We start from the raw sequence: 71,463 nt of genomic DNA on the forward strand, positions 1-71,463 counted from the left end.
GTCCCTAATAATGCCTGATTAATGCCAAATGTTGACCGTGGGCCCTGGCACTACTGTCTGGAGGCCCGAGGACAAAAGTGGAGACTTGAAGGGCGTTGGCCCCTATGTGAACTGCTGTCCAAGTTTCGGGGTTTCTGTTTTCACGTCGACGAACTTTATTCTTCTATTTAGGGCTCCGGAAGTAGCGCAAACGCGGCTGGGTCAGCTCTTCCTCCCTTTCCACCCTTCCGGAGCTCCGGAGCCGGGGGGGGGGGGGGGGGGGGGGGGGGTAACCGCCCGCTTGGGAAACGCGGGGTGAAACCTCACTTCCCGCAAACTGCAGGGCTTCCGCGTAGGTCTGTTGTTAGTCTCAGGGATCGTGGGCGGAGCCTGAGCTTCCCGCAAGGCTGATTGGTTTAGTCCCGAGCCAGGCCACGCCCCGTCCCCCCCGCCCCCCAACCTCGGCAGCCTCGCCTCGCAGCCCGCCTTTGGCCCCTCCTAATGTCAGTTATCCGTCACTTCCGCTCGGGCGTAGCCCAGGCGGGACACGCCCAGGGTTCGGTACTTAAGCTGTTGTGAGTCTCAAGTTTGGCGAGGTTTGGGTGTGTTCCCAGGTTCCCCGCTAAACTCCTGGAACATGACAGCTTCTTGCGGGTCTCGAAGGATACCTGCCCGCCGCCCCAAGAGTTCCTTTTCTTGTTGGAGCTTTGTTGGGATCCTAGTGGTCCTGGTGGTCCTGCTACCCACACCCACCGGTAAGGGCCTGGAGAGGTACCCTCCGGCGTCGAACTGCAGCAGGTCTGGGAATAGACCGACTGGACCCGAGGGCGGGGAGGGGTTTGCTTGGTGGGTCACGTAGGAGACGCAGGGCTTGGTCGACCCAGGTGTTGCGGAGTTGGGGTGACCGCGTGGCCGGAGCTCCTCCGGGTTGTGCTACGCAGGATTCCATGGGATTGGGGACTCTGAAGTGCCAGTGGTGAAGGTTGTTTCGTGATCGACACTGAGCCTTGCGGTGTGCTGGGCACGGCTAGTATTTGCCCTGGGCCAAGCAAAACCTTGCAGGTGTTTCGGGACCGAGCGATGCGGGATAGGAAGCGCAGACCCGGTGTTCAATGTGACGGCTTTATCTTGAGTGCCTAGATGCATGGGGATATTGCTAGGGCCTCATGGTGGGAAGTGTTTGCAGTGTTTCCTAGGCGGGGTGGTGGTTTGATGAGTGGGGTGTTTGTACTCCACTGGGTTGGGTAGTGGGTGCCGGAGCCAGGGCTGGGTGTTAGCGGGTTTGTGCTTTACGGAAGTGGCCAGGGCGGCTGTGCTGAGTATAGGTAGTGTGGAGCGCATATTGAGCCTTTAAGTGAGCGATGCGGTTTTGGAAGAGTGCCTATTGCTTTTGTGTTTAAAGTTAACAAGCTCCTTTTTGCCTAAATTCATATTAGTATTAATTTGCAGGCTGTTGCGCTCCCCCCTCCCAGTGGTCTTCTTATTCCCATCGACTATATGCAGTCCGTCCTATTCAGTTACCAAATGGCTTTTTTGACCTTTTTTTTTCCATTAGGTTAAGTCATGTTTGAGAGGACATGCGAAGTAACCTAAAAAACATTGGTAGACAAACCTACTGAGCATTTAGTATCCTAAGAAACAGACAACAAATAATGTTAATATGGTTTTCCTCCACAGGTCATAAACTAAGGCTGCAGGCAGGCCCATTCACTATAAATTTGCTTTGTTTTTCACTGAATGGAGTAAGTACTTTATATGCTAAAAAGACACAACATGCTTATTGTATAAAATATACACAAAGTGTCACCAGACAGGGGCCTGGCCCTGAGTGGGTCTGCCTATGGCCAGATGTAGTGTGTGGGTTCTTGACTTGTGTAGGAAAGATTTCATGCCAAATCCAGGTGACTGTGAGGATACATTTATTAAAGCTGAGGACAGGGAAACACAAGGAAGGGCTTAGCATAGAAGAAGCAATGGGAGAGCCTAGGCTTGGCTGTCTTAGCTCACTGGGAAGTCAGAAACCGGGGCCTTTGGGAGAGGTTCAGGGGATCAGCCTGGGACAAGCTGCCAGCTGCCCATTGCCTGAGAGTTTAGGAGACATGTGCCTGTGAAGAAAGAAGTGGGGGGAGAAGACGGGAAAGGAAATGGTGCCGGCTGCTCTGCAGAGGGAGAGTGTGCACTGGGTCGTTTTTCTTGAGGCTTTTATCTTATTCGTGCAGGTGGGAATCTTAGGGGAGGGTATATTCTATATTCATCAGTTCTCCAGGTGTGCTTTTTTTAGGGTCATGGTCTTGGCTGATTGGTCAGTGACAGAGCAGGTCTTTAGTCCTTGCAGTTGGTCCTGGCGTCTTCCACTGGTTTTGCTGCTTTTCTGGGCCTGGAGCTGAAATGCAACTGAGGCCTAGATGTTATCTCCAGGGAGGAAAGGTTATCCTGGGGGTGAGGTCCTTATTTTACCAATTTTGCCCCATGCCAGGCACTTGGGGCCTTTGCCCTGGTGACAGTCTGCACCTGACTGTAAATTGCTTGGCCACTGGTGTTTGGCTCTCTCTGTTTCCCTATTTCACTTGCCAAGGAATTTTCCTAGCTTCTCACTATCTTGTCTCAAAAGGGACAACCATTGAATACTTTTGTGTATTTCTAGCTGTCTTATATGCATGTGTATTTCTACACCCAAGTTATTTTGGGGATCCTGTTACATGTACAGTTTGCATGCTTCGTTCTGTCCTGATCAGAATTCATTCAATGAATATTTGCCATGAATGTGCCATGTCCTGTGCTGGTTCTGGGGATACACTGGTGAGCAGTAACAAACTATTCCTATTTTCATGATCCTTTTTCATTATTTGTCTGTTAACACTTGCACCTGTGCACACATACACAAACATAAAAGGGACGGTGTTTTGTCCACTGTTAGATCCCCAGTGCCAGGCACACAGTAGGCAATCAATCAATATTTACTGAAATTTATTAGGACTAGCAGACAGGAACCAAACCATAATACTGATATGTTATAAACCAGACAGGTGCCCTGGAGGGAAGGAGCATGATTCTCTGACAGCATTTAACAAATGACTGGTCAAAGGAAGACTTTCCTGCTCATGAGACAGGCCAAACTCTGCTGCTTTGGGGCCTCTGCACTTGCTCTCCCTCAGTGTGGGAACATTTCCTGCTGCCTCTTGCATAATTGGCTCCTTCTTACCCTTCAAACTCAGTTGTGATCTTACTCCCTCAGATCATGACTAAAATAAATTTATGTACATGAGATGGGAAAGCCGTATGAAATCATCTGCTGGACTGCAAATGTCCCGGAGCAGTTGGATCAGGCTTTCCTGGGTTGTACTTTGGAAAAGTAGGTGCTTTTGGGGGTCTTGTTAATAGTTCCCTACCACCCCTGGCTGGCGTAGCTCAGTGGATTGAGTGCGGGCTGCGAACCAAAGTGTCGCAGGTTCAATTCCCAGTCAGGGCACATGCCTGGGTTGCAGGCCACAGCCCCCAACAACCGCACTTCTCTCTCTCTTTCTTTCTCCCTCCCGCCCCTCTCTAAAAATAAATAAATAAAATCTTAAAAAAAAATAGTTTCCTACCCATACTGATTCATAAATGCTGTCATTTTGTCAGTGAACCAATGGTTTAATGTCCACACAATAGTTAGGAGTAGGAATTTTAGAGCCTCTGGTTGTTATTTGGCCCAAACCAGAGCATTCTCTTTACATCAGATCAACAGTTGTAGAATTTCCAATTTTGTTTTTCCTTTCCTGAGGCCAGCTGTTGGGCCACTATAGCCAGTTTTTATAAGTTATCACTTGGGGAAATACCCCTTTCACCATATCAGAAGTTTGACTGCCCTTGGCTCCTTTTAAGGACAGCATTCCTTGTGGAAGTGTCAGCAAGGAGATTTTCCTTTAGCTTCCAGAGAGTCAAGTTTAGAATGCCCTGGGATCTTAATAATAGCTAAAGCAGCAGGTAAAAGTGTAGCATCTAAAATTTTCTGAACATACGGGCCACTTTGAAATTTTTTCAGCTGGAAGTAAGAAAACCATGTTGCTTCCACAACATTCCAAATCATTAACTACTCTGAAAGCATCTCTGCTATCAGTAGAAATGTCAGCAGTTACGCCCTTGGCTAGGGCACAGGCCCCTTTGAGCTTGCTGGGCTGTGGTAGCCAAAGGCAAAAATGCCTCTTCAGTTACATCAAAGGGTGTTGATAGTCGCATTCCAACACAATATTTGCCACTTAAATAACAACCATTACTGAAACAGGAGAAGTCAGCCTTAAAGGTATTTCCTCCAGATCTATTTAAGTCTTCATACTTTTCTGGTTAAGGCCTTGTTTTGTCAGAGAGGACTCAGCACTTCTGCCTGACTCTTGAAATCAAGCTGTTCCATTGCGGCTGTGATGACCTTCAGGCTTATTCCTTTTGGAACCAGGCTGCTTGTGCCAAAATTGTGCTGGCCTACAGTCCACCTTTGCTAATGTTGAAATACCATTTCTAATAATAGCAGTAATGGAGAATGGGTTCATGTTAAACTAAGCATGAATATTTTGACATGAAAGAAACTTAAAATGCCATAAAGGGAAATATCTCTGATTTAACCAGTGGGGGAAAAATGAATACAGGCAAAAACTGAAGAAAATGACTAGGACTTGCAGATATCTCTGGAACAAGTTGGCTCAATAGTAAAGAATTTGAGTTTTGATCTGAGTGTATAGAACTGATAAACTGCTCATTCAGCTCTGATACTAGGTACTGGAAATAGAGCAGTGAATGAGATGAGGTCCTCAAGGAGGTGACAGCCTTGTAGGGAACAAAAATAAGAAAGAATTACAATGTGAAATGTTCTATGAAAACTGTACTGGGATATCATGATGACATCCCAGTATTTTGAGTGAGAGATGTCAAGAGCATCAAGGAAGATTTGGTGCCTAGGCTGAAACTGAAGGGTAAGTGGGTAAGAAGACTGACAGGGTCTCTGATCAAAACTGAAGTAAAATGATGCACGCAGGCCTGGAGTGCTAAAGTAATTTAAGTAACGTGATGGGCACACAAGAGATTGAATAAGGCTTGACAATATTGTGGAAGAGAAAGCAGGATTCAGATAGTGACAGATTGTATTATAAAAGTCTTTAGCCATGCTAAGGAGCCTTAGACATTATCTTGATGGCATTGGGTATCCATTGAAACGTATCTGGCTTGGGAGGTCCTTGGTCACTGTGTCATAGCAATATTACTCTGGTAGCATTATGAAAAATGAATTGAATGGATAGTACCAAGGTAGGTGAAGAGACCTATCCAGAAACGGGTCACAATCCAGATAAATGACAGTGGCTGTAGAAATAAAGGATAGAACTAGAGGGATGAACAAGCAGTCAGTTGTGGAAACAATGTAACTAGTTTGCTGGGTACGTGTGAATGTGAAGAATCAAAAGGGTGAATTCATTAAAATAGCATGACACTTTCCAAGTGGAGTTGTGTGGAGTAGCAATTGAATATGTAGACCTAGCACCCCAAGTAGAGATCTAGAATGGAGGGATTTGGGAGGCAGCTCTCCTCGGGGGTAACAAGGTGTGGGAGTATATCTACCCACCCAGGGTGTCCGCAGAATGAAATAACAAGAGTTCCCAGAAAGACCATTAGGAACATCCCATTATCCCATTATCTGATCAGGCAGAGAAGGAAGACTAGCCCAGAGGACAAGCTGAAAACCAAGGTGGTTGTGCTGTCCTGGAAACCAAAGAGAGCTTTTCAGACAGAAAGGAGCAAAGACAGAATGATCAATAGCTCTAGATGTTAGAAACAGTGTAACTGAAATTACTGAGGAAGAAAATGTTAAGGTTCATTGAAAAACAAGGAGGCCACTTAATGACTTTCAAAGTAATTTAAATGGTTCTGTAAACCTAGAAATGAGGAAGTGAGAAATAAAATTGACAGGTGTAGATGCCAGAGCCTGCATTTTGAGAAGCAGAGAAAGTCTTTAAAAGGTTGTGTAGACAGTGGGAGAAGGAGCAGGATGGTCAGGTTTCACTGGGCTCCAGTTGGTCAGAGACCATGATTTTCTGAAGGCACCATCTGGGTAGGGCTGTGTGTGTACTCATGTGAGAAAGTGATTTTAATTTTTGCACTCAGGTAGTGCTTACCTAATTTTGGCAAATGTAGAGAAGGTGAGCAGTTCACCTGATTCATAGCAGAAAACTATTTTATTTTTCTGAAACTCACCTGGAACATTGGGGATTTTCTGAATGCAGCCCATCATATTACATAATGTCATCTACTGTTGAAGCATAGCATTACAGCCAAGTAATAATTGTATTTAAACTGCCTAGAAAAAACTAAGTCAAAGTGCTGTGTTTGTGCATCTGGGAATGTTTAGTTTGAACATCCTCATTGGAAGAAAATTCAGTGTTCTGAGCAAGGGAGGAAATCTGCTTAGTAAAAAGTGTGGTATTGGACTCGATCATTACAGTGTTTGAAGCTTGAGATCAACTGGTTGCCAAACCAAAATTTACACTCCGCACATTGGTGGAAGCGTGTCTTTCATGATGCATGTTAGTGGGAAGAAATACTTCTAACTAGTTGAATGGATTAAACTATCTTACCGATTTTTTTCCTTTTCCATACAGAGACTATCTGCAAAAGTCCTGTCAGGAATCCTCTCTATGCTGGCTTTCAAGATAGTTACTGAGATTGAATGCATGAAACAAAGAATACTTGTATAATTTAATCACAGGCATGCTATTACTTGATTTTTTTTTTTCTTGTTGGTTCCAGGAAATTCTAGGAGGATGTCATTCATTTGTATCTGAACAGAATTATATAGCATTTCTAGCCCATGTCTGTTTTCCTGTTGAAAGTGACAACATCTAGCTCAGGGTATTAAGTAAATGTAATGTTATAAAACTCACCTCTTTTTAAACAATGGTTTTAACTACTAATCCTCTTTTTAAACAATGTTTTTAATTATTAAGGCTTTTGATTTGCCTTTTTTTCTTTGAGCAGTTGATTGAGGAGAATTTAGATACTGAGGTCAGCATACTGAAAATGTTGAAAACTTTTGCCAGTAGGTGAATTTCAGGACATGATGGAAATGAAATATTGGACTATGTAGATATAGAGAATTCTAGAATTTAGGATTTGACTTCAAAGAAGAGTACAGTTTTACTTGTTTATCTTTACTAGTCTCTCAGTTTGAAGTAAGATCAATCCAGGGAGTCAGAAAGGAAAGATTCCTCAGTAATCAAAACAGATTTTTCTCCTTAGGTCCTTAACCTTGTAGGAGAGGCCTCTGCATTCTTTTAGCCCTTTAGGACTCTATGTGTCTCCATCACATTATTTTACGTAATTGTTCTAACATATCTGTTAGGTTTTTCAAGCCCCCAGATAATTTAAAGGAAAACAAATTGCTAGAGTAGAAATGACACTATTCAAGGGAGTGAAAACAGCCCTCCCCCCAAAAAAATCAGAAGTAAAAAATCCTAAAAGCATAGAATATCATAGCTTTGCTGTAGGGATGTATTGGATACACAGCCTAAACAGTTACCTCAGACAGCTTCTGAGATCATGAATGATTCATTGATTAGTGAAGGAAGATTAAATTACTGTTGACCCTAGATCAACATGGATTTGAACTGTCTGCGTTCACTTAGACACACATTTTTTTTCTATAAATATATTGTCTGTTTGGTATCTGGGTTTCACATCTGTGGAAACAACCAACAGTATTTTCCATCTGAGGTTGGAAATTTGACAATGCAGAGGGCATACTGTATGCATTATTCCCCACTCCATCACTTTGTATACTTGAGCATCCAGGGGTTTTTGTATCCATGGGGAGTCCTGGAATCAATCCCCCCCCACTGATACAGAGGGAACAGTCTATTTAAGTTTTGCTGAAGTGAAAAGTTATATGTACATTTTCAACTGCAGGGGGTCAGTGAACCCAAGCCCCAGCATTTTTCAAGGGTCAATTGTGTATTTAAAGTAATCTCAAGAAAGCAGATTTTTTTTTCCATATAAGGCCATTCAAAGTAATGAAATTATTCACTTATAAAATGTTCATTTCATTAATATGAAATTAAGTCTTATATTTTGAAGTAGTTTAGTCCATATTTATTTTGATCTATAAAAGCCACAATGCTTAAATAATAATTACCTCTTACCATAGCATTTCTTGAGCACCCATTGGGTACAGAGTGTAGTAGGAAAATAAAGTATATGATTGATCCTTGGCCTCTAGAAATCTGCCTCCTGAAAGGAGACTGAGCCTGAAGTGACAAGTCATCATCATCAATTTGGTTTTCAGAGTGTGGAAGAGTAATCTGTTCAAGGGCTATATACTGCAGAAGTCTTCTTAGGTGAATGATGAGTGTGATAAGAACTTAGAAAACTGGTGAAGGTTGTGTACCTATAAATATATTTTAAAACCAAAAATATTGCTGCTGTCTCTTCAATTTACTGTTGAATGAATATTCACTTTATTCCCTAAGAAACCAAAAGCTAATGGAATGTTACTTAAATCAGGTGTGGCACATCATCCTGTAAAAGCACACAACAATCACTTAAAACCTTGCCAACAACCTTTCCCTTTATTCTGTCCTACCTGCTTGCTTCCAGGCTATAATCCAAGGCTGGGCAAAAAGGAGAAAATGCTTTACTTTCATGTTCTCATTCTGTTATGTCCAGATGCCTGTGGTGCTCCACTAAGATATGACTCTATGATGCTCCAAGGTGGTTCTAAGGACGTTTATCAAGCTGGGGACAGTGTACAATATCAGTGTCGTCCAGGATACATGCGTATTCTTCCTGGTCTTCCTGTGTCTTCTGTTTGTCAGTCTGATAACACATGGGAACCTCTCCAGGAGGCTTGTACAAGTAAGTACACAAAACTCTTTAAATTCCACTAGAGATTTTCTCACATTTAAGATGTATATTCCATTATTATAATGGTTTTCTCATGTGAAAGTAGATTTTAGAAAGTAATGTATTTTTTTAGGTTTCAAAAAATTTCCAGGGAATCTTTTTCTTGGCAACTGGTTGTCTGGGTAAATGTGAATATTAAGTTTAGTCTTTTAACAGTTAAACAAAATAAAGAATATTCCCACAAATTTAGTAGAGCAATAAAGAATTCCAGTTTTGATTTAAACCTGTTTTGAAATTTATATGAAACCACGAATTTCAAAATTTTCTTTCAGGAAAACCATGTCCACAATTACCAGACCCGATAAACGGCCAAGTCAATGGAAGTTTTGAGTATGGTTCAAAGATTCACTATACTTGTAATGAGGGGTAAGTAGAGGAAATAGGTAAATATTAGCTCTGTTTTTGCTTTGCTTCTTTTCTAAGCATTCCCATAATGTTAACTTCATTTTGCTTTCTCTGTGACAAGTTGTACTTAGAGCTGATCAACTCTTGGGCTTTTTATGGAGACTAAAATATGTGTAATGAAGAGAAAGAAATTTCAATTAAACTAAAGCTCAATTGTATAATGATATATATAATAATAAACCTGTTAGTATTAAAAATGTAGTAATCATGATGGCTTTTCCTTGACATCAAAGTGCACCCTATTTATTTTTTTATAATTTTTATTTTTTATTTTCACCTGAGGACATTTTTCTCATTGCTTTTTAGGGGGTGGGGGCCGTAGATTGGTTGCCTTCTCACAACCTGGGTATGTGCCCTGACCGCGGGTCAAACCTGCGACCTTTTGGTCTGCAGGACCACACTCCAACTGACTGAGCCACACCAGCCAGGGCCAAAGTGCACCCACAAAATGGCCAACTGTTAGAGGCTTATAGAAACAGAAGGTAGGATTTTCAACCACAAACAATCTTATATTGAAATAACTGTCAGATGTTACCAGATGAAAATTGACCTGGTTAGCTTGGACCATAATGTTAGTCAAGGTCCCTTAGTACAGGGGTGTCAAACTCATTTTTACCGGGGGTCATATCAGCCTTCAAATGTACTTTCAACTCCTTAACGGTTAAGCAGTAGTTACATTTATACAGTCCTAAAATTATTTCAGCCATTTGGAGGCAACCACAAGGCTGATGTGGCCCCCAGTGAAAATGAGTTGGACAGTCCTGCCTTAGTAGAAAGCCTTATTTTTGAGACTGCTACAAATGTAATGAAGGTCTCAAAAAGAGGTACTGAGCACTTAATAGTCGCCTTTGTAATATAGGGGTTCTTTTAATCATTATATTTGGGATATTGGAAATTTATGAAAAATATGCATCACAGAGTAAATATAGTACATTATAAAATACAACTGATTTTTTAATATTAACTTTGTGTCCTGCTGATTTAATGAATTCATTTATTAGTTCTAACAGGATTTGTGTGTGTTTGTAATCTTTAGGATTTTATACATATGAGATCATACTATCTACAAACTGATAATTTTACTTCTTCATAACAAGTTTTGATGACTTTGGTTTGGCTTTTTTGCCTAGTTGCTCTGGCTAGAACTTCCAGTAGTGTGTCAAATAGAAGTGGTAAAACCAGGCACCTTTGCATTGTTCCTTATCTTAGAGGAGAATCTTTCAGCTTTTTACCACTGAGTATGATGTTTGCTGTGGCTTTTCATGTATAGTGTTTATGATCTTGAGGTAGTTTCCTTATTTTCCTAGTTTATAGGTTATGGTTAACATGCAAGAGTATTATATTTTGTCAAGTGCTTTTATTATTATCAGTGCAGATGATCATGTGTTTTTCCCCTTTATTCTACTGATAGAGCATATTGCATTAATTAATTTTCCTATGTTGAGTCCTCCTTGCCCTTCAAGAATAAATCCCACCTGGTCATAGTGAATAATACTTTTAATATGCTGCTCAATTCTGTTTGGTCATCTTTCATTGAGGAGTTTTATGGATACATGTTGGTTCATAAATAAGGGATATGTGCCTGTGGTTTTCTGTGGTGTCTTTGACTAGTGTTGATACCATAACAATGCTGGTTTCACAGAATGAGTTCACAAGACTTCCATCCTCTTCAATCTTCAAGAAAGTTTTGAGAAGGATTGGGTTTAGTTCTTTAAATATTCACCATGAACCATCAGGTCCAGGGGTTTTCTTTATTTGGAGACTTCTGATTACTGACTCAGTCTTTTTACTAGTTATAGGTCCACTTAGATTTTTTGTGTCTGTGTGATTTAGCCATGATTGGTTTTGAGTTTCCAAGAATTTTTCCATTTTACCTTAATTTGTTGGCATAAAATCATTCTTAGTACTCTTGTAATATTTTGTATTTCTGTATAATTGGTATTACCTCTGTGTCCCCAGGTTGACTCAGGAGGTGGCTTTATATCTTGAGGGTATTTTCAAAAAATTTTATTTATTTATTTTTTGATAGAAAGAGGAAGGGGGAGAGGGAAAGAAAAACGTTGATTTGTTGTTCCACTTATTTATGCATTTGTTAGTTGATTCTTGTGTTCTTGTGTGCGCCCTGACCAGGAACGAGCTCACAACTCTGATGATGGTCTAACCAACTGAGCCAATATATAATTGGTATTAATGTCCACAGTTCCATTTCTGATTTTAATAATTTATATCTTCTTTTTTTTTTTAAAGATTTTATCCATTTTATTTTTAAAGAGGGAAGGGAGGGAGATAGAGAGAGAAACATCAATGTGCGGTTGCTGGGGGTCATGGCCTGCAACCCAGGCATGTACCCTGACTGGGAATCGAACCTGCGACACTTTTTTTTTTTAATTAGTCCATCTAGCTAAAGCTTTGTTGATTTAGACAACCAACTTTTGGTATCATTCATTTTCTCTGTTGCTTTTCTCTCGTTTTTTCTCTCTGCTCTAATCTTTATTCCTTCCTTCCTTGTACAAACTTTGAGTTTAGTTCTTCTTTTTCTAGTTCCTCAAGTTGTGAGGTTAGGTTGTTGATTTCAGATCTTGTTTTTCATTATAAGCTTGTATAGCTACAAGTCCCCTCCTTGGCACTGTTTTCATTGTCTCTCATACATTTGGGGATGTTGTGCTTTTATTTTCATTCATCTGGAAGTAATTTATAATTTTCCTGGTGATTTTTTCTTTGATCCAGTGGTTGTTTAAAAGTGTGCTGTTCAATTTTCACAATGTTGTGAATTTTCTAGTCTTTTTGATCCTGATTTCTAACTTCATCCCGTGTGGTCAGAAGATAGTTTGTATGATAACTTTTTAAAAATCTATTTATTATTTAATATTTTTAGCCAAACATATTTTTTATTTATTAATACAATTAATTTCTATTATGAATTTGTGGCCTAAAATATGGTCTGTCCTGGAAAATGTCTCATTTGAACCTGAGACTCTGTTATTGGATAGAGTGCTCTGCTCTGTCTGTGTCTGGGAGATCTAGTTATTATATTGTTGAAGTCCTCTATTTTCTTATTCATCTTCTGTCTGGTTGTTCTACTCATTGTCATGAGTGAGGTATTGAAGTCTTCAACTATTATTGGAGAAATGCATATTATGTAGAAATGTGTATTTCTCCTTTCAGCTCTGTCAGCTTTTGCTTCATCTATTTTGAAGACCTGTCATTAGGTGCATAAATATTTATAAATGTTACATCTTCTTGCAATATTGAACCCTTATTAAAATATAATGACTTTTTTTGTTCTTTTAACCCTTTTTTATTTAAAGCATATGTTGTATGAATTAGTGTAGCCACTTCCGTTCTCATATGATCACTATGTGCACGAAATATATTTTTCCATTTTTTGGCTTTCAACTTGTTGGTGTCTTTGTATCTCAAGTTGGTCTCTTACAGACATCATAGAGTTAGATCCTTTGTTTTTATTCATTCTGCCAATGCCTGTCTTTGGATTGGAGAGCATACTCATTTTAAATTAAAAAAAAAATTACAGGAAGGATGGTTTCTGTGATGATACTACCAGTTTTATACATGCCTGATAGTTTTTTTTAATCTCTCCCTTTCTGTTGAGTTGATTTTTATAGTGAAATGCTAACATTTTATTTACTTTAATGTCCATTTTATAGGGTTTTTGTTTGTGGTTATCATTGTAGGTTGTGTTTAAAATCCTATAGTTAAAATACTCTAATTTGAATTTACACCAACTTAATTTCAATATATTATAAAAACTGCACCTTCAAAACTCCATCCCCATCCATTTTGGTTGTTAATGTAATACTAGTCTCTACACTCATAACTGTAATACTAACCTCCATACTAATGTATTTATTTTCTTTTGAAGGATTACTTTCTTAAGCCCCATAGAAAACAAAAATTATGGGTACAAACTATTCTTACAATCATACTAACTTTAATAATTGCTCATGTGTGAACCTGCAGTGAAATGCTTATTTATCCATATGCCTTCAAGTTATTTTGTTTAATTTCTCCTTTCAGGGCTCCCTTGTGCTTTTTGCAGGCAAGGTCTAGTGTTAACAACTCCCTCAGCTTTATTTCTGGAAAAATCTTAATATCTCCCTCATGTTTGAGTACAGTTTTGCTGGGTCGAGGATATATGTGGTTTATAGTTTGTTTGTTTGTTTTCTTTTAATCACATTGAGTCTATAAGTTCACTGTCCTCTGGCCTCCAAGGTTCTGATGAGGTATCTGCTGATGATCATATGTAGGATCCCTTGTACCTGATGATTCACTTCTCGCTCACAGTTTTTAAAATTCTGTCACAGGCTTTGGAAAGTTTGACCATTATGATTTTTAGTGTGGGTCTCTTGAGTTCATCTTACTTGGAGTCTGTTGAGATTTTTGAATATTTATTCTTTCATCAGATTTGCCAGACTTTTCAATCGTTATTTCTTCAGATACTCCCTTTGCCCCTTTCCTTCTGTCTTCTCTTTCTGGGAGCCCCACACCGCTTGTGCTGGCCTGCACATCAGCGTCCCGCAGGTCCCGCAGGTCCCCTGGGCTCTGCACTTCTCCTCGGTCGTTTTACTTTCTCTTCTTCAGACCCAATAATTTCCGTTGTCCTTTATTCAGCTTCACTGATTCCTCCTTCTGCCTGCTAAAAACTGCCTTTAATTCCTCTAGTGAATTTTTCATTTGTTACTGTACTTTTCAATTCCAAAATTGCGTTTTGGTTTATTTTTAGGTTTTTCATCTTCTGATTGATAATTCACATTGTGTATATTCATTGTTTTCTTAACTTTCTGTATTTCTTCCTTTAGTTCTTTAAGCTTCTGTAAAACAGTTAAAGTCTTTTTGTTTGTTTAATCTGTAATAAGGTTTTTTTCAGGGATGATTTTTTTTTTTCCCTTAGGATTTTATTTATTTATCCCTAGAGAGGGAAGGGAGGGTGATAGAGAGAGAGAGAGAGATATCAATGTGCGGTTGCTGGGGGCTGTGGCCTGCAACCCAAGCATGTGCCCTGACTGGGAATCGAACCTGCAACACTTTGGTTCGCAGCCCGCGCTCAAGCCACTGAGCTTTGCCAGCCAGGGCAGGGATGATTTCTGTTAATTTACTTTCTCTAATGTATCACACTCTCCAGTTTCTTTGTATGCCTTGTTATTTCTTTCTTGAACCTCACACTTGAATCTAATAATGAAGTAACTCTGGAAATCAAATACTCCTTCCCAGGGCTTGTTATTTTCTCTAGTTCATTTTGGTGTTTTGACTCTTGCAGGGTCTGAGGATCAGCCTGATACATAAACTGAAGGTCTTTTCTGTGCCTTCCCCAGACGTGTTCAGTGACTTAACTCATGCTATGTATGTCATGTCCTAGTTTTTTATCCTCACCCAAGGACATGCTTATTGATTTTAGAGATGGGAAAGAGGGGAGACAGATGTGCAGAGAGTCATAGATGCGAGAGAAACCACATTGGTCACTTCTTGTATGTGCCTTGACTGGGAATCTAACCCACTACCCTTTGGTTTACTGGACAGTGCTCCAACAAACAGAGCCACACCAGCCAGGGTTGCATGTCCTAGATTTAATGTCAGCTTCTGAAAGAGGAAAAAGTGAAAATTGAAGGGCGGAGCAAAGGACGCTGGATCTTTAAATTTCTAGAAGTCACTTCAGTAGGCAATGAATGGGCTTGCAGTAGTGGGGGGCACGTGATAATATGGACTTCCCACCTCTTTATTTACTTTTCTCTGTCAGAAGCAGCAAGCAGTTAGTAGTAAGAGCAGAGATTCTGGATATTTGTGAGGATAGGGTTCTTTTTTCCCTCCCTGGTTCCTGTAGGCTGCTTATAAGCTACACCAGGAACACACAGCTGCCTGCTGTTGAAGTGGGATGGGTGACCACCAGTGTGCTAAGAACTGAAAGTGACCGATGTTAATGCAATTTCCCTGTCCAAGTCCTCCCTTAGAAATTACAAGCTTTCTAGGGACTCCAGAGTTCCAAAATAGCTACTTCATGCAGATTCTAGCACTGTAATTGTGGTGTAGATGGAAAGACAGATTCTTGTTGCTTGCTACCCTATCATCATCCCCGAATCCTGTCCTAATACATTGTATTATAGAACCAATGAGTGAGCCTTGAACGAATGAATAGTTAGGTGGAAACAGCTATAAGCACTTTCACTGACTATGTTTTTACTTCAGTAAAAATATCTAGTTTAAAGTTAGAAACCGGTAGGCTGTGGCCGGCAGGCAGTACCCTTGGCGTTATGGATGAGACATGAGTTAAATTCACATGGACTACCGAGTCCTGCGGAGGAAAAGGGACGGCACGGCTACCCTCTCAAGGGGAGGGTGCCTCGGAGTGACCTGGCTACTCTCTCAAAGGAGAGTACCCCAATCCTTGCCTTCACAGGGTTTTTATTGGCTTTTAAATCGTCCAGGAATACAGGTAAAGTTCATTAATCATTGTCAGGCAGTAAGGATCAAACAATAGATAACATATAAAGAACTCTGAGGGCCTATTCTGAGTCAGGGTCTGTTAGCTAAAGAGCCATAAAACTTTGAGGAACAAACTCATTTTCTTTTTTTTTTTTTTTTAAGATTTTTTAATTTTATTTATTTTTAGAGAGGGAAGGGAGGGAGATAGAGATAGAGAGAGAAACATCAATGTGTGGTTGCTGGGGGTCATGGCCTGCAACCCAGGCATGTACCCTGACTGGGAATCGAACCTGCGACACTTTGGTTCGCAGCCCGCGCTCAATCCACTGAGCTACACCAGCCAGGGCTACAAACTCATTTTCTGCTTGGACCCTTATCATTTAATTGGGAGCATTCTTAGCAAAGCAGGTTTCATAGGAGTTTATGTATTCTTTCTCAGGCCTGATCACCCAGGGAACCTGCCCTATCCAGCACAGGGCTGCACTGCCCTCTGTCATTGTTTCAGGATTAGGTCAAGCAGAGGAGGCAAGATAGCCAGGAATTTAGGAGACTTCTCACAGGCAGAATGAGAACTCAGGCTTTGTCAAAGCCAAGGGGCAAGGGTCCATCACCCCTCTCTCCATAGCCCCCAAGTCCTTCCCTGGGGCCTCCACGTGATCATGTCTGTCTTAGGTCATTCCCCCCTTGGGGAATCTTACCTATCATTGGCTAACTGATCAAGCACTGGGGACCAGTTATGGAAAAAGGAGCAGAAGTGGTGCTCCTGCCAGGGAAATAAGCTTTGTCTCCTTAGTGGATTATGGTCTGAAGGTCTCTCATTCAGCCTTAGCCATTGGGGAGGAGGGGGTTACAGCTCCTGAAACCAGGCAGGGCAGCTCCCAGTAGTAGGCACTTTGAGGAGTACCAAAAGATTAAGACATAGACTCTTTTCGAAGAAGTTTTTGCCTTATTGAGAAGCACAATATAAATAGATGTCAAAGCAAATGTAAATGAGAACTACCAAAGAAATATGTGTGTTTGTTGTCATTACAATGACAGTCCAGAGGAGAATACTATGAATTTAAATCATTAAAGATTTCATCAAGTAGGGCTTCTGGGAAGATACTCTGATCTGAAGAATATTCATAAGATTTAAAACTCATGCAGCACTCACTATGTTATTACCCATGCTAACTCATCTACTACTCACAACAATCCCACGAGCTTTATACTATTACCCCCTTTTCATAGATGAGGAAGCTGAGAAAGAGAACCATTAACCATTGCCCAACTCAAACAATAAGTCAGTTGTGGAGCTGGGACTCAAATCCAGGCAGGGAAGCTCTAGGGCCTGACTTGTCTACACAGTCATTGTGCTGACTGGGTGGAATGGCATGAACTAGGGCACAGACATGAATGTTGATGTGTCTGCTGGAGATAGCAAAGAGGCCAGGTTGACAGGCACATATGTAGATAATTCGCTCTAGGTCAGAGTGTGCTCAAAGGCAGAAACTCTTTATTAAATCATAGATTTAGTTAGTACTTTCGTTATAGGTGTTTAAGAAACTTCTCCCTCAAACTACTGTAGTGCAGAAAAACTACCATATAAAATTTTCTTCATTATTATGTGCATCATATTAACTGGTAAAAAAACAAAACAAAACTAATCTTTTTTTTTTCTTATTTAGTTATCACTTAGTTGGAAAAGCAACTCTGTATTGCCAGCTCTCTGAAGATACTGTGGGTTGGGATGCTGATCCTCCACAATGTGAAAGTAAGTATACTCTGTCTTTAGAATTTAGAGCAGTCATTCTCAAACTTTTGGCCTTGGCTTGACTTTATGCTTTTCAATTAAAAAGACCCCACATAACTCTCTTCAGGTGTGATATGGCTATTGCTATTCATTACATTGGAGTTAAAACTTAAAAGTTTTAAAAATAATATTTATTCATTATTAAGAACAGTAAGCACAGTACATGTTAATATATGCAATATATTTTTTATGAAAAACCACAATTTTCCAAATAGTGAAAATAGTGGCATTGCTTCACATGTTTGTAAATCTCATTAAGAAAGACTTCAGGATTTGGTTACTGCATTAACACACTATTTGTACCATTGGCATAGGTTCACCATATACTGTTATGGATGAAATTGAAAAAAGATAATACATTTTTTCAAAGAAACTTTCTTCTAAATGGATCCTGGATTTACAATTAGATTATAGAAATAATATGTTAATGAATTTATTGAATGAAATTCAGTGGACATTACTATTGGTGTCTTAATCTTTTTTTTTCTTTTGCCTTTCCTGTCCTCTTCTCTCTTTTTTTTTTTTTTTTTTTGTCTTTTTAAGAGAATTTGTGTCAGCCACCTAAACAAATAGAAAATGGCATCACCAATACCCAGAAGGAGTCATATGAATATAATGAAGTAGTAATTTATAGTTGTGTATCAAATATATACTCACTTATTGGAGAGAGCAGGCTTATTTGTTCTGAGCGTAATGAATGGAGTAGTGACCCTCCTGAGTGCAAAGGTAATAGTATTTTTATTTATTTCTTCATTTGTAAATAGTATGGAAATATTTTATAAATACTTTATTAACAAGTAAACAAAACAACCCTTATGTGCTTGGTTACTCTGTTGTTGGTTTCTAATTTAACTTTTAAAAAGGGAAGTTCCTCAGCCTTCATCACACATTCTTGACATTCCAATTTATACATTGTGAATTACGGTGTAGATGCATGAGTTGGGATTTTTTTGTTTGTTTCAAAGTATCAAACACTCAATACACATTGGCTTAAAAATAACAGATTTATTTTGTATTACAGGATGTCTAAGAGTTCTGGCTAGAGAAAATGGAAGAGTAAATTATAAAAGACTCATCTCACCAATAAGATTGCCTGGAAACTCTGGATGAAACATAATAGGCATACCTTGTTTAATTGCACTTGGCTTTATTGTGTTTCACAGATGTTGTGCTTTTTAAAAATTGGAGGCAAGACCCTCACCAGCAGAAACATTATACCTTGCTTTATTACAATACTTGTTTTATTGCTGTGGCTTGATACCAAGCCTGCTATATCTTTGACATATGCCTGTACTTTAAAAATAATGTTTAAGGCACTAGAGCATGACTTAAAACAGGAAGGCACTGGAGGGTGTTTGACTCTTGAAAGAAAGGAACCACTGAATAATACCAAAAGAATTACTCGTCAAGTGCAAAGGGAACATTCTCTAATTACATATTCTAGGCATTAAGATAATTTTAACAAATTTCAAAATATTGAAATCATTTACTGTACATTATCTGATCACAATGGAATGAATGTAGAAATCAAAATAAAGATATCTATAAAATCCCCAAATATATGAAAATTATGCAAGACACTTCTAACCAATGAAACAAGACTTTACAAGCAAAATTAGAAAGTGTTTTAAATTGAATGAAAATAAAAAATACAACATATCACTATATCAAAATATTGGGGATACAGCAAAAGCAGTGCTTAACAAGATATGAAGAACATGGAATGCCTGTATCAGAAAAGGGGAAATGTCTCATCAGTAATCTAAGTTTCCACCGTATGAACCTAAAAAGAGAAGAGCAAATTGTACTCTATACAAGGAAACAAAAGGAAAGAATACAGATAGAAATCAATGAAACTGAAAATAGAAAATAGTAGAGTGAATTGATGAAATTAACACATAGTTCTTGGAGAACAATAAAATATTTTAACATACCCGTCTGGCAAGAAAAAAAGAAAACACAAGTAATCAATATCAAGAATTAAAACAGTGACATCACAGAATATATCCAACAGATATTTAAAGGATAAAAGAGAATAACACAACTTTATGCCTAGAAATTTCACAACTTAAACCTTCTCATAAAAAGACTGTTCTCCCTGGGGAACTATCAGACATTTCAAGAATACATACTAGCAGGTCTACACACACTCTTCAGGAAAATACAAAAGGGGGTGGAGGGACTCTTCTCACCATACTTCATGAGGATTGCATTGCCCTGGTACTAAAACCAGACAGAAACATTTCAGGAACATTAAAAACAATATCCAGAATGAACATCCTATATTTAACCAGCTTTCCATTAATTCTGAAATTTCTTCACTTTGCAGTAGTCAGATGTACGTCTCCAGTCCCGAAGAATGGACAACTGCTGTCAGGACATAAAACACTCTTTTCGTACCAAGACAAGGTTCTACTTGGATGCAAGGAGGGTTTTCACCTTCAAGGCAGCAAGACAGTCGTCTGCGGAGCTAACAGTGAATGGGAACCACAACCACCACAGTGCATTATCGGTACAGAGTGCCTGTTTCTTTTTTGTTTACATTTTATTGCTTTGATATTAAATTTAAATGATACAGAGTAATTGAAATGAAGCAGTTTTCGTATTTAATTATGTCTTGACATGTAAAATTCACAAAGAATTCTGCTTTTGTTGTTTTGCATATTTTCATAGGGTTAGTATGTTATGTATTTCACACAGGTATATAAATTTTTCTTCAGCCTTTTTTATGTATAACATTGGGTAGCAACCATTTTTAAGAAAATTGAAGCATGAGTATTTTCATCTAAATAACTCATGAATTTATATCAGTGAAAGAACAATAATTCCTGAGTGGTTAACATTATTTTGTTTTCCAGCGCCAACTCCTCCCAGCACAACACCTGCAGTTTCCATTGTCACAGGTTTAGTAAATTCTGCTTATACATTTAAAAATCTTTTAAATATCTGATAATTTACACTCATTCATCATTTTTAGTAATGAAAGACAGAAGAACATATTTAGAGCCATTCCAGTTTTTATACTTAGTGATTCTAAAATTGTTTGCCATAGTCCTCAGATATAAACAGCTATGTTAACTTGGCAAGTTATGTAAACTTTAAATGTGTTTATTTATATGAAAATTATTTAATACTTTCCTCACTAGATGGTAGTACCCTTTAAGTGGGATGCATTCAAAACAATTAGCACAGTGCCTGGAATATGAGAAGTTCTTGTAGTTCTTAAAGGAAGCTCATGTGACTTACAGTATCACTGATTAGATTAGTGAACAAAAAGGTCATGGCTTCTGTTTTTCAATATATTTTCTGTCATCAACTTTACTATTTCATTCATTTTAAAAGTGATCTGGTGACATCTTTACAGGGTATCTTCCAGGTCTAGGACTGTGCTTCATTTTTTGGACTGTAATATGTATATATTTATTGTCTTTTTATATATATATAACATCATTTATTTATATATATAAATGTATATATATAGTCATTTTATATATATATATATATATATATATATATATATATATAAATATAAATATAAATAAAACCATTTAAACTGGGAAATTTCTGCTGTGTCTTGAACAAGACCAGTATTTCCACTATTTACCCCCTGCCCATACAAGTATTCTTTTTGTCCTTACTGGGCATTTTTACCTTAGAACAGAAACTAAATTTCACACTCACTGACAGGCAGGAAAAGACCTTATTTACTGAAATAAAATGGAATATTTCTTGCATGGACTTGCATGATCAGCTGCTCTGATTAAGACTGAGAGATTATTTCGGTGGTGGAAGGAACTGTCCTCCTGATTTTGGTGCTGCTGTCTCTGGCTTTGGTTTCAGCAGAAATGACACAAGAGGAATAGTGGGAAGAGCATTAGCCTGGGCTGACGTCACTTGAGGCCCTCGCTTGTTTCTGCTCATTCATGGAACATCATTTCTGTGGGCTTTCATTACCTGTTGCTTAATGAGGGTGTTTGAACTCAGATCTCAATCATTGGCTTCTAATGTGCTTGTGCTTGTATATTTTCTGTTGTTTTAACACTTTAAGGCATTGAGGGGAGTTATGCATGTTAAAGTGGTAGTTGAAACACCTTTTTATACCTGGTAGTCTCCATGAGTATCTTAGTTGAGTGCTGTGAGGTATGGGAGTGAGGGGAAAACTGTTTTCCTGGTGAATATATTAAGATTGCATGTGAATTTCATACTCATGGACCATTCCATGTTTACTCCCATGGTCCTAGTGGGTATATGCACTGTGATGGACTATGTTTGTTTTTAGGGAGAGAAACATCAGTTTGTGGTTGTCTCTTGCACACCCACTATTGGGGACCTAGCCCCCAACCCAGTCATATGCCCTGACTGGGAATCGAACCAGTGACCCTTTGGTTCCCAGCCTGGGACTCAGTCCACTGAGCCACACCAAACAGGGCTAGACTATGTTGGTTGATGTGCTCTTTTGAAAGAGTGGACTATAAGAATTCATAAAGGATTTATAAAACATTGATTGTGAGGAAAGTGTATAACTACAGGTTTTTTTAAAATATGAAAAATCAAAATTTCTTCCTGGTCCTGTAAATTATTTTGTTATCAGTTAAAGAAAGGCTCATTAACAACATATAATGATGGTAAGGTAGCTCTAATTCTGCTAATATGAAAAAATATCCAAGAAATACTAAGGGAAAAGAAAAGAGTAGAAATTATATACTATACTACAATAATACTTGATTAGTATTTTTTAAGATACATATGTTTATTCTGAACACTTGATTTATGATTTATTATTAATTAACTCCTATGGTTTCCATTGTAAAATACACAGTTAGCGAACCTTATGTATACATCTTACGTATTTTTGTGAACATATTTTTAGGTTAAATTCCCAGAAGTAGAATTACAAAGTTTAGAACATATGTGTATTTTTCATCTTCATGACTAATTAACCTTTTTTAGAGAATCAAAAAATCAAAATTAAATCCATAATAGCGTATTAATATGGCTGACGAATGGAATCATATTGATTTTTCCAGGTCCTGTTACTTCAGCCAGGCCTCCAAGCACAAGTCATCCAGGTTCAAAACTCCTTATTCACTTAACTTGTTAAGAAGTTTATAACCTGATGGGTGGAAAATTATGTCATGCATTAATTTGCATCCCTTTAATTATCAGTGAAGATGAGTTTTTGGTTTACATTATTTATTTGTGTCCTTTGTTCATTTGTCTATTAGGTTTCTAAGTTACTTGTGTTGATTTGTCAGAACTCATAAATTGCAGCCTTTTTAACCTGAAGTTAAACATTTCTTTCTAGGGTTATTTTTTGTTTTTGTTTTTGTTTTTGTTTTGTGTGTGTGTGTGTGTTTTTTGCCTTGTTTTTTACTAGTCAGTTTTATTTTAAGGTTTTTTACTATTAAGTATAGATTGACTTTTATAACTTTTAATTGCATAACTAGTATATGAATATAAACTTTTAAAATTTCAAACATTAATAAAGCATACAGAATAAAAGATACTCTCTTTTTCTCTAGCCCATGACCTCAGTTAATCACTTAATAGTTTAGGTGTCTTTGTTTCTTTACATCAATATCCAGTATGTGTAGACACACATATTTTGGCATCTTCTCTTTTTTCTTAAACAACAGTGGTATCGTGCTGTTCATATATGTCTAAAACTGTGACTTTTAGTCTATTAGTGGTCATGTATATGTGTAGAAGTTTACATTAATAGGTAGATAGATGTATTGATCTTTTCTTAATGACTATGAGTGTTGTCTTTGTTACAAAAGCTTTAGGTCTTCCCCATGCTGAAATTACATAAACATTTCAAACATGCATCGTGAATACATTCTTTGAGTTTAATTTCATCCAAAATTCTTATGGTATGTGGACTGAGATAGGGTTCCCTTTTACTCCACCTACCTAAGCTGTCTGTCCAAGTGTTTTTGAAATGCCAGTTTTTATTATAAAGTTTACATTCCCCTTGGCAATATACCAAGCTTCCAATTTCTCCACCTGCTTACAAACACTTATTATTTTCTGTTACGTATTTGGGGTATTAATCCCTTGTCAGGTATATGATTTGCAGAAATGTCTCCTTGGATTGCCTTTTCACTCTTTTGATAAACAAAAGTTTGTAATTTTGAGAAGTCCAGTATATCCATTTTTTCCCTTTGTTGCCTGTGTTTTTAGTGTCACATCTAAGAAATCATTGCCAAATCCAGCATCATGAACTTTGCCCTCTGTTTTCTTCTAAGAGTTTTACAGTTTTAGCTCCTATGTTTAGTTCTTTGATACATTTTGAAGTAATTTATGTGTATGGTAAAAGGCAGGAGACCAAGTTCATTCATTTGTGTGTAGATACCCAGTTTTCCAAGAACCATTTGTTGAAAAGACTGTCCTTTCCCCATTAAGTATTCTTAGCACCCTTGTGGGCATTTGATTGTGTATGTGAGGGTTTATTTCTGGGCTGTCTGTTCACTTGGTTTTTTGTGCCTGTGTTTATGCTGATACTGCTGTTTTGAGTACTGTAGCTTCTTAGTAAGTTTTAAAATCGGGTAGTATGAGCCCTCGCATCAATGCTGTTGTTTCTCAAGATGGTGTTGGGTAGTCTTAGACCGTTGGATTTCATGAATTATAGGTTGGATTTTTCTATTTATGAAATATGAATATTTAAGATGGGATAGGGATTGGACATAACCTCAAGATTACTTTGAGTAGTATTAACATCTTAACAATATTAAGTATTTCAGCCTTTCTGTTTATGTTGACTTCTATTTCTTTCAGCAGTGTTTTGTGGTTTTCAGTTGTAGGAGTCTTTCACATCCTTGGTTAAGTTTATTCCTAAGTATTGTAGTGTTTATGCTTTTGTAAATAGAATTGTTTTCATAATTTCCTTTTGGATTGTTTATTTTTAGTGTATAGAAGTGCAACTGATTTGGGAGTGTAGATTATGTAGCCTGAAAGTTTGTTGAATTTATTCTGACAGGTTTGTGTGGGCACATGTGTGTTTGTGTTTGTAATCTTCAGAGTTTTGCATGTAAAAGATGACATCATCTTCAGTAGCAATCATTTTAGTTTTCCCTTCCCAATTTGGATGCTCTTTATTTCTTTGTCTTGCTTTATTGCTCTGACTAAAACTTCCAGTGTGCTGTTGAGCAGAAGTAGGAAATGCAAGCATCCTATCTTGTTTTTGACCCTAAGGCAACAACTTTGTCCTTCACCATTGAGTATGATGTTAGCTATGGATTTGTTTACTTAAGAGAGAGGGGAAGGGAGGGAGAAAGAGAGGGAGAGAAACAATGATGTACAAGAGATGCATTGATTGGTTGCATCTCACATGCCCCCCAACTGGGGACCTGGCCCTCAACCCAGGCATGTGCCTCTCCGACTGGGAATGGAACCGTGACCTTTCGTTTAGCAGGCCAGTACTTATTCCACTAAGCCATACCAGCCAGGGCATCTGTTGGTGTTTCATAAAGGGCCTTTATTTTGTGGAAGTGTCCTTCTACTGCAGATCAACTTCTAAATTGTTTTTTAAGCCTTCCTACATCTTTTCATCTTACATAGTATCACATCAGTCCATGGGCTAATTTTAACAATAGTCCATGATAAATTTGATTGCTGTACCACAGAACATTATTATAGGAAGAATTACTAGACAGGAAAAAGTATTCTGATGACATTGAATATAAATTTATAATATTTTTGATACTACTTCTAAATTAGAAACATTAATATCATTACATAAGGAAAGTAAAATTATAAGAGTTTTCCTTTAAAGGCAAAAATTCTAAACCTATAATTTAGAGGTCTTCAGTCTTTATTATTATCTTTTTTCTTCCTTAATTTCAATTTTTTTTCTTCTAGGACCAGCTCCTGGACCATCAACTCATAGACCATCAACTCTTAGTCCAACTCATAGTCCACCAGAAGGTGGTTTAGGTATTATTTTGGTTTTTAACACTGCATTATTTGACCTTAAAGTCTGAAATGATCATATTTTGATTATCTGTAGTTAAACAACCTGTCACAAGTGAGTGATAATTGACATTTGTACTCATTTTAACAGTACAGATACTATGACAAATTTAAGCACTAGTATGTAGGTAATACAGTTTTCAAGAGGTTCCTCAAATTAGAATTCCTAGTAGGGTGAGATAACTTTCTCAATTGCTGTGTTTCTATGTAGGTTAAAATTTATAGAATATAACTTTACTTTCCATGTGATAATGTCACTGCGATGGCAGTTGGTAGATAAGTTTTCTTTCTAGTCACACCTTGTACACCCAAGCCTTAAAGTATTATATGTTGGTTTAATGTTTTTTCAGAATGAGCTGGTATAGCACACTTTGTGTAGGCTCACAGTTCACATCATATGTGTTCAGGAAAATTATAAAGTATAGTTATGTCATTTAAATGAAATATAAAGATTACTTGGTAACTAAATGAATAGAAATGTGTATTACCTTTCTTACGTTAGACTAGCTTGGTAAGGGTTATCCTTTTATAAAATGCACCTTAGGCTTGTCGTGTCTCCCCTCTGAACACTGTGGCCAAACTGTCATTGTGCCAGTGAACCCAGGGCCATCCTAAGATGCCACACACTTGATAATTTTTATGAAATGCAAAGAGCAGAGGTAAACATGACATTGTATGCTTTGACATACAAAAATTTAATAAAAATAATGCCAGTTTAAAAGCAGAGGTGCTACTGACCAGCATTTGTAAAGATTAAGATTATGTGGTGTTATTACTCTGGATAGTCAAAAAATGCATGTTTAAGTTTCTAAGCATAATTTTTGTCCTTGTGGTTGAGTGTTTCTTTTGCATTTTTAGAATCTCCTTGGTATGTCTTAGATGGGGGTAGAGGTGCATGAGGGAAGATTGATGATAGCATATTGCTTGTGTCAATTCTGATAATCACATTTGTATAATTAATGGAAGTTCATTATGACTTATTGCACAGATCCTCTGTTGGTAGACACATATAAATTAGTTTTGTAATAAAAATCATAAGAAGGGACAGACTGAATACAGAACTACATCAACTCTAATGGGATAATACATTTTTAAAACAATTTTCCACTAATCCAATGAATTCTGATTGTCCTAGTAGCAACCTTTACTCATTAACCTGGTGTGGTGGCTACAGCACAAAACAATGTTGGACCCTGAGCCTGGAGTCACTTACAAGGGTTCTGTGATCAAAATGAGCTTCATGCACTACCAGTGTGACACTAAACTAAATTGATAACTTTTTTCTCTACTGTAGTCTATAGATGATCTGAGGAACTAAAATGTAATTGCTCTCTAGAGACTCACATGTGCTCAGTTGTCTTCAAACTGGTTTTATTTTTTTTTCTCAGGTACCGGAGGAATTGCTGCAATTGTTATTTCTGTGGGTAAGTATCCCAATTTGGATGCCACTTAAATCAAGAATGCAAAGAAGAGCATTAGTTATTCATGGATTTTTCAGCTTCTACAGTTTTTATAGCTTGAAATTAAGTTAACCAATCTAGGAACACCTCTCCTCTTATATGACATACTTCCTTGTGTTGGTGATTATATATTCATTTACATTTTATATGTTTACTTAGTAACAAATCCTAAATAACAGATGTCTTTTCAAGATGATTAGTCCTGTGTTTTGGGTAATTTTCTATATTAAGTGAGGACTCTTCTCTGACTTCCTGTGGACCGTTTAAGTGATTCCAGGGAATTGGATTTAGATGGTGAAGACTCCAGATGGAATATAAATGTATATGTAGTTAAATAAAAGAGCACTTTCTGACCACTGAACTGTAACCAATGGTAATTTCTTCTATGTTTTTAATATTGGTAATTAGTTGTCAGTTACATTTCATTTGTTTTTGGTTTATTGTAGTTGCTGCCATTGTAATAATTGGTGCTGGCCTCCTGTACCATCACAAGAAGAAGAAAGGGTAAATTAAAGCTTATTTCTTGAACATATTGGTGCTTCTCACTCTTCATGTGCTTTTGTGCAGCTTTTGTTTGCACTCTGTATCGCATGCAGTTTTTAATGTGTGTGCATGACTGTGCCATCAGAATTGCATTTCTTTACTAAAAATAGTTATAGCTACTTTTGCTATCATTATAACAAGAGAAATCTGCAGTGTTGCTTTAGCTATTACATCTGTAAGAAAAACTCCTGTAGGATTTATGGTTTAAATTCTGCAATAAATCATGGACCATGATGGGGACTTCCACACCCTAGGTATACACTACATTCTCAACTGGGATGGTGCCTAGGATTAAATTTAAAATTGTTTGTTCACTGTGGAAATTTTGACAGGTATATTCACTGGAATTTTTTAATGAAAATTTCCATTTGTCATTTTTACTTAAGAAGTTGTAAGAAGCTATGTAGATGTCATCAAATACCCAATTTGATTTTTTTTTTTCCATTTGGAGTTGTTATTTATACAAGCTGAACTGGGGAATTAAAAGCAACACTATTTGATTTCCCTCTTATGTTCTCTTAATTTACTATGTTTCAGGAAAACTGATGGGGTTTAACATGCTGAGAGGGGTAAGAATTACAAGGCACCTCATTAACTTTATCTGTCTATTTATAAATATAAGATGGGAAACATAGAAAATAAAAAATAATTCATAAAACAAATTCATCTAAGGTCATAGGGTTCTTAAGCATCAAACTTAAATTCTAATGAAATAATTTATAATTTAATGAAAGAGAATAAATCCTGGAGCATAAATCAACATTATGTGCTTTAAAGCACAGACCAAGATTAGATGCTTTGAAATTTCTGATTTTTAGTTATTTGTTCTTCCCAGTTATTTTGGTAGTAGCCTGGTAATCAAATCATTAATTTTAGGCATTTTGGTATTCATGATTTTATGATGTATGTATTTTTCTTTTATTTTGATCATTAGGTTTGAGCTCTATAATAAAAGTACATTCTGCACTCATAAAGAGCTCAAACTTCTTTCATATTACGGGGTTTTTTTAAATACCCACAATTCCTTCATTTGAATCTTAAGTATTTATATAACACATTCTATGCATATATGATTTCTCTTTCAGTAATATTTTTTAATCACATATGCACATCAGTCTGAATAGGGAAAACTGTCAGTGAAATACTTACATAATTCCAAAAGGCTTAAGTAGAAATAACTTCTAAAGAAAGCAAAACAATATAGCTTTATGTCCCGTACTTTTTTATTTGTTTAAAAATGTCAGTGCATAAAAATAGTAGAGGGTTCTTTTTTTTTTTAATTTTGTTTATTTATTTTAGAGAAAGGGAGGGAGGAAGAGGGAGAGAAACATCAATGTGTGGTTGCCTCTTGCCACACCTCCAACTGGGGACCTAGCCCGTAACCCAGGCATGTGCCCTGGCTGGGAATCGAACTGGTGACTTGTTGGTTCACAGGCCAGTGCTCAATCCACTGAGCCACAGCAGCTAGGGCAAAATAGTTAAAGGTTGTTAAGTTTGAATCAAACACTCTATCTATCACTTAATGGTTCTTTAAAAGTGACAAATTATCTGAGCATCGATTTAACCTCCACATTAAAGGTTAAGTACCATTAGCGATCTGAGATTCCATTTCTAATGAGCTCCAAGTGATGCTGCTGCTGGACCTAGGCTTTGAGTAACCAGGGTGAAGACTGTCACTGATGTGCCAATGTATTTGAAATTTGTAGAAATACAATGAAGTTTATTAGGCAACCTTTTCTCCTGTTTTAGATCATTGGATTTTTAAAGACTCCTCATCTATGTATATATTCTAAAAAGTATGTGGGGTAATACCTAGTAGCTTTACCCTGCTTTCCTTTTAAGAAAGTAAAGATTTATCTTATATTCTTTGAACTGTTTAATGTTTATAGTCTTTGCACACCCCCTTACTGCAAGCTGACCATTGTTGCCTTAGAAACTCCTTTACAAAACTAAAGTGGGTGTAGTTTCTTCACTGTTTGTAGAGGTTACTCTGGAAGGAGGGCACCATGCACAGTTAATCCCAAGCATAAATCAACAAGTTGCTGTTAAAACTTGGCACAAAGTGGACTTGATATAAACTTGTATTTATGATCATTTGGGAATACAGTTGTCCTTCTACAGACTTCATGTCAAAGTACAAAATAGTAAGGAGGTTGAGGATGTCCATCGTGTAAGTGGATGCTAAAGTCCATGGTGTAGGTGGACAGTAAACTCCCCTCCTCCCACAAGCACGCCAAAATATGCACCTATACAGAAATCAGTAACTCCTGATTTCTGGCAGCTGAGGACTGATTGAACAGCTACTGAAGAATAAACGAGAGGAGACTAACTAGAGAAATCTGGGAAACTGCAGGGGCTGTCCAGGATCTTCAGGAACTTTTCCAGAGAGGAAGTGCCAGTAAACTCCATTGCATACAGCCCCTCCACCTTGATGAGGCAAGAGGGAGCTCCATCTGGGTGTTTTGGTCTGCCTGCAAGATCACTGCAGTGTGTTCCAACCATACTCCCCGTAGCCCATTTTGGGTTCAAATAAAAGGATCAAGCAGGATGAACAAGGTGTCTCTGATTGGGGCTCTTCCAGCCTGACAAGGTAGATCCCCTGACACCTGCCTGGCTCCAACTAGGCTGCCAAAACTGCCCAGCACTCACAAGCTATACAAGGTTACTTCTTCACAAGACCACGTTCCATACACCAAAAAGGAGAGAGATCTGATAGAGAAGGCAAGCTGCAAGAGCAATAGAGAAATCTCTGAGGTTAGAGCTACCAGTGAGAACCATTGTATATGTCCCTCTATACCTTGATAGGGTGGATGGGAGCTCTATATAGGTGCTCTGGCCTACCTGTAAGTTTGCTGAATTATGAGCCAATTTCAACTCCAAAGGGAGGAAGCAGGATCAATAGAGTACACACCTGCCTGGATCCTCTCTGTCTCACTAGGCCCACACCTTAGATGCTGTAGGCATCTCCTCAGCTCTAAGCACCCTGCCGAAAATCATCTGGCACACACTATGCAGAGGTCACTTCTACACAAAGCCATTGTATCAAGACTGGGAGAAATGGCTATTTTGTCTAATTCATATTAACAAACATAGGAACTCACACAATGAAAACAAAAGCAAGTCTCCCAAATGAAGAAACAGAAATTGTCAGAAGAAACCCTAATGAAATGGAGATAAATAATTTGCCTGATAAAGAATTGAAAGAAACAGTTATAAGGGTGCTTATCAAACTTGAGAGTGGAACAGAGGAACTTACAAAGGACTTCAATGAAGAGAAAGTTTAATGAAGAACCAAGCAGAGATGAAGAATGCAATAACTGAAATGAAAAATAACTAAAAGTCATCAGCATCAGATTAGTTAATACAGAAGAATGAATCAGCGACCCATAAGACAGACTAGTGGAAATTAGCCAATTAGAACAGCAAAAATAAAAAAAAAGATTTTTAAAAATGAGGATAGTTTAAGGGACCTCTGGAATAACATCAAGTTCACAAAAACTTGCATTATAAGGATGTCAGAAGAAGGAAAAAGAGAAAGGTACAGAAACTTTACTTGAACAAATAATAGTAAAACTTCATGAGCAAAGAAACAGACATCCAGGTCCAGGATGCACAGAGAGTTCCAAACATGAACCCAAGAGACCCAAACCAAAGCATTCTGCTTTGCAATTAAAGTGGCAAACGTTAAAGATGAAGAGACAGTTGCAAAGGCGGCAGAGAGCAACTAGCTTCATACAGTGGAAACCCCAGAAGGCTGTAAGCTGGTTTCTCAGCAGCAGTTGTACCAGCCAGAATGTAGGAACCTACAACGTAGAATAATTTACCTGGCAAGGTTATCATTCAGAATTGAAGGAGAGATGAAGAGTTTCCTGGAGAAGCAAAAGCTAAAGGAGTTTCATCTCCATTAAAACAGCCTAATAAGAAATGTTAAAATATTTTATTTAAGCAGAAAAGGAAAGGCCACAACCAGAATAAGAAAATATGATAAAGGAAAATATTTTTATTTAATACATGCAGCAAATCAGACATTTCAAAAGCTACTACAAAGTTCAAAGACAAAAGTATCAAACTCCAATAACTAGGATACATACAAAACAAAAAAAATCTACAGTATGACATAAAAAAAGATAAAGCATTTAAGGGGATATTAACAATGCAGTCCTTTAAGAATATATTCATTCTTAAGTTTTTATAAGCTTAAATTATAGAATGATATATATAAATCTCATGGAAAGGTATATGCTTATTGATTGCAAAAATTAATATTGCTAAAATGTCCTTACTAACTAAAGTAATAAACAGATTCAGTACTATTCCTAACAAAATACCAATGGCATTCACCTCAGAGCTAGAACATCTAATTGTAAAATTTATATGGAACCAAAAAAAGACCTTGAAAGCCAATGAAATCTTGAGAAAGAATGAAGTGGAAGGTATCACACGCCCTTATTTCAAACTATACTACAAAGCAACAATAGTCAAAACAGTATGATACTGGCATAAAAACAGATATGTAAACAATAGAAGAAAATAACCCAGAAATTGTTGCTTATAATTGTCAGTGAATCTATGGCAGAGGAGGCTAGGATATACAGTGGGGTAAAGACAATCACTTTAAGTTGCATTGGAAAAATTTGAGAGATGCATGCAAAACAATGAAATTGGACTGCTTTCTTATACCATATACAATACTAAAAATGGATAAAAGACTTAAATGTAAGACCTGATTCCATAAAACCAGAAGAAAACATAGAAGTAAACTCTTTGACCTCAGCCTTAGCAATATCTTTTGCATATGTCTCAGGAATGGGAAAGAAAAGCAAAAAATAAATGGGACCACATCAAACTACAGTATTTTGCAGAGTGAGGAAATCATCAAGAAAAAGGACAGACAGCCTACTGAATGGTAGGAAATATTTGTTAATAACATCCAATAAGGGGTTAACATCCAAAATATATAGGGAACTCACACAACTTCAAACACACACACAAAATAGAATCCAGTTTAAAAGCTAGGCTTAAATAGACATTTCTCGAAAGAAGACATACCAGTGGCCAGCAGGCATGGATAGATGCTCAGCATCACGTCATCAGGGAAATGCAAATTAAACCAAATGAGCTATCACCCCATACCTGTCTAAACAACTGTAAGTGCTGACAAGGATATGGATGTTGGCACTGATGATGGGATTGTAAACTGGTACAACCACTACGGAAAAAAGTATGAAGATTTCTCAAAAAATTAAATGTAGAGTTACTGTATAACCTAGCAATTCTGCTTCTGGGTATTTATCCAAGAAAACAAAATTACTAATTTAAAAGGATATATGCAACCTTTTGTTCACTGCAGTATTTATAATAGCTGAGATATGGAAGCGTCATACGTGTCTGTTGATAGAGGAAAGGGTAAAGAAAATGTGGTAAACATACAATGCAATATTACTCAGCAATAAGGAAAAATAGAAAGAATGGAATCTTGCCATTTGCAACAATATGGAAGTGCCTAAAGGGTATTATGCTAAGTGAAACATGTCAGGCATTAAAATACCATGTGATTTCATTTATAAGTGGAATCTAAAAACACAAAGCCAATAAATAAAAACAAACAAATCCATAGATACAGGGAACAAGCTGAGGATTGCCAAAGGAGAGGGGGTTAGGGTGATAAATTAATTGAAATTAAAATGAAGAAATAAAATGAAACATGAAAATGAAAAGGAATGAGACATAGAATAGGCAACAAAATGTGCATATACATGTAAGATTTAATTACACCTTAGACTTCTCTGGGGAAATTGCTGCTAAAGTATGCAAGCTAACGTGTTAGGGGGTATATGAAGGTATGAGAATACATTAGGGGCCCTTGTAGCATTTCCTAAAAAGTGTGTGACTGGGGAGTCTGTATGGGAGAATGTCACCAAAAATTATTACATATAAGGAAACCACTGTCAAAATACAAGTGTCCCTTATCTATTGGCTAGTAAAGAAGGAGGACAAAGCAAAAAACCAAATTACAAAATAGTGCAAGTAGTCATTTTTAAGATCATTAAACATCACTTAAATTGTTGGAAATGGCCACAAAGTTTTTCTCATACAGTTTTCTGTTTCTTAGCTCTAACCTAAGAACAGAATAGGATTCCCAAAGTTGGTCTGAAATGGGCTCCATCCACACATTCCTTCCATTTCCTTTCTTAGCCAATTCTCCTGCCACACTGTCTAGTCTTGGAGCACACAGCCCCGCCCCACGCTACTGCTGCAGCCCCTTGCTGCATGTCACGACTGAGTGCGTCCGAAAGTCCGCTGCCTTTTCTTTACATTAATGTTCCTACTTATTTGTAGTGAGTGTCTTTTTCCTAGGTACATCATTTCTCTTTCATCCACTTGTTGTTTCAAGGTGAGAGTTTGCCAGAGTTTATTAGAATTCTTTGCATAATTTATGAATTTTAATAATCATTTAAATCACTGTGACTAAATCGTTTTTCTTTTTTTCATTATGGATATTTATTATTTGTTGTAACGTAACCCTGTTTTTAATGTTAGGCTAATAATGCCTGCTTCAGTAACTTTGTAATTATTTTTTAAATATTTTATTTATTTTTAATCTATCTGCTTAAATGTACGTCACAAAGTTTTTTGGATCTACTGTGTGTAGTGGCCAGCTCAGGTGGTGGGCACTAGAAGTGGCATGGGACAAAAAACTGAAGAGTCAAATGCACTTAAACATTTTTCTAGTTGGTCCTCTAATTCTTGAGCATTCAACAAGCTCTTCAAGCATTTTCAATGGAAAACTAAGATGACAAAGAGATTTTGTAATTAGTTGAGAAAGCACATTAATGAGATTTAAACGCATCCCAGGAAAATGGGAGGTCTTATCATCAGTTTTACAGAGATCTCCCCTGAGGTTGCAAACAGATGTGCCCCAGGAAGAAACTATGCAGTGCAGAAGTCAGAATGCAGCTGGAAATGTGTGACTTGCCATAACATGGATTTCTAAGACAGTGTTATGTGCATTTAGTATGTGCGCTCTGTGTATTCCCTAAAATAAGGTGCTAGAGACCAGGGCCATTTCTCCCCCAATCTGTTACTCTGTGAAAGAGTTTATGTAATTCAGTTCAGGCTGCATGTTTCAGAGATAAACAGATTGCACAGAAAATCAGCATCTTGATTTATCTGCTGGATGAGCTATAAGACTTCCAATTTAAAGGAGCTTCTTGCACAATGTTCCTCATTAAGCCATTTCCTAAATAAGAATCAGAAAAGTCCCCATGTATGAATCTCATCGGCAGCTTTCCTTCCATTCTCCCCGGTCACTAATTTCATCCCAGTTATTACGCCACTCTTCCTTTTGGTTTGTTGTCACTATTTTATTCAGGCCTCTTCCCTTCCTCTGTTCAGCACCTACCTAACTGGTGAGAGCCACAGAGAAGTAAAATTTATTTCTCTCTGAGAAGAAGAGATGAAAGGTTTACTTTTATCATTAAAAGGTATCTGCTTTCTGTGTTTCTTTTCAGACATTGAATAAATATATAGATGTCAGTAACCCTATCTAAGATACGACGACAGTAAACATTAAAAAGGATACTTAAATTCCTGTTTCCTTTGCCAAACTATCAATCTTTTATACCATTCCAATTTTAATGGAAAATAATGTGGACTAACAGGCTTTGTCTTTGAGGTGGGGTCCCCTTGTCCTCTAGCTTTTAGTTGCTGTGAATCTGAAAGTGAGGGAAGTTTTTTAGCTAAGTGGCAAATAATCATAGAGTCTGTTCCCTTTAAGTTCAGGAAAGAAAAATGTCTATTTACAGAAGCCAAAATACATTTCATTTAATTTTTTAAATATGTTTAATTTCAAGTTATAAATATTAACTCCATAAAGGCATGTATCTATTTTCTTAACCAGAAATTTTTTTACCATACAAAGAGAAACCAGCAAAACAAAGATCCCTAGATTTTGGAAAACTGTGGATTGCACTGCCTGGAAGCCCTTGACCTTCCATGTGAACAAGATGAACTGGAAGTGTCCCTCTGTTAGAATGTGTGTCCACAGAGCAGGGAGGAGAGGGAGACCGTACCCCAACACCTGCCATGTGAGGTGCTACCCTAGGTTACAGTCAGGACTTTGGGGGCAGGTTCTGCAAAGCCCAGTGGGAAGGGCGATTTCTTGGTAAAAGCACGGTGGTGTCTGTGATCCCAGGGGGAAAGGGGAGACAAACACTCCTACTGGAAGGGCGGTCTGGGCCTCCCGGCCCTCTCTGTCCTGCTCTCTCAGGGTTCCTTGAGGCTGAAGCCAACCAGGAAAGTAGTTCTCAGAATGTCATGAGCTTCAAGGTGTCTGTAAACAGTTGACGTTAATTTAACAAATGCCGAAGTTAATATAAAATAATGGTCATTAGTAATTGGGATGCAGATTTTTGTCATCTTCAAATAGCTTCATTGTTAAATAAATATTGTCAGAAATTTGTTATCTTTCTCACATAGGAATTATACTTTAAATTCTAATTTAAAGAAAAAGATTCCACTTTTACAGAGAAAACTTGAGTTGACTTCAAAAAATAGAAAAATACAGCAGTCTTGGAGAATTCAGGGATGGGCCTAACCATGACATCACCCCCACAGTAGTTTTTAGGAAGCTGCTCAACCACAAGTGGGTCCTGTGACAGTGGTGGCTCACAGTGGTGGCTCACAGTGGTGGCCTCCCCACAGAGAGGAATACCAGGAATCCAGGGCTAACTGGTCCTCTCTGGCACTGGGCAGGCATCCCGGACGTGGCTGCTGTGACAAGCATACTGCAGATAACTGGCTGCGCCAGTTTTAGTCTTTGTCTGTCTGTCATGGTCAGTTGACTGAGGCAGGGACTACAATGACATTTTCTGATTCAGAAGGTAATGGCCATGCGTGGCTGAGGACTTCAAATGTGTCTACTCCAATGTAGGATGTGCTGGAAATGTAAAATACATGACAAAATGATAATATATTCCCTGTGTTGGGTCAAGTAAAAGATACTAAAATTAATAGTCCTGTTTAATTTTTTAATGTGGCTTCTAGAAAATTTAAAATTACCCATATGACTCATATTTTTAGACAGTGCTGGACTAGAATAAGAGATTCTGAGGGAGGAGAGTTGAACACTTGAAATTATTTTAAAAGAATTATTTCTTAGATCAGGGACTCAATACAGTTTATTTTAATTGTTCACTTTCTAAGTAAGCTTCTGAATTTAATTTCTGTACTTAATTATGTTTGTCTTTCATGCTACTTCTTTATCTTGCCTTTAGGAAAACAGACGTTAATGCCGAATACAGACAGGCCTTACCAAATAAGGGAAGCACTTCAGCAGAGCACTAAATGGTTTCCCACAAACCAGCGTAAGATGTGTCATTTTTTGATTCTGTTAAAATGCCAAGGTCTACATTTTCACATGGCTGCTATGCAAAACAGTATGGGAGATCCTCAAAAAGTTAAGATAGAACCACCTTATGATCTGGCAGTTCCACTTCTGGGTATCTATCGGAATGAAATGAAATCATGCTGTGGAAGAGATACCTGCCCCTCCCTGTTTGTGGCAGCAGCATTTACAATAACCAAGACATGGAACAGCCAAAGTGTCCATCGACGGATCAATGGATAAAGACAAGTGTACTTGTACAGTGAAATACTATTCAGTCACAAAAAGGAAATCCAGACCTTGGCAACAGTGAGGGTGGACCTTGAGGGCATTTTGCTAAGTGAAATGTCATACAGGGGAGACAAACACTGTGTGATCTTACATGTAGAATCTATAAAAAATAAAACAAGAAATCACTTTTGGAGGGACCAGAGGTGGGTGGTGGGGAAATTGGATGAGGTGTTCAAAATGTACAGTTACGAGCGCATATTGGAATGTAATGTGTAGCATGGTGACTGGTGTGCTAGATTGCATATTGGCAAGTTCCTAAAAGAATAGATCCTAAAAATTGCGATCATAAGGAAAAAACTTTTTTGTAACTGAGTTGATGGGTAGAAACTAAAATTGTGCTGTCTTTTCATAACATACAAATTATCAAATGTTGTCCACCTTAAACGTACACAGCCTTACACATTATATCAATACAACTATAAAGGAAGAGTCTACAGAGGTGCTTAATGATTTCTTAAAGTGACATGAATGTTCAGACAATGCTCAGGTTTTAATGTCATTTGAATGTCATCATTGTCCTTCCATGCCTCTCTGAAAGGGGCATGAATTTGCGTCTGAACGTCTTGCCTCTTGTACCTCGAAGAGCACTTGCGTTTGTAGGGCGAGTCAACACAAGGCCCCTCGGAGTATTAAGGTGAAAAATCTCAAAATTTAGAGAAATATACTTCAAAATGAGATATTTCATCTGTAAAGAATGTGATTTTGAAACCTTTTTAAAAAAAAGTAATACCAACTCTTAAGATTCATTCTCTCAACAACTATATATGGTATATAGTCTATTGTAAAAAGTCTGTATAAATATGTGTATAATACTTTAGCCCTTAAAAATTAAAAATAAGATTACTGAAAACTGGGAATTTGAGTAAGTTTGACTCCTTAACTAAGAATATTATTGGGATATACTCAGTAAACAGTGAAATTATATTAAAAAGAAACATTTTAACTTCTTGGTTATTTAGAGAAGCCATAAGTAAAGTTAATGTATGGCATTTGTTCACTTTTTTTTTAAGATTTTACTTAATTTTAGAGAGGGGAAAGGAAGGGAGAAAGAGAGGGAAACATCAATGTGTGGTTGCCTCTTGAGCACCCCTCTTGGGGTCCTGGCCTGTAACCCAGGCCTGTGCCCCAAGTGGGAATAGAACCGGCGAGCCTTTGGTTCTCAGGTCAGTGCTCAATCCCCTGAGCCACACCAGCCAGGGCTGTTCACTTTAATATCAAACTAATCTAAATCAGTAAAAATTCAGCAACAGTAGTATACTTCTATAGTTAGAACACATTCAATAACAAGAATGCCAGTTTAATACAAAGTGAATGCTGTGGCCTTGTAGTTTTCTCAGGGAGAATTCTACTCTTTAAGGGATGTAGAGTTCTGGCCTTGGTGGTTTTCTCTCCCTTCTTGAAAAAAAGGATAGCTCACTCAGTCACCTAGCCTTAGGCAGTTTTGTGGGGGAGTAAACTTAGATAATCTCAAGTTGCATCAGAATTAGTTTTTGTGTACACCTCACCAGGAAACTGTTGGTTGGTGGTCCTAGAAGGAAGAAAAATCACCTAGCTCATCAGGTAGCACTTTATGCTCAGGTAGAATAGATTCCCCCTCTTCTGAGTCCTCACAGGGTCTCTTTCAGATGAGCCAGTGGGCAAAGAGAAGGGACTGCTACTCTAATTCCTTCTTACACGTTTTGTCTTACACTTTTCCGTAGCACAAATAGGGCCAAAGAAATGTTGCCCCAAATTGGACATGATTTGGGGTATCAGTGGACCAGAGTAAAGACTATTTTACTGTATAAAATGTGCCTTCCCTCTGTAATCTCTAGTGAGGGGCATTTGGAAGATGAGTTTGAGTGGGAATACACTGGGATTCGGAATTAGAAGTCTACCTATTTTCACGTACTTATTTTCAAAAAATGCAGTGCTTGCTTAGAAGCAGGGACATATATACTATTCACTTATTAAAACCTAATTGTATTTTTCAAAAGATTGTTATGCTTACCAAAATAAATGCACTTTCACAGTAGTTTCTGCTTCAAATTTACTTTTTTCAATTTAACGGTTAATATGTATAAAAACTATGTCAAATACTTTTTCAGTTACTGAAATGTATGAGGGAGCCAGTTTTTGTTGAAAAGTTTGTTCAAATGACAGAGAAAGAAGGATATTTGAATTAAAGTTTCTTAAAGCTGGAAAAATGTATTTGCAGTGAAATGGGAAGCCCCAGGATGGAGGAGGTTTTTGTTTAGTTTTTGAAAAATAGCTTCAAATCTGCTAAAAATAAAATGCAAGATTACAAATGTTCATCTTTGTGCCAGTGTGTTTCACGTCAGTCTGTATGTTCCTGATCCAGTCCCACCTTCCCTCACCGTCCACGCCCACAGTCATCCTAACTCGCACATCTCAGAGCCTGAAGTACATCCGGGCTTCTCCACTCTTAGCCCATCACCTGCCTCTCCTGTTCAGTAACACCACGTTACCGACAGCACGAAGTCCAAGTTCCTCGGAATGATGCTTGAAGACCTTCTACAATTAAATCCCAAATTTTATTCCCAAGCCACCTCCTCATACTGAATTTCTTCAAGTAACCTGTCAATCAAGCCCGACCATCTGCCCTGTGCTGCATACCTAGTTCACTGGTGCTTTAATAGGTAGCTAAGATTGAGAATCTCTGCATTAGTGACTCTCCAGTCCCAGGGCCCATTTCTACACAGAAACTTGTCATGGGTAAAGGCTTACATTTACTTAAGAAATTTGAGGTTTTATTAAATTGGCCTATTAAAAGATCAGAAAATTGAAGATCTTGTTGCCTGGCTAATCAAACAAGATAATCTGTGGCTTAAAAATACAAAAGTGATCTTTAATATGAGCACTGGATGAAAATTAGGTTGACTACAAATAAAGCATTTTATCAAATTGTATTTGGCTTTAGCTTGAGGTTATTTCTAATACTTGTACATTGGGATTATATATACAGGGAGATCATTCCAGGTGATTAACAGTGGAAGTCTGCAAGGGTGCTGAAGATACCTGGAACAGGAGGAATTTGAATGGTCGTTGTTAAGGTAGATGTTAGGTTTAAGGAAAGTAGGCAACTCCAATACTCTAAATTTAGTGACAGCTAACATTGTAACTCAAAATGAACTTTTACGTATTTTAAAAATCTGAGTATTTGTACTCAAGCAGGATTCAACATAGTGCACTGACTTCAGAAATCATGCAAAATTGAGTGACTGTGCTCATTCCTTCCCCTCCCGCCCCATATTGTTTCATTTCCAGGCTCATGAAAGGTTCCACTGAAATGAAGCTGTCTTTGTAAATCGTAGCACTGCTGCCCTCGTGTGGACAGACAGGGCATTTGACAATCCCTTCCTTAGCCCTTCAAATTCATTGTCTTTATTCTGAGGTTTTAGTCATTGCCAGAAGCCCTTTATCATTTTCTTTTGGATCTGGTATTAACTAGCTCTTTCCTGGTTTCCTTCTGTGAAATGAACATTTCTAAAGTGTCTAAACTCTGTCCCTTATTGTGTAATATGGGGGAAGTATAACATTGGGGGTCTGTAGTCAGTAAACTATTCTTCCTTCCCTATCATTATATACCAGCAGAAAGCGAACAAATTGCCACAAGCATAGATCACGTTGAGGAAGTTGCACACTTGTTAGCCCAAGAAAATCTGCAGAGAGGTAGTAACACTGATGATAGCAAGAGGAGCCACTCACGGTTATGTTTTTTATGTCACTTTTAAGAATTGAATTATTGTATGTTGCAGTGGTAAGCCTTGTGTCAGATATCAGGAACACCAGCTCTGCTATCCTGGGACTTATGGCTCTTGGCTTCCCTGAGAATTTTGGAAACTTGTTATATTTATGTGAGCACTTATTTATGGCATTTGGGAAAGTGATCAGTCACTGATCACCTACTGCCCCCTTCAAAGGCTCCTAGGAAAATACTCCTTCAGTCTGCATTTGACGTGGGACTCAATTATGAGAGAATCCTCGGATAAGATCCCATAGAACCCATCTTCTCAAATTTTAGAGGGTAGGTGAATCACTGGGAGATCTTGTTAAATGCAGATTCTGACGGGGTGGGTCTCAGGTGGGGCCCGGTGTTTGCATTTCCGTGAGTTCCACATTCTATCTGCTGTTTGCGGTAATGGCCTCGCAGATACTGGGGCACTAACACCTGGGACCTGTGATGTTACCTGTATGGCAAAGGGTCTTCGCAGATGAGATCTTGGACGGGGAGATTATCCTGGATTATCCAGATGGGGTCCTAAATATAATCCCAATCTTAAACAAGGAAGACCGAGGGAGATCTGACTGTAGCAGAAGGCAATGTGACCACTGAGGCAAATGCTGCTGGCTGGGAGGACGGGGGAAGGAGCCACAAACCCAAGAATGGAGCTCTCGAAGCTGGAAAAGGCAGGGAGACTGATCCTCTCCTCATCCCTCCGGTGGGTGCATGGCCCTGCCAATACCTTGATTTCAACCCAGTGAAAACTAATTCAACTTACGACTTCCAGAACTAAAAGGATAACTGTGTGCTGAGACACCGTGTGAGTGTTTGCGTCCTTCCAAATTCCCATGTTAAGTCCTAGCCCCCGAGGTGATGGTATCAGAAAGTGGGGCCACTGGGTAGGTAGTAGGTCATGAGGGCTGAGGCTTCACAAATAGGATTGAGTCCCTGTAAAAGAAGCCCAAGAAGGTTCCCCCACACTTTCTGCCCTGTGAACTCTGCCCTGCTGGAAGGCACTGTCTATGAACCGGAAGGCCAGCTCCTACTAGACAACGAAACTACCAGGGCCTTTGATCTTGGACGTCCCAGCCTTCAGAACTGTGAGGAATAAACCTCTGTTGTTTGTGAGTTGCCAAGTGTGGAGTATTTGTCAGAGAGACCTGAAGAGACTGAGACTCCCCGTTTGCTGTGATTTGTTACAACAGCCATGCGTTTCCCGTGGGTCCTCGGAACACACTTGGAGCTGCAGAACCTTTCAGAAACAAGACCACAGAGCAGTGGCTCTGAACCCCTGGCTACACATCAGAATCACCTGGGATGAGTTTAAAACAAACAATAAAAGGTGACGCCCAGGCCCCAGTCCCAGATCAGTTAAGCCAGAACCTGTACAGCTGGGGCCTTAGAATCAGTCAAGTAAAGGCTCCTGGGGTGAACCTAATCAGAAAGTAGGGTGGAGCTGTGACATTAGAATAAACTCAAAATAAAACATTTTTGTGTGTCTTCAAGGAAAGCTCTTATGCTCCTCTAAAACAGGGGCACACTAGTCTACCAGGTACCAGCTTCTCGATGAGGCTGGGCCAACACCTCACATGAAGAATGACCAGGTTCAAGACTTGCACTCTGTTTCACCTGAACTGTGTTCAGATCGGCTGCCTCAGGCTTATCAAGAATCATCAGCATTTACTTCCACAGACGGGAACTCTCGCCAGTAGCGCTAGCAGTGGGCTTGAGTGTACCTTCCGTCCAACACTCCCTTCCACCAACACACTTACAGCTCACCACGTGGTACAACTCAGCTAGGCAGGACCCACCCCCGACAAAGCATTTTCTACCTGGGTGGGATGCATGGCCTCGAATATCAGATTCAAGGTGTGTCCAAAAGAAACATTCTGCTCACTCATTCCGACTTCTAGTACTTAGTCATCTGGGGGCTGAAATCAGAGCAACTTGACAGCAGAATCCATTGTTTACTCCCAGTGCCTAGGCTGGAGCTTGGAACACAGTGGATGGAGCATAAACTGTTCCATTTGTTACAAGTGACCCAGAGCTCCCGGACCCATAGGTACTTTTGTAACCTGCCTGAGTGAAGAAGTGAATAAAACAGCCCTGGGATTAGAACACGGAATCTCATCAACAGCTCGAAACAGCACTGGTGCTGCAGTCGGGGTGAATGACATTCACAGGAGTTTTCCCAGCAGATGCCTCCCCGAACCACCCCTGCTCCCTGCAGGGCGGCCATCTCAGGGAAGAAGCTTCCCAGGGGGCTGAGTTGTCACCCTTTCCTGAGAACCGCTGGCGTGAAGTGAAAGTACTGCAGGTCCTTCACAGCCGGCCAGGCACGTCCTGTGCACAAAGCTCATGCAAGGGACCACAGCCCTGCAACCTGAAGATCCCACAGGTTTCTGAATACCTTTATAGAACCTGTTCCCCGTCTCCAAGGGTTGACAGAAACTAGGAACTGAGAGAAGAACTCCTGCACTGCTTACAATTCCACTGGAGTCATCAGCCTGCCCGCCTGCCCGCCAACATAATAAGGGTCATGGGGAGGACACCACCTTCGTGGGCAGGCTGCGGCCCACTGCAGTCCAGGTCGGTTTCCCTGACAGGAGTAGCCCCAGGTGATCAAAATGCCAGCATCTTTTCTCTCACTTTATTGTATTTCTTGGCTCCTAGATTTCCATTTTTGTCTTAATGGGCTTTGTTTTTACTGTCTGTCTGCTGTAACCCACTCAAATGCTTTCTAACGTAGTTAAGATTTGCATTGGAAATTAACTTTCAGGTCCCCACTTTTCATCATCGCGGAACTATAATAGAAAATAATAATGAAAAACAAAGACGTGGTAAACTGAATACAGTAAAATATTTATTAAGTTCAGATGCATGAATCGTCTCTTCTTAACAGAAAGGTAAGTCAACAAGCAGCCAATTTATAGAATTTACACCAGCATACATTTCAGCAAAATGCAACTGAGGACCTCGGATAAATTAATCTGTTTTTTAAAACCCAATAAATCATCTCCTACCTCTGCAATGAAGTATCAGAAATGCAGTTAAAGAAGTTAGTAGGAAAAAGTGTGACCTCCCTCCCCACCCTGTGCCCATCCGTCTTCCAGGAAACCACAGGCTGTTGCTGAGCAGACTTGGCACGAGGCTTCGAGGCTGCTGCTTTTCCCCCTACATCATAACCGATTTCAAATGGTGCTAGACAAAAACAGACTCTGAACACCAGGAGAAATCGGTCAGCCTGTGTAAGAGATGGGTCCGGTGGTGCTCCGGGGCTCCCACACCTCGACGGTGCAGGTGGCAAGTCTGACGTCAGCTGCTCTGCAATCGCAGCTGCATGTCCCAGGGCCCAGGGGCAGGTGGGCAGTGCCAGTGTGGACGGGGCAGTCCTCTGGGCACACAGTCCTCTCCCCTTCCCTGTTATAACCAAGGCCCCACCCCAGCAGTGCCCACCGCTGCGCTCAAAGGCCCTGCCGACAGGGGACTCTGGCTACCTGACAGCGGAAGGAGTGTCACAGCCTCCGCCCCTGCTCAAACCCCCAGGTGACTGCAAACACAAGCTCCTCCCCACCCACTGTCACCCCCAGACCCAACGCACTCTACAGCGAGCTTTGCTTTTCACGTCGCTTCCGTCTGGACCCGGCTCAGGTGGCGGGAGGAGCCCGGCCCCAGAGCAGCAGCGCCGCTGCCGTCGCCCCTTGGCTGTGCTGCAATTCTTACTCCTAAAACACTGATTTCAAATGGTGCTAGATACAAAGATGGAAAAATCTAAGCCACCATGTGAAACCAGCTTCCAGAAGAAGAGGATCTCACTGAAGCAAAAAGGGAGAGGCGATCAGAAGACCCAGCCTCTGCGCCGAGGAGAACAGCTTCTTGCAGCTCCACTCGTGACGTCACACAGCAGCGGGACCACTCGACAGGCAGAGAGGAGCGTCCCGGTCACGCTCGCGGAGATGCAGGTCACGGCTGACGCCTTGCGCAGACGCGGCGGAATGAAATCCGTAAGCTCGACGTTAATTTGACGCCACAACCAGTCCCTACAGATTATCACACGCACGATGAGACGATGAGCCAGAGCTGTTATTAAAACGCATTTCTACATCAGTACGGCCCTGCGTTTGTGAGACAGTGCCCCGTGTGGAAGAGGTCTTCTGACAGCATCCCGCCCCACCAGGAAACAAGCCCCACCTGCCCGGGAGGCTCTAGCCACCACACAGAGCGACTTTCACCTGGGCCAGGGCCACCGCCTGGGGCCCTACTCAGGAAGAACATGGGCCCCACCAAACAGAAGGAAGCATGAGAACACTGGCAATCTTACCTAACCTCTGGTGTGACACAAAAAAAGGGGTGCCCTACAACTGTACTAAGTACAACAGATAGTCCTCTAACACAGAGCTTTTTTTTTTTTATTTGTGGTGTTTTCAAAATATGCCTGAATATGAGATTTTCAAACCGTATTTAAGTTAAAAGTCCCATCTCCTAATTGCATCACATTCTTTGGTTGTTCGAAGCTCAGAAAACATGTCTCTGTCTTCTGAGACCACAACCGAGAGAAAAAGGAGACAGAGTGGAATCTCTGTCTTTCAGGTTCCCTACCCATCCTTTAGGCCTCCGGCTACATAGGCTCATATTTTGTTGGCTCCTGGAGAGGAGTGTCCTGCTCTAGGGGGTAGGAGGAGCAGGTAACATCTGAACTGAACACTGGGTTATACCCTTCAACCCTCACAACAGCCATTTGAAGCAGGTATATTCCCATTTTCGCCAAAGAAATGGCTCCTTAGCATGGTTCAATAGCTAAAGATCCCAGATCTAACCCTGAAGTCTGTACCTGCCCCTCCGCTGCCTGCTCCATAGCTGGACTATCACTTCATGCTGTTGTTGAACTTGATCTTAAGCAGGGTGGGGCGAAGGGGCAGGGGGACCGGAGGCACGATTTCTACAAGGAAGCGGGATGTCACTGACCACACTACACGTTAAACTCGGTGGAGGCAGCAGCACACCTGGTTCCGCCAGGGACCGGGCAGGTGGGCTGCTTGCTGTGTTCTCCTGCACCTCTGCTGCCTTTGCAGTGGCCCGCAGCATGGCAGCGGGAGTGGGCACCACTGGAGATGAACTCCCCAGGGCCGTGAGGACTCCCGAGTGATGCTGACAGCAGCACCACGCTCTGCGGCCCTCGGGGTTTGCAAGGCCTGGGCCGCAGGTGGGGAGCTGGGGCTGGCCCTGCCCAACAGCCGGGGCCTGTCAGCCAGCTCACTGCGAGGGTTTTTAGGTCAGGAGTGAGGGTCAAATGACAGTCATTACCATGGGGTCTGAATCTTATACAATGGACAGATTTCCATTTGCCAATTCTCCGTCTTTCTGCTTTTCACTTCAGCCAAACCCTTCTTCCTTAGCAACTCCCAATCGCCAGCACCCACAAAACCCCTTCCTAAGATGCTGCCGTGTCAAACAGGCACCCTTCAGTGACCCAGACAGTGCCCGTCGTCCCACCAGAAGGCCTCTGCATATGCTGTCCCCAGTCTGGGACATTCTCCATCCACTCTCCCACTGCTACCATATGTCAATGTGCGCCCCCCCCCCCACCCCCCACCGCCAAGCCCCCTTCCCCACGTAACCTGGGTGGTCTGACGCCCCTTCAGATCTTGCTCAGGGAAGCTCCGCCACCCGGCCCCCAGCCCAGCTTTCGGCTAAGTCACGTCTCAGCATTTAGTTCTGTTCCTTCAGAACACGCTTATGTCATTTGATCATCAGGGTGATTAATTAATGTCTCTCCTGCTACCCGGGAAACGTCAGCCGGGAGTTGGGAGGAGGGGCTGCCCACAGCACAGTGGCCTCCCCCACTGAGGAGCCAAGGGACACCAACCAGAGTTAGGGCTCCCAACTTCTGGGTCAAAATACTCTTAGTTCTCTGGAAGAGATAAATAAATCATTAACAATGCATCACTGTAAACACTCTAAAGAGGGGAAAGAGAGTAATCTTCGTCCCCAAACCTTCTGCCCTTCCAATCCTATTGGATGAAAGGGTCCGTTCAGGTCTCAGCTCTCCCACCAGAGCCGGGCTTCCCTCTCGGTCTGCTGCTCCACGACTCACCTGAAACAAGCTGCTGATTTTCTTTCCTACCTCGATCGAGCCGGTGGCCTGATGAGGGCTGGAAGGGGTTTGCCCACCTGCACGGGGGCTGGGGGGGGGGGGGGTGAGTGCCACCCAGGTCTAGCCCAGGAAAGCTCTAGCCTGCTGAGGGCTCAGCTGTCACCTGCGGGTGGCAGGCTCCTCCCACACTGGCCTAATGGTCCCAAACACACTGGCCAGCAGCAACAGGCGGGGTGGGCTGCCTGGAGAGAAAAACCGCCCACCAGAAGAGTGGGTCTGTCGCCCTGGGAGGTGCCACTGTGCAGAAAAAGGGCTTCGGGAGCCCAGCTGCAGCCCTGGTGCATTTCTGTGTCTACATTCTGTTTGCAGGTTTGTCCGCCCCTCCCCCTCCCACAACCAGGACACTTCTCGGTGTGGAGGAAAGGTCATCACGCAGTGAATCAGACACAGTGGCCTCACTTCCTGCTCGGCCCAAACTGTGAGAGCCTCCCTGGAATGGGCCTCAGAGGGTTCGTCTGAGAAAGCCGGGCAGGCTGGTCACGGCACGTTCAGAGCTCCAAGGGCCAGCAGGGAACTTAAGACAGCGCCCGGCAGAAGCAGAGTGACCTGCAGGGGCCACGTTTTGTCTCCAGGCATGCAAAATCAGATACGTTTTTTTTTAAATACAATTCACTGCTACTGGTTACAGAACAGTCTGGAGACTGTGACGAGAGCTGCTACTTCACTCTATAAAGGATGCTGTCTCCTTTAAAGTCCTAAATATCACATGCGGCACAGTGCCCAAAAAATAACATGGGAGAAAATGGGAAGGGGAGGCATTCTTGTTTATGAAATCCAAAACCAAACCCACGGAACAAAACGATATTCGCCCCCAGGGACCCTAATGCTGCTGCCACGTTCTGTGAGACCTCGAGGTGCTCCAATCCAGAACGCAGAGAGGTGCCTTCAAGGCAGCAGCTCCTCCCTCCCAACAGGGCTGGATGCTGAGTCACAGCTACTTACGCCACTGAGCCAGCGCTCCAGCCAGAGCGGGGGAGGGCTGCCGGAAGCAGGGCCCAGATCGTCCTTCTTCCTGCCACTGGGAATGCTGGGTTCAGGCTCCTGGCAGGGAGGAAGCATCATCCTGGTGCGAGAAGGGCCTGGGGGGGCCCTTCTGAAAGGGGAACATTCTGCCTTCAGTCCCAGACCACTGAACGGATGGACCGAGAGGCCCGGCCCAGCTTCCTGTCACTCCCTGCTGCGGCCCAGGCCCCATGTCCTGGACATTTTGTCTTAAGCCGTCAGGGTGAGGCCTCTGCCAACTAGCTGCGGTTAATGAATCAAAGGAAAGGTTAATAAAATGAAGGGCATGGGCATGGGAGCCCGGGGTGGAGGGGAACGTGGAAAGGGCTCTCTCTCTCTTGGGCAGCTCGGCCCCCAAAAGAGGGCTCAGCATACAGGGACCACCACACTTCCCAGACCCCAGATCCCAAAGCAGGAATAACATGCTCCAGAAGCACTGAGCCCCTCAAGACCCCACTGAGGTTTCAGGGCAAGAAGCCACAGCCTCCTCAGCTTGGTGGGCCCAGCATCAGCGGTGCTGGGTTCCCCTGAAGCCGGGCACGCAGACCTGCGGCCCCCGGCAGTGGCTCTCCACAAAGCCAGGCTCTCTGTCCCTTCCTCAACACCACCAGCAAGAACCTGGGTCTGAAAATTTCCCACTCAGTACAGAGCAGGGAACCCTGCAGGGGTAGGCAGGCTGGCTGGAGGGGAGGATGCCCCCCATGCCTACCCTGCCCCCACCCCACAGTAGGGCGTGGGAAGCAGCCGGAGGCAGTGGGGAGCCAAGGAAAGGAGGAGGGACAGAGGGAAGGTGGGAGCATGGAAGTCACCATGGCCCCAGGGAATGGCTTAGCCCCGGCCAAGGAGGGCGGGCACAGCCCTGACCAGTGTTTTCCACAGGAGGAGCAGGGAGCGCGCCTCGTGCCTCTGGTACACAAACACACCGCCCACCACACAGCCCCGAGGTCCAAGCCAATGCAGATCCAGAGGAAAACCACTGAATCATCTCCCAGGCCCATTAAAGATGGACTCGGAAGTGAACTTCAGTCTCAGGTGGAATCTAACTCTGGAGGTTGAGGAAGAGAGGCCCCAGGGCCCTGCTTCCCCACCTGCCCCGGCAGAGCAACCAGCAGACAACGGTATCCATGGGCACCCCGCTCACAGGCCCCCCTCGGCGTGCCCTGTGCTGGTGGCGCAGCCCCCACTGCTCCTGAGGGAGAGCAGGGCCTCTCTGCAAATCAGACATCCTCCCGGGAGCAAGGCCCCGCCAGCACCAGGAAGCCCGGCGTACCACTAACCTCCGAGCGGCGGTTCTACCCAGTACCTGGGCACACACCTGGCTGAGCACATGGACGGGGGCACACCCTGTGACATGGTTCCACTTCCCTAGTTGGGGGGAGGGACGCTGGACAGGCAGAGGGTAGGTCCAGAGTCCAAAGCCAACTCGAGCACCTTCCTCTCCTGCTTGCCCTGAAGCTGCCTGGGCTGGTGGCTGTGCCTACGTCGCCAGGCCAGCCTCATTCTGTTATCACGGCCTCTGTCTGCCAGTCTCAGAACCTGGAACAGTGCATGGTGGGAGGAGGCAGGAGGACAGGGAGGGGAGGGGAGGGAGGGAGGAGAGGGAGGGAAGGAGGGAGGGGGGAGGGGCGGGAGGTGGAGGAGGAAGTTTCACAGTCTAGTGCATTCCCATCAGATCAGAGACCGGAGAACACGTACAACTTCCCCTTTTCAAGCGTTTCTCTGCCCCCACTTTCATTTCTGTTCCTTCCCCTCTGGACTGGGGATGGCATGGCCGGGGGACTAGGCAGGGGCGGGCGCCCAGGTACCCAGCCAACTGGGCTCTCGCCCGGCACCATCCCCGCCTGGCAGGCTCCCTCGCTGTTACCCAGCATGCCCTTCTTCTTGTCAGGGAGGCCTCGCCCTCTTGTTTTCCAAGTTTTATAACAGTATTGTTTGTTGTCCAGCAGATTAAATTCTTTTGGAGGCCGGTCGCGGGGTTGGGGGGGTGGGGGTTGAGTTGAGGGAGAAAAGAGAGAGGGAGAGAAAATACAAATAACTTCCATTAGGGCCAAAAGATTAAATAAACTCCTTTTTGAACAGAGTTCACCTGTCTTGAAAGGCCAGTTGCCAGCAGCCTGTGTTCCCTTCCTCCCTGGCCCTGTCCCCTCCTAACCTAGCAGGGTGACACGTGGTCTCAGACTTTCAAGGCTGATCCTCAGGGTTCAAACTGAAAAGAAGAAACAGCTAAATTGTCCTGGGGATTCATGCATGAGCAGCCCCCACCCCGCAGAGGCCGCCTGCCGTAGGCAGAGGCAGTCCTAGCAAAAACACTCCGGATCCTCCCCTCCCGGGGGTCTGGATGTCTGGGCCGGGCACCTGCCCCATCTCAGAGACGGCTCATCTCTGCAGTGAGCTTGTGGTTTGTTCACATTCGAAATAAAAGCAATACACTAGCCCCCGCCCCCAAATAACACCACAAACGAATGGGCAAATATTCATGTATACTTAAGGAATGAATGAGAGCAAAACCAGAAAAGAAAGGAGACAAAAAGTCAACTTAAAAGAAGCATGATCTTACACAGACATGAGGGACCCCTGAAATGCCCCTGACCTGTCAGGCCATTCAAAGCCAAAGCTGCAGGAGTGATAACAAAAGAGGATATATGGTTCTCCATATTTAATACAACCCTCATTTAACCATTAACTGGGTTATTTAAGACCTTGGGTTTCCTCCAAATAGTATGCCCATTTGAACCCACAGCTGTGGCTTCAGCACAGCAGGTAACGCCAGTGTTCCCCGAGCTGTGGACCTGCTTGAGGTATTCCTCTTCTAACTCTTACCTTCTTCCCAGCAAACCATGTCTGGCCCTGCCTCCTGTCCCACCCCCCCCCATCTCCAATGCCGAGCAGAGGTCCCTAGGGCTGCGGGAAGTCAGAGTGGTGGTGCAAAGAGGTCCCTGAGGCTTAGAGCAGCTCAGGGCTCTTTCCCGGTAGGGATGAGGGGCAACATGCCTCTGTCCTGTTTTATTTGCAAGTAAAATCAGCCCTATAGGGTCAGTTCCAGGAGCTGTCTCTGCAAGGGGCACAAGGTGAGGGCTCCGAGCCTCCGGCTTGTGTGTCCCCCACCCCCCAGCTTAGGCTCACCTCAAAGGTAGGAAGGGAAGACGCAGAGTGCAGCGCACCCTGGATCCCGGCACCCAAACCTCACGCTGCTCCAGGTGGTCTGGGTCCCACAGCCCCCGGACTGGAAGGCTCTCCAGTCCCCTCCCTCAGAGAAAGAGGACTCGTCATTCCTTGGGAGCCCTCGGCAAAGCCGAAGCTGCCAGGGTTCTCCCTGAAGTCACCCTCCCTGCTGCAGGTTCGGTGATCCTTCCCATTCCCCCAGGTGAGCAGACTGAACGGGGTCCCAGACGACAAACCTTCACACGTGATTCCCGAAGGCTTCATCCACCAACACAACGCCCCTGGGTTCCCCATCGCAGGGCTTCTGCACGAGCGGAGGCCGGGCTCAGGGGCTCCAGGTGGATGGACCTTCACACGTGCGTGCGTGTTGCCCCCAGTCCAATCCTAAGCGTTCCTCAGGGAACACCTGCAGATAAAGCCCGGCTCGAGGGGACATAAATAAAGGTGAAACGCTTCTCTTCCCCTTCATACAAGTTCTGGGTCTACTCAACTGAAGATCACTCAGAGGGCCACAGGGCCAAGCAAACACGCTGTTCCCTGCTCTGCCTCAGCACCCCTATAAAGAGTGCGGGGTCATGCTCGCAATCCAGGGAACAGATGCCCAAGGAGTCTCTGACCCGCCCCTCCTCCCCACGGGTAAGGTCTGCCTCTGCAAGTCAATCATGAAGCAAACGTTCAGGGCTGAAGCCCGTGTCTCCAGCATCTTACCTCACGCTGTACATTAGCCAATTCTTCCAGCAGGCGTTGTGCATTCACCAGCAAACAGGTAACGCACGTAGCACGTGCACGTGCTGGGCAAAGCTCTGAGCACACCTCATAAGTTCACCAGAAAAAACCTCAAAGATCCCCCGACAAGGCCTCATTTCTAACAGAGCTGCTTAGCAGAAGTGGAACGATATGCACACGAGTACCACACAGATGTTAGCATGGTGTGAAGCATGTTAGAAACGCATGGGGAATGGCTTCCCAGCCAAGAAGTGCCAGCCAGTTTTCACAAGAGCTCCGACGCATTGGGAGAATCAGGGAGCAGGAGAACCCGGATATGCTGAGAAGGGGCCTGACCTACAGCCTACAGAGATCAGGTCAACTGCCCGAGACCTGCTCCCTATGCCTGCCCCCGCCCCACTGATCATGACCAGAGCCCAGGGAAATGACCCCTGGAGTCAGGGAACCTGGGTGGGTGACCCAAATGAAGCAGGTACTAGCAATGAGATCTCGGCAGGACTTTCTCTGGCTCAGGTTCCCCAACCACAGGGATACCACCACCTACCCTGGCAGGGCTGTGTGCGGGCCGAGGGAGCAAGAAAACGTGGAAGAACTGGGAAACGTCACAGGGCACACGGGAGACAATGCGCCCCCGACCCAAACCCCTGTTCACAGCTTCGCTGTGGGGTGGAGGGGCTGGGCTCACAGTGATGAAGCCCCATAAGTGTCTAGGAAGCAAAGTCTCGGAGAAATGTAGCTATTTTTAAAGCTCTGCACTCTGGTTAGGGGGTTGCACAATGTGTGTCATCGGGCCCAGGGTCTCCTACCCATGCAGCCTAGGAGAAGTAGTGGACACTGGGGACGGAGGCTGCCCTGGAGGAGCCAGCCCAGGACCCCAGCCCTCCTGGCCTTGGGCGGGTCTTGCACAGCAGTCAGGGAGGATCCGGGACCCTGGGCTTTCCTGCATGTTTTATTTTTGCTACCTTTTAACTAGTGACTCAAGACTAAAAGGCCTAAATGGAACCAGTGGCTAGTGGCTCTGATGTATTTTTGTTTCCTTCCTCCCCCCCCCCCCCCCAATAGAAGGGCTTAAACAACCACATGAGAAGAGAGTCTAACCATAAAGGAAAACTTCCTGACAGCAAGAGGCGCAGACCCTGAGCAGATGTCTCAGGGAGGACACAGGTCACGCTGAACCGACAGTCCCATCCTCCCTCCAGGGCTTCAGAGCTGCAGGGCACGGTTCCCTTTCCTGGGGCACACACCTCAAGCCAGCCCCTGCACTGCCAACCCCCAGCGGCTCCCTCAGGGTGGCCTCTTGGTGGGAGCCGGAGTCCACATCCTGTCACCTGGAGGATCCTCATCGGCCCCTTCACGTAATCTCCAGCCCCCTTACTTCCTGGGGGAGGGGGATCCTTTGAAAATTGTCTCCACCTACCTGTCCTAATGGATGACAAGTGTCTCTTCATAAAACAGGGCTGCAGCTGCTCACAGGTTTTCCAGATACCTCCCTTCTTCTTTAACTCTGGTCTAGTTTTCCCTCTCCCGAGTTTCTGGCTAAGAAATACCTCCACGGACATCCAGGGACCCCTGTGTAGAATTGGCAGTAATGTTCCAAGAGGTTCTTTTTCAATCCCCTCATTTTCCAGATAATAAAAGTGGGTCCCAAAGAGGTAAAGCGAGTTTTCGCCAAGAGAGCCAAGGACTCTTGGCTCTCTGACTCTTCTACACCTAGTAACGTAAGCCTACTTTCCCTGCACCCAGCGCCACACCACCAGGACCCACACTGCACCCTGTGCAACACCAGGCCCTGGCAGCAGATGGCAGTGTCAGCGTTTAGGGGGTGGTGTGACCAGGGGAAAGGAGGGAAGAAACACTCACGTGGCCTGGCTCACGTGGGCCAGCCGCTGCTCCACTTCCACTTCCACGTAAACAGGTCCCGAGCCCTGGAGCTGCACGCACTGGGAACATCCCTCCCACATCTCCCGCTGCCAACTTGCCTCAGCCTCTCAAGACACAAAGCTCATCCAAGCATCTAACACAAGGTCACTTCTTGTCCCTTACCCTTCACCTGTCCCCTCCCTATCACGACAATCTCGGAATCACGTGTTCTGGCAGGAGAGGCTGGGCACTGAGTTCTGCCTCCCCCGGGCACATATTTTACCAGTGACTCCGCAAAGTCTTAACCTGAGTGTTCCCCTGCGCTGTGTGGACAAGGGGGCAAGGTGACCAGGCTGAGGTAGAGACACCGGCTGGCGCCCGGTGAGGGTGGGTGACGAAAGACCAAGAGCAGCCGTGGCTAATGGGAAAGACCCTAGTTTGCTGGAGATCAAAGGCCTGATGTCTACTGCCACTGTGGTCCCTAACGCACTGCCAGTTCCTTTAAGCTACAGGACTTGGAATAATTTTTCTAGGTGTTATAAAAAGAGAGGGGCCAGGACCCCTATCAATGTCTTCCCCATATGGCTGAGGTCCTTCAGGCTCTTAAATTCCTTCCCTTACCAACATCTGGATCCCCCCTCTTATGTCCACTTTATATATCTTTTAACTCTATCTTTTATTATTTACGACCTCTTCCACACTAGAGTGTGGCTGTGTTCTGTGTCCCCAGAACCCAGTCTGGTCTCTGGCACATAGCAGAGGCCGAATCCAGATTTGTAGAAGGAATGTATTTGCCTGCTCAGCCCTGCCTGTCTGTTGGATACCCAAGGGAATCTCCCTCTGCCTTGCCTCCCCAAAAAGGGATGTGGCATAGCCGATCCCGATGACTGCGAAGTTCCCTTGGGCATCTGGCCTTTCACTCTGGTTCATTTAAGTTCTCCTGGCTGCCTGTCCTCTGAGGGTCTTAGCTCCCCAAAACGTCCGACTTCAGCCCAAGAGGGTGAAAAAAAAAGGACAAGCTTTGCAAGTGCCTATGTTTGAGTCTCAACAACCCCACTCACCAAGTGTGACCTTAGTTAAGTCATTTAATAATCACAGTTTCTTTAACTATCAAAGGGAAGTAACACCTAATGCATATGGCTGTTCTGACATGAAATCACATAAGCAAAGGGGGCCCTTTACAACAGTCAGTTTCCCTTTCCCTGGCTGTACGCTGAGACCAAGAACTCGGGTGCCCATCTTGCGCTTTACAAGACCCCAATCCGGGCTCCACGCACACACATGCCCATTCTAGGCCACAGGAGGCAGCCCTGGTTGAACACTGGGTACATCCCCCACCCCCCAACCTCCTGGCCTTAATCCTGTGGTCAGACAATGCACAGCCCCATGTGGCTTCCCCCAGCCTCATCCCCCCACACTTCCCAGGCCCAGGCTCCACAACGGTTGCATCAGGTTCTGCACAGGCTCTGGGGCCTGGAGGTGTTCCCTGCCTTTATCAGCCCACGGGCAGCTCCTGTTGAAGGAGCAGGCAATAAACCAAACCCAGTCTCTGCCTTCCTCACAGACACTCCAAGTCCTAGAAAAGCAAAGCAAAACAAGGACCTCCCACGAAAAGCCAGCTAGTGGAAAAGGACAGTAGTATCTCTTACATATCTCACTGGGAGGCAACGTGCCCAAAAGAGTGACTAGCACAAGGTACAGATCCTCTCGAAAGCTGTGGCTGCAGCCTTGGGGGCACTGGTGCCAGGGGACAGAGCCAAGACATGCATTAAACAATTCACAGCCCTGACCAGACCAGAATTCAATGGAATTGAAAAGGTGCTGACCAATCAGGTCCCCTGGCGGGGCCCCGCCCCCAATGCCCGCTGGCCAAGCCACACCACCACCGTTCTAGTGCCATGAGCTCTGTTAACCTCTGCTGGACTCAGATGGGAAGGCCCCACCCTGCCTCCTGGCTTCCAGACCACAAGGATCCAAAGGTCAAGAAAGAAGTGCCAGATATGCCTGGCCCCCCCTCGCAGGAGGTGTCAACTGTTCTGCCAGCTTGACTTGCGACACATAATGCCCCATGTCATGTCAGTAGAAGCCAGGCTGGTAAGCAGGGAGAAAAGAACGAGGTGAGGGACACAAACAGGAAAATCAACAAGGAAGCACCAACCCCAATTCTGGAAACACCAGAGGCGATAGGGACAACTGCGTCACAAGGAGCAAAACCAAACATCCCTTTGCTTGCCACCCCAGTTACCTCAATGTGGATGAAGGCAGGGCTATGAATGGGAGGGGTGGTCACCCACAGCCAGGCCCAGGGACGCACCTCACATGAGAGCGGAGGCTCCAGAGCGTGGCCAGCAGCCCCATCTGGCTCCAGCTCTCCAGCCAGCGCTGGCCAGACTTTAGCCGACACATCTTGAGGGACTTGGCCCGCTCCTCTTCATCTCCCCAGCTGCACCAAAGTTGATCCCTCCTCTTTATTCACGTTCCAGATCCGACACCCCTTCACACCCCTTATCGAACCCTTGCTACATCAGAGCTGGAGGGGCTGAGACTTGTCAAATTCCTTGAAGGAAGAGACACTGGACTCTTCCAAACAGCCCTGGATTCCTCAGCGTGTGAGGACCTCAGGTCGCTCAGAGCCAACTCACAGACTCATTTCGGACGGGATGGAAAGTGAGACACTGTGCAGCAGAACTGGCCAGTCTCCCCTGGAGAGACACGAGCAGACAGGCAGGACCCCACAGTTGCCTCCTGATTTCCCCAAGGGCATCATAAAATTATGCAGCACCCCTCCTTTTATCTTTAGACCCCAGGTAAATCTGCTCTTGGCTAATTCCAACTGGCCCTACTGGTCCAGAACGTTGCAGGAATCTAGTTGGTAGGGGAGAGATTTCCTGGTGACGTGGCGAGTGCCTCAAGTCTGCTTTCTGAGTTGCCTCTACAATGCGACAGACCTCCCCAGTGCTGCAGGCCGTCATCATTTTTAATCACCATTGCTATTATTATCAAGTGAGGCAGAGAAAAAACATTCTACATCCACTGTCTACAGATGCTTTGCAATGGCTTGCTGGGCTAGGGATTTTTGTTAAAGGCGAAGGCAGTGATAGCCTAGAGGAAGAAAGTGCCCCCCAGCCCCCGACAAAAGAAACATAGGGAAGAGCTCCAAAGTCTACGGCCCAGACCACAGTCTAAACTCCAGACCAGGGCCCTAGACCAGGGGTGTCAAACGCATTTTTACTGGGGGCCACATCAGCCTTGCAGTTGCCTTCAAAGGGCTGAAGGTAATTTTAGGGCTGTATAAATGTAACTACTCCTTAACAGTTAAGCGAGAGCTCAGTGCTGCTGCCTGGTAGAAACAAGGTACCAGGACAGATGAAACAAGGTGGAGGGCTGGATTCGGTCCACTGGCCTTGTGTTTGCCACCTGTGCCCCAGACTAAGGCCAGCAAGGTCAAAGGTATGTCGAGTGAGAAAGGACATTCCCTGGATAGCACAGGGAAGGATACCCCAGTCGCAGGCAGGATCCCAGGACTTTCATGGGTTAAACCCAGAACCTCAGGCTAGGTTTTGGGGGCCAAGGAGAGTTTCAGGTCAGTAACTGTGGGATGCCCAACTGATCTGCCAGCCGCCACACCCAGCAGCCTCCTCAGCTGTCTCCCACATATGCTAGCAGCCTGGTCCCTCGGACGGGCCGCTCTTCCCCAAGTATCTGCTGGTTACTAAGCCCATTCACAGAAAAGCCCGGAGGAAGAGAATGGAAAGAAGGGAACAATTGTTTGTGAGATTCTGAATGAAGAAGGTTAAGGATTCCTCACTGAATAAAGAAAATGTTCTTCATGGGAAAATAAGGGGTTTGGGGAAGATGAGAAGGGGGCAGCCCATACCTGACTCACCTGGGAGGCAGGAGAGGGGTTAAATCCTATTCTCCGTGCTGCATCTGGTTTCCACTAAGCAGCCTGGCGATGAGTCACTGACAAGACCGGGATCCTATCACATCAATCAGCACTTGCGGTCACAGGATGGCAGGGAACGGTTTGTGGCTTCGCAGCACCTATGAGAGGGAGAAGGTAGACAGGTAGCCCGCTGTGTCTATACCACCCCGCACGGCACGCTCAGGCACCACCCAACTCTCCTGAGGACGGCTGACACCTCTGCCTGCTCAAGGCCGATTTCCAGAGACCCCAAATGGGGGTGAGGGCAGGGAGCAAACACAGCTCCCGGATGTGGGAGCTGCGTTTGCCCTCATACATCCTAAAGAAAATTAAAGGCAGGAGGAGGAAAGGGTGGAGGAAGGCAGGGAAGACAAGAGGTCCAAAAGAAGGAAGACGGAGGTCAGAAGACATCCTTGGGCAAAGCCAGGCAAACGGAAACCCAGAAGACATACCGGAGGCTGGTCTCTGCCATGGGTCACACTGTGCCTTCAGCCACATCGTGCGCCCAGTCTCTCCTCATCCACACTCCAAACCCACTGAGAACTATCAGCCCCTCCCACATCAGTACCCTCATCCACATGACCTTTGAATCCATCAGCATCTGAAACAGCAGGGAGAGAGCTCGGCAGCCCTGAATCAGACACACACACACACACACACACACACACACACACAGTCACCCACTCACCATTCCCAGAATGAAAGGCCCCTCAGAGATGGTCTCACTCTCTAGGTTCTGACTCTCTGATAGAAGTACTCCTCTCCACAGGGGAGGACAGACATGTCTGTTAAGAACTGCTTAGCACAATGCTATATATAGTCTAGGTTCCAACCAGTCTAGAGATTTGGAGCTAGAACTTGGCAGAGAACCATGCTAGATGCTGGCAAGCACCAGCGTCCCCCAGCCGGCCAACTGAGAGCCTCACCTCCCTGCTGGGGGCAATGAGGGCAAACAGGGTCCTTCCATTTGGACCATTAACACTCGGCACTGAGGGACACAGGTTTTTGGTTCTATTTTAGAGAAAATCGACTTCTTCTAAATGTGAGGGGGACATGCGGGGGCTGAACACTGAGTTCTAGCATCTCTGCAGCTCTCTGGCAGCAAGAGAAAATCGATGTAGTCCTCTCTTCTGGAGGACCCAGGGTGGGGGTGTGCGGGAACAAAATGGAGAAGGCACAGCAGCTGGCTGGGTTCAATAAACATCTATCCACTTCTGACGTTTGAAGGAATAAAAGAATGCAGGCAAATACTTACTGCACAGAGCCAGGCTGCCACACATCTTTTTTTTTTTGTTCCAAATAAATGCAAACGGGCACACATTATCCCATGGTATGACGGCTGTCTTCTGCATACCACACCATCCTCAGCTGAGCTGAGTCTCCAAGAGGTTGTCACTTACACCTGGAGCTAAGCTCTTCTGAGTTCCCTGCAGGGAAGAAGCAAAAGGAAGAGAGGTGGGCTCAGTTTACAGAGCCAACCTCAAGCAATTCACTGTGCAGGCTCCACTCAGGGGCCCACCTGGGGTTATGGTGTGGCCCTGAAACCATGGCCCTCAGATGCTGCTCACCGTCCAATCACACAAGACAGACGATGCTTGGTCCATCGTCCTGGAGAAGGGCCACTACCAGAGGTACAGGGTCTCGTCGAGGGGGGCCCAACTATCGGCTCTTTCAGAAAACAAACTTGAGGGACATCAGAGCTCTATGAAGTACAGAATGTGGGCTCTCATCATACACACAGCTTCTGGACAAAGAAATATTAGACTCAAAGGATTCAACACCCACATATATATAATGTTTTTAGGTCAAGTTGCTCTGTACTCAGGCTCAAAAAGATATGACGCAAAGGGACTGGTGCTGCCTGTGTGCTCTGGGCGGGGAAAGCTGGCTTCCATCCCTCACCCCAACCAACTGTCTACTGTGACCCCGGTCAAGTCTTCCTGCTGCCTCAGACTCCCAAGGGCCCACTCCTTCCAGAAACCCCCAGTGAGTCACACCAGGAGGTCTCTGGGGAAAGAGGTGCTCAGTGACAAATGTCAGTGCTAGTATCATCCATGGGAAAGCATGAGACTAAAAAATGGCAGATGGAGCCCTGGCTGGCATAGCTCAGTGGATTGAGCGCGGGCTGTGAACCAAAGTGTCGCAGGTTCGATTCCCAGTCAGGGCACATGCCTGGGTTGCAGACCATGACACCCAGCAACCGCACATTGATGTTTCTCTCTCTCTCTCTTTCTCCTTCCCTTCCCTCTCTAAAAAATAAATAAATAAAATCTTTTAAAAAAACTGTTAAAAAAATGGCAGATGGAAAAGGAGGCAGGGAGCTCCCAGGCCAGGCTCTGCCTCAATCCCTACCCACTCCTCCTCTGCCCCGAGACACTGGGGGAAGAGGAGAGAAAGGGAAGCCAGGTGCTGGGGATAATGGTTGGCCACAATTCGTGGCAGTGGAGGTCCAAGTTCTCTCCTGCTCCCAAGGAGGCACGGTGGGGTGGGGCCTGGCGGGAGGGCGGGGCCTGGGGAAACGTCCTGCGCAATGCGGCGCAATGCTACAGATTCGAGAAAAGCCTAGAACCTTAAGCCGCCATGATGCCGCAACACACAGGTCAGGAACTTAAGGTCCACAATTTCGCCTAGGAAGGAAGGCAGAAAGATGACAGGGACAGGATAAACTTGAATTTGGGGCAACAGGAAAGGGGAGAGTGCAGCAAGCTGCCCAGGAGCCGGGCTTCAGCTTAAGGCTGGAGATGTGTATTCACCGCCTTCACACAATGCCGGCCAAGGAGACCTAAGACGCCACATCCCCACGACGGGCGCCTGCTCATGGGGTCCTGGAGCACTCCTGCTAGGCCCTCCCCACCCCAAGAAGAAACGTGCCTTCTGTCCAAGGCAATGAGCCACAGTGAGGAATGCCCAGGGGTCCTGGTAAGATGTCTCTGTCTTGGGAGTAGGAAGGGGAGCTCAAGGAGCGACACTGCCAAACTCATCTAAAAATACAAACATCTGCATTTTCTTTTCAGATTCTAAAATTCAAGGGTCCACAGAACCCTGGTGAGTTACCTGGTGTCGCCACCCCCCACCCTGATGTCCAGCAGTTAGCTTCTCGCTGCCAAGCCCTTCCTGAAAATGACCCTATCCTAAGGGTCAGCTCTGAGCCCCGACAAGCTGTTTTTGCTTTCATGTTGACAGAATGTCCTGGCCACTCAGCTGAGCGCTCCATCTCCCTGCTCCCAACACACTGAGTCATCATCCAGAGAGGAAAAAAACAACAAAGCCGCCGTCACCAGGGTCCCCACTGCCGTCGGCTGACTACTCACGGGCTGTCGTCACTCTGTCCGCTGCAGCCCCAGAATTGATGACGGGGGGCTTCAGGGTACCCAACTCCCCTCCCACAGGATGCACAGTGTCAGGAAGCAGCCACTGCTGCCAGGAAAGAAGGGAAACTAACCTGGCATCAAAAGGCTCCCAGGAAGGTGCCCCAGTTAACCCTCACTCTGCCGCCACCAGTGCTCACAGCTACAGCTCTGTTCCCCTGGCGTCTTTCTGGTGCAGAAGTCAAAGGGCATTTACTCTAGGTAAGGGAAAGACACTACCTGGCAGGCTTCAGGTGCGTGCTGCCTGGTGACCTCCTCCCCTGCCCCTGCTTCTGATACCACCAAGGCACGCAATCTCCCTTTCCCCCGATGTCTTCTCGAGTCAAGCCAACTACTATGTTCCTCTCTTAAGTCCCTGAAAACCAACTGGGCAGGGAAAGGGAACCACACTTGCTGTTGGGAACCTATTTGCTTGGTAATATGCATTTCTGTGTAGTAGGTTACAGTGGCTCCATCTCACTGACTGAGGACACTAAGACTTAAAAAGATCAAATGATTTGTCTAAAACCACCCAGCAAAGACGAGGCAGGCTCAAGAAGCAAACCTACGCCTGTCCAAGTGCTCCTTGCCTTCTACAGTCTCCACTCACTTCTGGGTTCTAGAGCTTGTTTCTGCTCTGAAAAGACTACAACCCATCCCACCTCTACATCCTCTTCCAGAAGGAAAGCAACCAAGATCACTGAAGTCTGACAATCCATCAATTTCAGCTGCGAAGGAGTGCGCATCGTGAGTGAAACTGGCCACAAAGGAAGAGGGAACGTTAATGAGGTAGCAGTGAGGGTGGCATGGGATCACTAAGTGACCCAGACCTTGGGTGCAAGCAGATCAGCTACCCAAATTCCCACAGTGCCATTAGGCACTTACAAAATTCCTTAAATAGACACATTTTGGGGATCTACCTCACTAAGAGGGAGGCAGTTTGCAGACACTGAGGATTGAGAGAGAAATAATGGCAAGGCTCGGACATGCCAGGGTTCGGACCATGATCAAAACACTTACCAGCCACGGAACTCTCCTCACAGGTTCCAGCAGGGACTACGGGAAACAACAGCCGTAAAAGAGCCCGATGTGGTAACTGGCAGACGGGAGGCACCCACCAGCTACGCATTTTCCTCCTTTCCCTGGCCTCTTGGAGCTCCCAGTCGAATAGGTGACATGGAGTTTAACAGGTGACATGAGACTTACCCACGAAAACCAGTAACACAACTAAAGTAGCATAAAGGAGGGACGGAACGTCCGGGAGCCTGGCCGAAGGGGCAGGGTGGCGACGAAGACCCCTCCTGGTACAGGTGAGTGGGAGGGGCCCGGGAGGACAGTGGCGCTGCCGCAGGTGGGCGCCGGGGAAAAACACGCCGGGGAAAGCAGAGGGGTGGAAAAAGCAAGAACAAGTCAGTCACCTGGCTTTGCTAGAATACACAGTCCAGCTAGGGAACCTCAGAGAGGCAAGGCTGCACCGGCACTAAGGCTAGTTTACAGACGGCCTTCGGCAGCGTGCTAAAGGAAGGGGTTTTATTCTGGAAATGACGAGAAACCATTTTACATTTCTGGGCAGGAAAGACAAGATGGCCGCTGCACGCACGAGGCCCGGGGAGGAAGGGGACGGCAGCAGGGAGCCTCACTGCTGGGCTGCAGCTGGGACCTCGGCCCCGGCCCCGGCCCCGGCAGGGCCGGCAGGACAGACAGAGAAGAAAAAAACGGTAAAAAGGCAGGGCCCTCCAAACAGATCCTCCAGGCTGCCTTGGACCCCACCCCCTGTCCCTGTGGGGAGACTGCCGGAGGCAGACCTATTTGGGGAACACCAACCACAGATCCGACACGTCCAGGAGGAGCTGCCACGTCTCTGCCTCCACTCCCCCCCCCAAATTCAGCTTTTCACCAAACTGCTGTCAGCCTCAAGCTGAGGGCACGAGAGACCCAGGCCTTCGGTGAGCAGTGCCCACGCCGTGGCAAAGCCGGGCCCCACGTAGTGAAAGCCCCACTCAGGGCCGTGTCTGAGGGTGGGACTGGGCGGTCCCACCCCTGGGGCCACCCTCACTGCGGCAGTCACTACTGTGCCCGCCTCTGCTGCGCATTTGCCCCCCCCACTCCTCTGTCATAGCCCCCGCCCCCCGCCCACTCTGCGGAACGGCACAGCAGGACCAGAAAAACCAACGCTACCTTGTCAGAGGCCAGCAGAAACACCTCCAAAATGGCAGTCCTGGGGTACAGGGAGTCCGAAAATATGACCAGCCCAACTAGGGAAAGGAGAGCCAGTGACGAGGGCAGTCAGCTGTCAACCACCTCCCCAACCGGGCCCCCACACACTCTCCCGGATGTCACATATTTCCCTTCAGAAACTTCTTCTCAAAAGCCAGAAAGCACAGGAGAGAGAGAAGGGCACCACCCCATCCCCCGAGAGGTCCCGGGGGCCATAGGTGACGCCAGGCATTCAGGAGGACATTCTACTTCCTACCCCCCAGTCCCTCACTGTCTTCAAACCTACCTCCTACCACCAACTGGGTAAGAGCTACCCTCCAGGAGACGGAAATCTTTCGTTGCTACGCCATAAGACCCTCCCCAGCTCTGCGGGCCCTGGGGAGCCAGGAGGTAGGGTTGCAAGGAAGGGCCGAGAAAGTACAGCCGTGCCCTCCGTTATGTAATAAGAAGGGCAGCGCTGCCCTAGGCCGGAGACCCAGAGCGCACTGCGCTCCCAGATGCGCAGTCATGGGCGGGGGCCGCTGCGCAACGCGCAGTGCTCGGAAACCCCCGCCCCACAGACCAGAGACCCGCACCGAGGGTGGGATGGCCAGCCGAGACCCTGATTTTCCCATGTCCCCTACCCCCAACCAGAGGCACACAGCCTGCTGTCCTAGTTTTGCTCTCATTCTCGTCACTCCCCAGAATGACAAGCCTTTCTAACGTGGGACCTCCAAACCTCTCATGGCCCAGTGGCTCTCCCCGAAATCCCACCAAATACGCAGTTTCTGGGCAACGTCCTGGGGTCGGTCCCCATCCTCACCTTTCCAAGCACCAGGGAGCAGCAGCTTCCAGAAGGCAGGTCCTTCCCATACTGGGCTCAGCTCTGGACAGCCCCAGACGTCAATGCAAATCTCTCGTCCCCTGGGAGTAGCCCAGAGTCAGCAGGAAGCCCAGGGTGGTGGCAACAGCAGCAGCAGCAGCTCTGCCTTACCTTGCCTGTGCGTTTCCAGGGGAGCCAAGAATTATTTTGCCGCAACACTGAGGTGTGGCTGATGGGAAAATTCCCTTTTCTGATCCCAAACTAAAGGACAAATATTTTCTTCCAGTTTGGCCAACCCTCTTCGCACCCATCTCCCCAACCCTTTCCCCTCCAAAAAGTTTGGGGTTCTCTAAGCTCCTCTTCCTCAGAGTGCACAAAGTAAAAAAAGGCACAGGAAGGGGCCTCCACTGGTCAGTCGAAAGCAGGCACACAGGAACATACGCACACCCCTAAACAGATTTTTAGAAAGCTGCTGGGCTTCTCCCCCCTCCCCTTTAAGCAAGTGAAATGCAAATTCAGATTTGATACCTTGCCTTGAGCCAATCAAAAAAAGGTTTTCACCTGCCATGGGCCAACCCACCAATCGGAGAAGTGTCTGGAGTGAGAACCCTCCCCTGGCCAATGGAAGGCCAGCTCAGTCACTTAGTTAATGATGCAGCAGTACAAGGAAGGCCATCACATGTGAACTGGAAGGGTGCCAACATGGAGACACAGAGAGCGCAAGGTAAACAACTTTCCAACGCCAAAAGGATGACATTTAATCTCTAAATGCTAGCTTCCCTTCTCAGCTCATCTGTAAGCCCTCCCAGCTGGCCCAACAGACCCCGGGAGCCTCACTACCTGTCCCCCTAGAGCTCCTAACAAGATGCAACAGTGACTGCGTCACCATTCCCCACTTTTCCCAACTACGCAGTGACAAACCTACCAGCTTTACCCCACTTCTCCCAGCCCACACCCTATCCTGCCCACCTGCTCCCCACCAGCCCCAGATTCCCAGGACCGAACATTTCAGTAAGGCAGCCCCTGGGAAACTGTGCTCTGGCCTTCCTCTCAGCACCTCTCCTCCTCACTCCCTACCTTCCACCTGAGGGCTGCATGGACGGACAGACAGATGCTGACACTTAACCTGGAAACCAGTCTGCATGTCTGTCCGACAGAAAGAAATGAGGGTAAAGCCTGGGAGGTCAGATGGGACGCCGGGGACAGCTTGCTCCTCTCTCCTCTTCCCCGGTCAGGTTTGAGCAGCTGACACTAAGGGAAAAGAAATTAAAGTGGAAAAAAGCCCTCCCTCAAAGAAAAAAAAAATAGCAAAAAGTGAGAAAGAAGGTGAGAAAGACAGAGCGCCCACATACGCAGAGACATCGCCCCCGATCCCGGCAAATACGTACGTGGGGGAAGAAGGGGGTTACGCCATCAAGTCCTGAAGCCCATCGGACCACCCATCCTCGCCTGCGGAGACCCAAATCTCGGTCCGGCTGTAAGGTGTCGCAGTCCCGAATGTTCCAGAAATTGGTCCCGTTAAGCCTTCCACCATCGCCCCACAACCTCTTGCTCCTATCCCTGCCCCCACCGCCACCCCACCTCCTCCCCACGGGAACCGCCCGTGCCACCTTGCGTGTCATCTCCTGAGCCTAGGCTACCCAGAGGCCTCCAGCCCCCAACAGATTTCTGAGCGCTTGGCAAGTGAGCTGGCAGAACCTGGTGCCCGGTGTTGCTATGACTTGTTTCTTGATTTCTCTCTCTGCTGCAGCACGGCTGTTGCTAGCAGACCTATCGACAGAGCGCTCTCTCTCTCTCTCTCTCCCTCTCCCTCTCTGAGCTCTGTGACGCAGATCTAAATTCTCCAGTCTGCTCCTTGTGTTGCAAGAGCAGAACTGCAGCTTTTCCCCTGGAGAGCCTGAGGGCAGTGCCAAGGCTGGTCAAACAAGGCAAAAAAAAGTTAGGCCTACACTCCACTCCCTGGTCACACTTTTCTCCAATTTTTACCCCGCACCTCACTGCTCTGGGGCATTGAGGGCCCGGTCCCTGAAGGCTCACACCTTCCCTGAGGGCTTCCCAGCCACAAGACTAGCTTAACTCTTTGAGTGACAGTGCCCACAAGACAGACAGGGCTGTCCCACACTAAATGCTGGGTCATCTTGTCTTGAGCCATGTGAGCTTCTCCCAGCCATAAGGAAAAAAAATGGTCCTCACCCTGAGACCACCATTCTGTTAACTCTTTCTGCCACAGAGAAGTCCAGATTTACAGCCGTAGCTGATTTTTTGTTGTTGTCTGCTTTTTGGCCACCAACCAGGACCTTTTTCTCCCTGGAATTTCCTAAAGACAAAAAGTGTAATTAAAACATTGCCTGCTTATCCTGTGCATAAGATCCCTCTATTGGGGCAGGAACAGGAGAAACCAAATTGAACTGCAGCCTGAGGAATCGACAGTAAAACCATCTGGATCTCCACTCTTCCCGAGCTCTGAATTTTAAGGCCTAGGTGCCTATGTCCAATCATTTCTCAAAAGGCACTTATGCCACACTTGGTCCCAGAGATCCAGGCTGCTGAGTCATTTGTTCCCAAGAAGATCCTCTGACAACACGAACAGCAACAAAACAGAGCGGCATCCGAGCCTGGACCTCAAGTGGCCAACAACTTGCTTCGTCTCTCTGGGGTGGGCAGCTGAGCGGGATGAGGACCCACCAGCCCACTGCCTTGGCCCCTGCGAGGGCAACACGTGGGCCTTCACACGCCTGGAAGCTCCCCCACGGGGCTGGTGGAGGTGTCCCACCACTTCTCTGGAGACTGCCTGCGACTGTTCTTGGACACTGACAGGTCTCCACTGCAGCAAAGCATGTAGCTCCCAACGTTTTTCTGCCCCCAGACCCAGAAACGTTCCCAGAGCAGCTCCGATGCTATCACTGGACCATGTATACCAAGACACACCCGGAGAATCTTGGATCCCACACTGCTACATCCAAAGAATGCAGACCCAGAAGGGTTTCTGACAACCAGTTGCCCCGTATGAGCCTAGCCTGGCCAGAAGTAAGAAAGGTACTCAGGTCCCGGGCTGCTGAGTCGTAAAGTGTATCACATGCAGTACCCTGCAACGCCCAGGAAGATGGCTGGAGGAAGAAAGGCCCGGCAGCCACCTTATCCCATACCTGCTTCCCTAGCAGAGCTTCTTTAAGCAACTGCTCTGGGCCAAGCTTTCACTCAGCAGAAAGAAGACCACTTGGAAGACAACCATGCCACTCCACGGTTTTAAAAGAAGCCCAGAGTATCTGTGCCAGGCTCCCAGTAGGGGGGAAAGTGCTTCAGATTCACACCTTCTGGGCTCCAGGATAGAGCATGCCAATAAAGAAGTCACCTACTGGTCTGATGACCAAAGGAATGTGGCCTTGATGGCACTAAAGCAAGTCCCCCGGAATGGTCCTCTGCCTACTTAAATACCATTTGCCATAGTTTCCTTTTCCATGGAAGAAAAACATGCCTAAGTTCATGTCAGGACATTCCTGATTTATCCAAGAGCCCAGGATCAAATAAACAAAGGGCTTTGAGCTCTGCCAGGGAGCCTCCTGCTTCAGGACGGAGAACGAGAGGGAAATAGGGCTCAGCGCAGAGCTGGCCCGCCACCCGGCGAACCTGGTGAGTGACGTGGCTGCTCACTGCCATGGCGATGGCGATGTCACGGGTGGGTGGACGTGAGAGAGAAGAGGCAAATAAGTCATGAGAGACGGAACGAGAGGGAGTTTGGGTCAGAGGAGGGCTGTACACAGCCACAGGAGCTACAGAGGGGCCGACCGTGGTCACTGAGCTTGAGTAAATGCAAGAAAAGTTCCCCATCTCCGGGGCTCAGCCGGCACCGACTCTGACTTGAAAAGCATCATGACAGCACTGTATCTGGGAAGGCTTTGTTTGATTTCACTTTTGATCTAAGTCCTTTCTTCTTCTTCCCAGAACCCCGTCGCTGTTCTTACAATTTTACTAGGATTGAAATAGTCATTTTAGGTGCCTCTGCCCAACTGTAGCTCTTTCTTCTAATTAACCTGATTCTGCGTGGCACCAAGAACAGAAAAACCCAAATGGGATGACCAGGAAGCAGAAATGAATTTGGTTCCAAAGACAGGGGAGGATGTTTACTTAGCAAGCACGCTCCAGCCTACAAGGAAGCAGTTTTACAGCGTGCTGCATGCGGTGTTTGATTTTGGGGGGTCAAGATAATTTCTGAGTGCGGAGAAGGTGCTGGCTCCTTCTGTCCACACTCTGGGGCCTATGGAGGCCGGGCCAGGGCAAACTTGAAAAGGCAGGGCTTCCATTCAAACCCAGCAGGTCACTGGCTCTCTTCGGCTCCTCAGCAGCTACAGGCCTCGGAAACTAGACCCACTCCCGCAACACCGCGAGCTCTCCACGGCCTCTGACGGATCTGGGTCAAAACTTTGCAATGCCGAGGACGAAGAATTTTTTTTTTTCTTTAAAGGGAATGAGCTGAACTTTCACCCAGCCCTTGTCTGGGGTTTGGAATGCAAGCACCCTGTAACTGCCACGAACTCCAGCTCGGCAGGCATCAGCCAGGAACGCAGGCTTGGTGCGGGCCTCCGCGTCCTCTCAGTTCCTCATTAGGACCTGCTCTGCAGGGACAGGACCTTAAGTCAGGAAAGAAACCGTTTCTCTCGAGACAGGGCCACTGTGCAGGAGACTGATCCCAAACCGCACACAGTAGCTAGGGCTAGAGTGGGTGTTCTAGACAGATTAGGCAGCGAGCCGGTCTCAGGGGAACTGAGAGGCCCACGTCCACGGCGATGCGGTGTTTCTGTTCACCACCTAGGAGGGGGCGGGGGAGCACTCAGGAAATCACATATAAAGATCCTACTAGCTGCTAAGCTAACACGCAGCACAGAAGTAAAAGACACAGGCCACCATCTCAAGACACACCCGGTTCTAGCTGAGAACCCTAAAAGTATCCCCAAATTTGCATTTTTGATATGTCAAAAATCTGCTTAAGAGCGAAGATTTCATTTTCCCATTGAAATATATTAAAATTATTGTTTGGGTTCCCCGGCTAGCCCACAAAAGCCTATTTTGGCCAAGTCAGGAAGTCCCAAACTCAAACGCTGATGGGCCGGCAGGTGGGTAAGAACACGTGAAGCCCTTGGGGAAGGGGCGGGATGTGCCGAGTGGAAGGACTGGCCTCTCCCCAGAGGCAGCCCTCCCCGGCCTTGCCTGCTGGGGGCCAGCCGGGAATGGAGACCCCCAAGGGGCCAGATCATCCAGATCTTCCAGAGAAGGTGAGACCCAGATTTATTAACTCTTGATGTTTAAACATTGTCCAAAATTTCAAAAGAAAAAAACATACCTACAGACCTTCTAGTTTGTTTCCTCTGTGGTAATGAGTCCAAAATATAATACGTTTGCAATGAAAAAAAAAAAAATAAGAGCAGGCACTGGCAGAGTGAGAACTTAAATGAAATGAAGAAATAATGAAGAATATAATGGAACAGAAAACGGTACCTCACTAGAGTAAACAATGACCCAGAGGAAAATGAGGGGACCCTCGACCTTCGGCTCAGTGTTTGGCAACCTGCTCTGTGTCGAGGGCTGTGGGTGGAGGGGTGCCTCAGACTCCTTTTTAAATATACACGATGCCATTAAAGCGCAAGTATTTGTGCCTGGCCTGAACCAGTGGAAGAACAACAGTCTCCCACTTGAGAGGTGCTGCTCCGGACATGCTCAAAGGGTCTGTTCAGGGCTTTGTGGATAAAAGCGGAAGGGATGATCATAACCCAGCTGCCCATTCACGGCACAGGGCCCTCCACAAACCCCACAATGACCAGGCGTGCTGTGGTCTGGCCTCCCCTTGACCCAGGACCTCCCACGCCGCCTTTGGAGGTCTCACAGCTGGAACGTAAGTGAAATCTCTCTCTAGGTCACCATCTACTAACCCTCAGGTCTTCGCTCTGTCTCTGGAGCCCACAGAACAAGCCTACACCCCCAAAGGCTTTCAGATATTTTAGGATAACTTTTACAACCACAAGTTTTTAGGCAAACAAGGAGGTACAAAAAGGGAAATGAAAAAGGAGGTAGGGGGCGGGGGAAAGCCGGGGAGAAATATTCTTAAAATAGCCAATCAAAAATTTGAACAAGCCCAGGGAAAAGAGGAAGAGACATACACATTACGTATTCATGAGAAAGAGGCACCCGGGGCGGAACAAAGAGCTGAGTGAAGGGGGACCCGTGAAAGGAAGGGCCCGGGGTCCACACGCGCAGGAAGAGGACCAGACCGTGGGACTGGACAGTTCCCACAGGCAGCCACCAGGCTGTGCCCATGATCCAGGGCCGGCTGCTTGGAGCCTGGAACCGGGAGAAGACACTGCGCACAACCCACAGTTTATCTATGGGACATTCTTTGGCCATCTGGGGGGAAGGGGTGTGCTTTTTTATAAATTTTATGGATTCTTTATATATTCTGCATACAGATCTCCTTGCCACTTATAGGTACTGCCCACACCTATCTTCTCCCCTCTGCTTCTCTTCTCTCGTTTTCTATTGATGTCTTTCAGTGATCAGAAGTTCCTCATTTCAATGTCAACCCACTTAGCAATTTTCCCATTACGGCTAGTGCTTCTGGTGTCTTCTTTAAAAAAAAAAAATGTATGGCTCCCCAGGGTTATGCAGATGCTCTATGCTAGCTTGTGTATAAAGTTTTATTTTGTCTTAACTTGCACAAACTGATGATCTCTCTGGAAGTCACCTTTGTGTGCGACCTGAGGCAGTGGTCAGGATTCCTCTCCTTACTTGTGGATACCCACTGTCCCAGCAGCACTGTTGGTTAAAATGATTGTCCATTCCCTACTGCCCAGCAGTGGCCCCTCTGGCATGTCTCAGGCGTCCAGATATGCATGGGTCTGTTTCTGGGCTCCCTGTGCTGTTCCTTTGGTCAGAAATAAGACAGACATATAGGTCTATTATAGAGCACTAATCTTAAATCGGGTGATTTAACATGAGGACTTATCTACATGTAAACTTTAAGAAAATATAAATCGAAGAGCCAGTTTTGCAAAATGAATTCACTGTGGACCGAAACAGTCTGAAAGGAGGACCCCAGCCTAGGCCTCTCTGAAAGACTAGAATGAGCGGGAATAAACAAAGAAAAAGCAACTCAAGCGAACGAATGGGTAGCAAGAAGAAAGGAAAGGTGCAGAGGTAAAAATCGGTCTTGTTTTTTGTAGATAGTTAACACAGTGATTAAGAGGACAGACTCATGCTGTGTAAAAAACAATCTGCATCCAAATCCTGAATATATACTGTTTAGCTAAATCGTCCTCACTGAGTTGCGCACATTAAATAGGTGAATTGATGTACGTATGCTACCTAGCACAGAG

The 71,463-nt window shown here is 44.5% G+C and overlaps 1 protein-coding gene and 1 long non-coding RNA gene across 8 annotated transcripts; one reads left to right on the forward strand and one right to left on the reverse strand.

Moving 5' to 3' along the window:
- Nucleotides 1-501: 501 nt before the first annotated feature.
- LOC114512023 (membrane cofactor protein-like) lies at nt 502-38,688 on the forward strand. Of its 5 annotated transcripts, XM_036015734.1 has the most exons (13): nt 518-734; nt 8,662-8,850; nt 9,171-9,264; nt 17,406-17,491; nt 18,074-18,256; nt 19,860-20,042; nt 20,389-20,433; nt 22,558-22,599; nt 25,391-25,465; nt 26,890-26,925; nt 27,408-27,465; nt 34,900-34,988; nt 36,780-36,902. In XM_036015734.1, the coding sequence occupies exons 1-12, from the start codon at nt 617-619 to the stop codon at nt 34,949-34,951; spliced, it is 1,161 nt and encodes a 386-aa protein (XP_035871627.1). In that variant the 5' UTR covers nt 518-616; the 3' UTR covers nt 34,952-34,988; nt 36,780-36,902. The 5 variants fall into 5 exon arrangements, with proteins under 5 accessions (XP_028386714.1, XP_028386713.1, XP_035871627.1 ...); XM_036015735.1 differs by lacking the exon at nt 36,780-36,902 and having other exon boundaries at nt 34,900-34,989; XM_028530912.2 differs by lacking the exons at nt 20,389-20,433; nt 34,900-34,988 and having other exon boundaries at nt 516-734; nt 36,780-38,688.
- A 5,057-nt stretch (nt 38,689-43,745) lies between these two features.
- Nucleotides 43,746-59,817, reverse strand: LOC118498225. Of its 3 annotated transcripts, none has more exons than XR_004900754.1 (3): nt 58,989-59,817; nt 57,695-57,852; nt 43,746-48,151 (listed from the first exon to the last, which is right to left on the reverse strand). It is a non-coding gene; the product is annotated as an uncharacterized LOC118498225 (long non-coding RNA). The 3 variants fall into 3 exon arrangements; XR_004900753.1 differs by having other exon boundaries at nt 43,746-50,014; XR_004900752.1 differs by having other exon boundaries at nt 43,746-51,628.
- Nucleotides 59,818-71,463: the final 11,646 nt, after the last annotated feature.

The sequence above is a fragment of the Phyllostomus discolor genome, chromosome 14 (genome assembly GCF_004126475.2).
Source record: "Phyllostomus discolor isolate MPI-MPIP mPhyDis1 chromosome 14, mPhyDis1.pri.v3, whole genome shotgun sequence".
Classification (NCBI taxonomy): domain Eukaryota; kingdom Metazoa; phylum Chordata; class Mammalia; order Chiroptera; family Phyllostomidae; genus Phyllostomus; species Phyllostomus discolor.

What these genes read in the sequence shown, in the direction of transcription:
- LOC114512023 (XM_036015734.1), top strand. Translation starts at nt 617, where the DNA reads ATGACAGCTTCTTGCGGGTCTCGAAGGATACCTGCCCGCCGCCCCAAG. An exon ending in TGCAGTTTCCATTGTCACAG is followed by an intron (nt 20,434 to 22,557) that starts GTTTAGTAAATT and finishes TGATTTTTCCAG; the next exon opens with GTCCTGTTACTTCAGCCAGG. An exon ending in TCCAAGCACAAGTCATCCAG is followed by an intron (nt 22,600 to 25,390) that starts GTTCAAAACTCC and finishes TTTTTCTTCTAG; the next exon opens with GACCAGCTCCTGGACCATCA.